Raw genomic sequence first — 72089 nt, 5'->3', positions numbered from 1 at the left:
CCTCCACACATGTTGCATTTGTTTAACCCATTTAGAACGGGTACACATTTTGTGTTTCATTATTTTATGCTTTAACTATTGAAAAATAGCAGATATACAAGCTCACAGCGCGGCACCGAGTGCCGCGCTGCGAGCTTGTAGATCTGCTATTTTTGAAAAATCGTGAAAATTAGATTTTTGACCCGATTACATAAGTGTCTTTTGAATCCTAAGATTTTTTGGAAAAAACCTATGTTTCTATGTCAGCAATCTGGCCAGCCATCGTCAAAGAAAAGGTCCTTTTCACTTTTAACTGGAGCTCAGCTAGTCTGTTCTTGAGAGACTGCTATGTCAGTGGTGCTCAAACCTTTTCATGTGAAGGACCCCCAAAATGATATTTATTTGGCCACGGACCGCCATTTCAAAATATCTAGTTCCAGGGACCACCCAGAAGCAAAATTTGAGTTACAAACGTTCGCTTTGAAAATACACATATTCAAAGATTTGCACACACTTTCACGACTTTTTCAAAAATAGATCTACAAGCTCGCAGCGCGGCACTCGGTGCCGCGCTGTGAGCTTGTATATCTGCTATTTTTCACTGGTTAAAGCATTCAATAATTCTAGGCCTAAATGGGTTTGCATATTTGACCCCGTCCCACTATTGTATTCTGTCCTTTCCTATCTGACCCTATGCACTTCTCTTTATCTCCCTCTCTCTCTGCAAAAAGTAACTTCACATTAACTCACTTTATTGCATTTTATTTTGTCTCCTGGGTTCAGATGATTATATTATTATTGTTATTGATATTGCAGACACACAGTTGTCGTGAGTTTGTGTATAAACTTTTCATTTCATTGTTGCCTTTTTGTTTCTTTTCACTCTTGTTAGAAAATAAAGGTTTAGAATTGTTTAGGATTTTGACTCTGGTTTTTCTTTTTCCACTTAATGAAACCTCTCTCTTGTTATGTCAAGATGAATACAAGGTGAACATTTGGGTTACTCCTTTTAACCCTTTGCAGATCTACATGTTCACGTGTCACCAGCTTGTAGATCGGCTGTTTTTGGCAAAGAGATTTGGTGTTGAGAGGGAGCTAAAGGAGTGGACCTTGTTATATAGCTGTATATCGTCACTGTCGGGCAGAAACCTCGTATCTCCAAGTTTCAAATTTGTAATTTTTTTTTCGCAAAGTAAAGAGCACTGCTTCATCATGTGGCCAATCGCACAAAAACAGTGAAAACAGCCTGATCTACAAGCACACAACGCCTCGCACCGAGGCATTGTGTGCTTGTAGATTGTCTGTTTTCACTAGTTTAAATCATTTTTAAAATGATAAATACAAAACAAACGGTTTTGGACATACAAGGTTTCCACCCGACAACAACGATATGGGACTGGGTTGAGCTGCAAAAAATTGTGAAAATAGCAGATCTACATGCTCACAATGCCTCGCGTTAGAACCATGTTATACAAAATGTGCCTCAACTCTTAGTGCTCGTATATAGGGTGGGGGGTCCCCAGTTCAAATATTATTTTGGGGGTCTGTGGAGACTGTGGCCTGAAAAGGTTGAGAACCACTGTTCTAGAAGAATGTTGCTCAGCGAAAATAGCTGATGTACAAGCTCTCAATGCGTCGCAATTTTGTAGATGAATACCAGAAAGGTCGCCCTCTTTCAAAGTCGCCCCAGACTCGTTTCCCAACGGGTCTGTGGCCTTAAGCTAGATGCAGATTAGACTAAAATCAAATCTGTGCTTCTGGGGGTCCCTGGAACAAAAAAGTTTGCAATAGGGGTCCATCCGTGGAACAAAATATTTTGAGATGGGGGTCCACGGCCAAAAACACATTTTGGGGGTCCTGATAGGCACATTCTACAAATGTCTTCTAATCTAAATCATAACAATTTTCTGAAAAAAAAAACTTATGTTGCCATCAGTGTTTCTCAAACTTTGTCATGTGAAGGACCCCCAGAATGATATGTATTTGGCTACGGACCCCCATCACAAAATATTTTGTTCCAGGGACCCCCAGAAGCAAATATTTGATTTTAGTCTATTCTGCATCTAGCTTAAGGCCACAGACCCGTTGGGAAACGAGTTTGGGGGCGACTTTGAAAGAGGGCGACTTATCTGGCTACCTTGTAGAATGTAGATGGGCTACTTTATTGTTTATAAAAGATCTGAGCATTTGAAACGGTCAAAGTAGCAACTTGCAGAACTATCTTTCATAAAATACAAATGGTCTGGGATATTTTATAAAAGCAAAGCCTCGATCTGTGATTTCTTCAGCTGATTGGCAGTAAGTGGAACAGCAGGAACAATATTACAGAAACATTAATGTGAAACACGTGGTGGGCGCCTTTCACACTGTCACAAATTGCACATTAGGACACAATTTTATTTTGCTTTAATCCATGATCCACAGAATGTGTCATCTAATTTGGCTTCTGAACTAATAATTAGTGTGGTTGCTACAGGCAACACACTATTGTATTCGGTCCGAGAATTCTTTGCCAGCCAAGTGAACCTGCTTTTTTTTTTACATTTTGACCAGGGACGTGCTGGCCATTGGGAAAAGCGGGACAACTCCCGAACGGCCGGTTCATTCCCGGCCGGTCCTGGCCATTAGGAACAAAATTAAAATAAAATGTCGGCCTTCGTTCCATTTTGGGGGCTGCTATTTTTGCTTCTTTTGCATGAGATACTAGAATGACAAAGTAGGACATAGCAATATGTAATGTGGCCCTCTGGAGTGAAGGTGGAAATATAGTGGCCCTCACCATCATCAAAGTTGCCCACCCCTGAGGTAACTGTATGAAAACAAGTAGAACTCCTTCACCTGCTGAGTCTTTTATTTGTGTGGTTTCTACCTTAAACTCTAATCGGTAATACAAAATATCTTATGTGAATAATAAGTGTTGGCTCAATAAATCATCTAGCAAGGACATTTTTCAGTCAGTTAATAAATTAGCCTATACTTGTGTGATACCTACTGTACCATGTCAATCTACTTGACAAGATACTGGTCTCACATCCAAATAGCATTTTTAAAGCCGGGATGATGTCTGATTGTTTTGGTGACCACAGTTTTTTTTTTGTTTTTTTTTTTCTCCTTTTGCATGGCTCTAATCTTTCACTGAAGAGCATGCATTTGAACAGTGGTTCTCCCATGGGCCCTTGACGGCGTTCCAGGGGGTCCTCAGCCAAATTAATGATAGTTAGGAATCAAACATGGACCTTTATGGGTCTCTTACTCTGAGTGTACAAATGGAACCAAATGGACCCGTCAGGGCTAAATTAACACTGATGATATTACGGTGTAGATTCAGGGTCCTAGAGATCAAAATGGTACCAAATGGGGGTCCATGGCCTAATGCATAATAGAACTGGGGTCCTTGGTATTAAAATGGTTGAGAATCATTTCTATACTGCAGGTGTACAAGTCTTCTCTTATGGGGGTCCCCCCTGGCATATATTTTCAAATGGGCGTCCGCAGGCTAATATGTGTCAACATGAAAAGGTTTGAGAATCAGTGCATTAGAACTAGCTGGAAATGAAGTGGTAAAATACATACCTTGCAAAGCCCTACTATGATGTCTTCAACAGGGGGTCCGGGACCCCTATGGGGTCCTCAGAGTTACTACAGGGGTTCCTCCAAATCTTTGTGTGATAGAAACGTTTTTTCTCCTTTTTTATATTAACCACTTGAACCCTAGTGTCCAAACTTCTGAGAACTGAGCCAAAAATAGCAGATCTACAAGTTAAAAGAGCAGACTAAGTACAGAGTGAAAGGTCAGGTTTATTCATCATTGACGGTTCAAGTGGTTAAATATCTGGAAACACACTTTAACATGAATCCAAAATACACTGATGATTGTGCTGTCAAACAATGAAACTATATGGAAACTATGAAAAAGGTAGTGGGGGTCCCTGCTTCATCTCTCCCTGAGCTAAGGGGTCCTTAGCCTGAAAACTTTGAAGACCCCTGATGTAGATCAGGGCTGTATTAACCATTGGTGGGGCCGTTGCCAGGGGCCCTTGGATCTCAGGGGCCCTTGGGGGAACTGGGCCGTGTGGTCATTGACAATTTACAAAAATGAAATGTATATTTGATTCAAAAATCAAATGTGTGGGCCCCTCCTCTGTTGTCTACAGGTGCTTTCTTGGTCCACAGATGATCATCATGGCTTAAAATCCAAGCTGGATAGTGTGCGTCGGGAGGGAGGAGGGGTTATGGTGGGGGGTGGGGGGGCCCTAAAAGATTATCGGCCGGGGGTTAATCCGTCCATGATGTAGATTATGTGTTGACACAATGTACAAATAACCACTCGCATGATCATTTTATTTAGAAAAAGCTTCCACTGTAAAATGCCAGACATTGAACATCACACACAATATTGAACAAACAAATGCACAATTTATTCTACTCTAAGAATTGAAGCACGTTCATCGAAACACATCATCACGTCCACAAGTACACACAGCTAGTGCTTAAAAATGCTTAATACTGAACATGCATGTTAATTGAATACCAAAGAACCAGACTTTGTAACTTCATATTGTTTATCAAGTCACGAAGAGAAAAATCAATGTAACACTGTTAACACCTGAGACACACATTGAGACTGTTGAGGTTATTTAGGCCTAGAATTATTGAATGCTTTAACTATTGAAAAATAGCAGATCTACAAGCTCGCAGCGCGGCACCGAGCTTGTAGATCTGCTATTTATGAAAAAAGTTGTGAAAATGTGTGCAAATCTTTGAATAGATGTATTTTTAAAGCGAACGTTTGTAACTAAAATTTTGCTTCTGGGTGCTCCCTGGAACTAAATATTTTGAGATGGGGGCTCGTGGCCAAATAAATATCAGTTTGGGGGTCCTTCACATGAAAAGGTTTGAGCACCACTGACATAGTAGTCTCTCAAGAACAGACTAACTGTGACTAACTAAAGTGAAAAGGACCTTTTCTTTGACGATGGCTGGCCAGATTGCTGACATAGAAACATAGGTTTTTCAAAAAACCTTAGAAGGATTCAAAAGACACTTATAGAATCGTGCCAAATTCAAATTTTCACGATTTAAAAAAAATAGCAGATCTACAAGCTCGCAGCGCGGCACTCGGTGCCGCGCTGTGAGCTTGTATATCTGCAATAGTTAAAGCATAAAATAATGATACCCAATAATGTGTACCCGTTCTGAATGGGTTAAGGGGAAATTCAGACTGCTGCAATTTTTCTTCTGTGTCACGTGCCGGAAATATGAGACCTAAAAGCTCACAGTAATGTGTTGCGGATGCTTTGTGTTCTGAAGCTTGTAAATGGGAATAAATCAGGTTTAGTCTCGTCAAATCTTTGGTCTGAACTAGGCTTCTAAAAGACTCAACTGCTATGCATCATTCACTCCTCCCAGTCCAGCCTAACACAAAGTCCATCCTCAGCTCTGACAGTGTTGATTTCGTCGACTAAAACTATGACGAAAAATGTTTGTCGAAGGAGGAGGATGGATCGCACACAGTGGCAAGAGTTGTTTTTTCTTTATTGTTGCATTTGCATGGATGAGAAACAAACGTTTCGGCTGTAAGCCTTCTTCAGTGTATTTCGGCTTACAGCCGAAACGTTTGTTTCTCATCCATGCAAATGCAACAATAAAGAAAAAACAACTCTTGCCACTGTGTGCGATCCATCCTCCTCCTTCTACATGTTGATTTAAAGGGATACCGCACCGGTAGAGTCAGAGCGCGGTGGTAACCAAAAAGTCTATTCATTGAAAAATGTTTGTCGACTGCGTTTTTTTCACTGACGAAAAACGAAATAAAAACTAAGCTGTTATGACTAAAACTAAGACTAAATATATTGACAATTTCGTCAACATAATAAAAACTAGACTAAAATGTTGTGGAGGGACTAGTAGAGAAGAGTCATTTTATGTTTGGTTGCTCTCCAGTATTGTGACACAACTAAATTACATTTTATTCAAAAGACTATGACTAAAACTAAATCAAAATTTGCTGTCAAAAACATCACTGCTCTGACACCAGACCTGACCTCAAGGATTAGCAGTGTAACGATCAGGCTATGCAAGCCAGACAGCAAGCAAGGTGTCAACAGTAAGCCAGAGGCAAACAGCCTCCAGGATATAATGCTTCCCACTGACCGAGCTGACTACATATACAGGGTTCCCACACATTTTTACCAATTCATTTCCCAAACTTTTCCAGTATATTTAACCCAATTTCCAGGACTATATAACAATAATTCAGCTCAATAACAAGTCGCTTACTCCTATGCGCAATGCCCAAAGACAGGTAGTGTATGCCAGTGGTTCTCAGCCTTTTCAGGCCGTGACCCCTGAAAAAATTATTTTAACTGGGGACCCGGCACCCTGACGAGCACTAAGAGTTGAGGAATTTTGTATAACACGGTTCCATTGTGAAAATAGCAGATCACATGCTTGTGAGCAAGTAGATCGGCTATTTTCACAATTTCTGCCTCTAATATTTGACAATTTGGCCCATGTTTAATTTGTCATTTCAGAGGTATTAACAAAATCAATAACCAAAGACAATGCATAGCAATTTTTTCCAGGACCTTCCAGGACCCTTGATAAATTCCAAAACTTTTCCAGTACTGGAAAAATATTTTTCTAATTTCAAAATATTTCCAGGAATTTCATGACCGTGGGAACCCTGCATATAGTATACCTACTGACCTACAGCACATTAAAATAAATTACACACACACACACACACACACACACACACACACACACACACACACACACACACACACACACACACACACACACACACACACACACACACACACACACACACACACACACACACACACACACACACACACACACACACACACACACACACACACACACACACACACCAGGACACAAGGGAACTTGTGGGTCAAGTCACTTGATCCCAGATGAGTTGAGTATCCCAGCTCCAACTACCAACTGGTAGCAGGTAGTGTTCCAAATCACCACTCGTTTATTACTCAAAATCTACATATAGTTCACTATGCAGGGAACCAGTCCGCAAAACAACAAACTTGTTTGGTTGTGCTCTGGAACATTTGGGCTAATGTAGTGCATTGTACTCATTTGTTCACTACATGTTCAGGGGCAATTTGGGTCATTTGCATTGGACTAATAGTGAATGTATTTATGTAACAAAATGGCTGACACCCTAAGCAGTTAACATGTGAGCGACAACACAGCTGTAGAAATGGAACACACACTGAGGCCGGAATCACACATATGCGTGAGACATCTTCTCCGTATCGTCCGAGAATGAGGGGCGGGGGCGACCGGGTATTTCCCGGTGAATCTGTGCGCAACGGTGGGGGCTTGGGAGTGTGTGGGGGACACGCACCACTGACTATTGCTGATGATGGAGAGGTGATAGCTTAGCTTTTATGTATTATGTTATGTAATGTAATCTTGCCGATTTATTAAGAGACCCCGTCGCCAATTGCAAGATATTTAAAAGTTATTTGGGGCCATGATGAAATCCATTTCTTCCCACAACTAGACTAAGGATTTATATTGTCTGTGTTATTGTTTACAACCACAATTATTCACGTGTGGCAAGATCGCGGTTCACTAGTTTTTAGTAGGCTATTAGTGTAGGCTTAGAAGCCTTTTCAGAAGTTAATTTAATGTTTTCCATTTAATGATTTCCTTTATCCTCATCTAATCTTGCGCTAATGCACACAACTGTTTTTGCCATGTTTTAAGGCCGTGTTAGGCTTTTCAGAAGTTAATTTAATGTTTTCCATTAAATGATTTCCTTTACCGTCATCTTCCGCTAATGCACGCAACTGTTTTCACCAGGTTTTAAGGTCTTATTTTAGTTGTTTCTCATAAGCTCGCAACCCTCCTTGCCCATCGGCCCCCACCTTTGCGCACAGATTCACCGGGAAATACCCGGTCGCGGGGCGGGGAGGGGAGTGTCCAATGCATTTTCTATCTAAGTCACGTGGTTTCATGTCGTTGCCGCGTCTCTTGCTCAACCGAAGGCTGTCTTTTGGCCAAGAGACACGGCAACGACAAAATACCACGTGACCTTCGTTGACAATGAATTTGACACCCCCCCTCATTCTCAGACGATACGGACACGATAGCTCTCTCGCAACTGTCTGTAGCGCGCCTGATAGACAACGTGGGGAGGGGCTCCGAAACATCAACAGTCACTGTCTCAATAAGTTTGTCTGCAGGTGTAAGCAGTGTTGCTGCAATTCTCTTCATGACTTTTCAGCCGGACAGCGCATTCACCTGCACCTGCTTTTGGCAAGCGTGGAGATTATTTTCTACAATTCTGTTTATAAGTTACCCCATCAGTAACTAAAACTGGATCAGCCTGTAGCCCTCATTGCAATCATTATGCAAAACACCCCCCAGAAATGCTTCCAAAAGCCTGTGTAGGCAAGTCCATCAAGTACACTTCAAAACACATTCAGGGTTCCTAATATGCAGCTCTGGAAAGGGAGGGTTAAAAAGTACAGAATGGAAATGCTTTTCTTTTTAATACAGTGCTTTTTTTGATGTAGCTATTTGATATATCATTTTACATTCTTCTAAATTTGTGTTGTCAAGAGTTTCAATTTAGTGATATTACAGTTACTGATGAGCCAATATTAGTACAAGAGCTGGGCAATATGGGCAAACACATTTTTGTGTTTTTTTTAAATCAAATATGGCAAGAAATTGTAACTACAAGCTTACAAACTTGTAGCTATTTTGCCATTTCTGGAGATTAAAACCAGTATAAGACAACATTTGTGCCATATTATATTAGGATATCCAAAATCCCAGACAATATCTAGTCTCATATCACAATATCTTCATATTCCCCAGCCCTAATTAGTACCTCATACTGAACACTGAAAGCATTGACGTATGGGTCATCTTATTTATTTGTAAAAGGAAATAAGAAACCGCATTGATTGTATCTCACTTCTTTTGGCAGGTGACTGTTGGAGCTCACCAGCGAATATCTACTCTTGTCTCTTTCCTGTGCTTGTTACAGCAGCGTATCAGTCATTTGCTCTGTGCTTCAGTGCTTCTTTCATCAGTTCTATGAGCCCTGGTGGATTGTTACGAAAAGTGTGTTATACAGTTAGACCGCCTATAAGGAAGGCACCGCTCAACAATTAAATAATCATTATCAAAAGGCTTCTGTGACCTGAACATCCCCTTAAAGTCTCCTTCTGTACAAACAGGAGAGCACTTGTAAAAGACCAATACAAGAATGAAGAGTGTTTAAAAAAGAACAATGTCCGCATTAATTGGCAAACTTGATGAATTAAACTTTCACCATATGAAGACAGTGGCAGTGATTCGGGAGGTAGAGAGGTCGTTAGGGCAGTGTTTCTCAACCTCTTTTCTGCATGGGCACACTTTTCATGTCCCAAGAATCCATGGGCACGCAAACATAATACGGGGGTGTAAATATTGTCACTGTCGGGAAGAAACCTTGTATCTCTGAGTTTCAAATTTGTACGTTTCTTCGCAAAGTAAAGCCCTGCTTCATCATACAAGGCTGTCGCACAACAGTAGCGAAAACAGCAGATCTACAAGCACACAACGCCTCGCTCTGCGAGGCGTTGTGTGCTTGTAGATCGGCTGTTTTCACTAGTTTAAATCATTTTTAAAATGATTAATACAAAACTGGCTTTCAAGCAGTTTCAAGGGGCACACTTGACCCTTCTCAGGGGCACACCAAAGGTCCCCAGGCACAGTGGTTGAGAAACACTGCGTTAGGGAACTGAAAGGTTCCCCGTTCGATCCCCGCCTCCACCTGGCTTTGTGTCAAACCTCTCCTGATGAGCAGGGTGGTGTCTCTTGCATGGTAGCTATCTCTGTTGGCGTGTGAAAGGGTGAACCTAACACACACTGCAAAGCACTTTGGAGAGAGGCGTTATAGAAATCCAGACCTTTTTCTTTTTATAAATATGCAGGGGGGGTGGGGGGGCTGTTATATGGCACATAAGTGGATTTTCCTCATAACGTTCTGGCAGCTGCATTGTCTTGTTCTCACTCGAGTTTTCTCTCGGTTCTTGTCAAGTTTCTCGTTCCGTAACAACACCGACAGCTTGCAAAAGATGACGGGTGAATGTTTTTCAGCGCCACTCGTGCGACGGCGTCACTTGCCAGACAGACTAGGGGCCGATCCAAGCTCAGTTCTTGTTAGGGCATTAACGAAAGAGTCGACAAGTCCACTCAGTCGACGTCATTACACAAGTCGACTCCCACCAGAGAAAGTCGAAAGTCGAAGTTGAAAAAAAAGGAAAACCTTCTATTGTGAAAATAGCAGATCTACATGCTCACAACGCCTCGCGGTGCGAGGCGTTGTGAGCATGTAGATCGGCTATTTTCACAATTTCTGCCTCTATATATTTGACAATTTGGCCAATGTTTAATTTGTAATTTTAGCGGTATTAAAAGGTCCTTCAATTGGCACTTTAAAAATGTGCAGATACCCTCTATACACTTAAACTTTGTTGGTTTGCTTACAGTTGAGTGAGAAAACAATGTTGCACATTAAGTCAATCATCTGGGGACCCGATGTCGTGTGTGATGTGATGACGTCATCAAACGACAAAGTCGACTTCAACTCAACTTTTTACTGAGTCGAGTCGACTTGCAAAAAAATCACGAGTCGGTAATGCCCTAGTTCTTGCCCGACCGCGACAAGGGACACCTTCATGTGATGGAGTATAAATCAGTATTAAATATCCTCTGCTTCGTGTGCAGCGGCAGATCACAGATGGTGGTAAATTTAATTTGCGTTTGCCGCAGCCTCCTGGGTGTTCTTTCCCCTTGAATAACAGATTCGTTCAACATGCTAATCCTGCTTCCTGCCTGCTCGTGCGAGTCTCTGGTTCGTTGATCACGATCCGGATCAAAACACGTTTACGGGTATCTGCATAAAACGCTGGTTCTCCACCTGGGGTCCGGGGACCACCGGGAGCGTCCAAATGGACCCTTATGGGTCTGTAACTCTGTGTACAAATGGCACCAAACGGATCCGTTAAAGGGTCCATTTGGTTCCGTTATGTACTCTGAGTGGAATGGACACGGATTGGGGTCCCATAGATAACAAAGATTGTATCAAATGGGGGGGACCCTAACTCATATCAAACTGGGGGTCCTTCAAATGAAAAAGCGGTCTTAACCCATTTAGGCCTGGAATTATTTTATACTTTAGCTATTGAACAATAGCAGATCTATCTGCTATTTTTGAAAAATCGTGAAAACATTTGCAAATCTTTGAAGGTATCTTTTCGAAAGCGAACATTTGTAACTCAAATATTTGCTTCTGGGGGGGGGGGGATCCCTGGAACAACATATTTTGAGATGGGGGGGGTCCGAGGCCAAACACGTGGTCCTTGACATGGTAAAAGTTTGAGATCCACTGGTCTCAGACCGTGGTGACGGACAGCAGGGGGTTGTAGACCTTCTTCCCGTCGGCGGAGCGCGTCCCATGGGCCAGCAGCTCCTGGATGGTGATCCAGTTGTCCAGGATCCGCCGGCTGCGCTTCTTCATGCTCCGCCGGTGGCAGAGCTCCAGGATGGAGGGCGGCTCCGGCTGCCCGGAGGCGTTGGCGGCGTTGCCCTGCTCCCTGGCGCTCTCCCGCTCCCTCAGGCAGTCGAGGCGGCTCTGCATCATGAACTCGCGGCGGCGGCGCTGCTCGCGGGCCCGCAGCAGCTGCTGCTTGCGCTCCTCCTTGCTCCAGTAGCGGCCCATCTTCATCTCGCTCACGGCGTCGTCGTCCGTGGTGGTGCCGCCGCTGCGCTCCTCGCGGATCTTCATGGCGCGCGCCTTCAGCAGGCGGTCGCGCACGGGCCGCTTGGCCACGTAGCGGGAGCCGTCGCTCCGGATCTTCACCTTCCACTCCATGCGCGCGGGCGAGGCGGGCAGGAGGGGGGGAGGAGGCGGCGGGCCCTGCAGGGGGACATCTTTGCACGTGCTGCCCAGGCTCATGGGGCTGCCGTCATCCCCGCTGACCAGGACGGCGTCCCTGGGCGGCGCCAACAGCCCGTCATAGGGGGAGGGGGACCTCAGCTGCATGCAGCTTTGGTAGCGCTGAGGCAGCTTGGCATCCGTCTGACGCCGGGACAAGTAAGGGCTGTTCTCCGCGCTGCGTCCTCCCGCGCGCTCCGCCGTCCCGTTGGCCTTGGGGTTTCGCCTCGCCCCTCCGTCCGAGCCCCTCCTGGCCCCCGGGTCCCGCGCGAGCGAGCGGAATTTCGTGCCGGGACTGGAGGTGGAGGTCTTGGAGGCCTCCGGCCCTCTCTTGTGTGTGTTGGGAGAGTAGGGCTGGTTGAGGTTGGCCTTCTCCCCCCCCCTGCCTCCCCTGTCTTTGTGCCGACCGGACGCCGGCTGCCGCAGGGAGGCGTAGGGGAGGGACTCTGCGCCGTCCAGGCTCTGGGTGGAGGGCGAGGGGTGCTGCTCGTTGACCAGGGGCGTGCTGCGGCAGCTCTCGCCTCCGGTGTTGTAGGCGCTGGTGCTGTCCTTGTCCGAGCGCTCCCTCTCCGGGAGCTCGTTGATGTCCGACAGCGCGTGGTGACAGGACTCCTCGCTGGCCAAAGCGCTTCCGGCACCGCTTCCGGTCAAACGGCCGGCTCCTCCCGCCCCGGTGGCCGCGCCCGCCGCCGCCGCTCCTCCCCCCTCCTCCTCCTCCAGAGGCCACGCCTTCAGGCAGCGCTCCCTCAGCTGCTGCATCTTCTGAGCCCTCAGGATGTTGCGGCACTTGAACTCCAGGTGGCGCAGTTCCTCCTCCAGCAGAGCCATCTCGTGCTGCATCAGGCTCTCGTTGCGGTTCACGTCCAGCGCCTCTCCCTGTCCTCCTCCTCCTCCTCCTCCTCCCAGGAGCAGCAGCGCGTGGCTGTTCTTCTCGTAGTAACACTTGATCTCCAGGAGCTCCCGGTAGCGCTCGCACTCGTCCTCGGTCAGCCCCGGCATCATGGCCATCCTCACGGGGTCCGTGGCCGTGGTGTAGCCCGGCCCCTCGCCGCCGCCAACGACCACACACTCCAGCCCCAGGAGGGAGTCCGTGCTGAACTGGAGGTCCCGGGAGCGCAGCAGGGGCGGGGTGTCCGCCCCGCGTCCAGAGGACAGGAACCTGCAGCACAGGGACGTCACAATTCGTGACATTTTAAATGACCGTTACAGATGATTGTGATTAACGATTTTTTTTTTTTTTTTGGCATATAACATTTAACATAAAAACTAGAACTGCACTCTGTCGAGGTGCCAACTTGCGCCTCGTGCACAAGTAGGCCATGAATGGCCTACTTGTGCACTAGCAGAGTGTGCCATGAGGTGCGCTCAGCCGCTCACCACTGGCATCAATAGAAATACTTGAAATAAAAAATTGAAAAAAATCAGATGGTGTTGTAGGAGTCCTAATCAGAGGAAAATGTAATGTAAAAAAAAAAGAAAGCCATAAATCATAAATCATGCTCTAATTTATGGGGGATATTTTTCACAATAATAACATACTTACATGTTCTAGACATTCTAATGATCACCAAAAAAAATAGTACAGGCATTTTACTTATGTTTTTGTGAGGAATAGCTTCCATGAAAAAGTGAGATGTTCGTCAAAACTCTGGAATGTCAGCGGGTGTGGCGGGTGTGAATGTCAGCCTGTGGGGGGTATTCATGTGCAAACATCGTGGCCAATAGCATTGTAATACTAAACAATAGAATCCAATGGTGATGTTTAGGCGGTAGGGGGGGCTAAAATAAAATGATTTAAACCTTTTTTTGGATAAAATACAAACGTTGTAATATTACAACAGTGGGTCCTAGAGGGTAAACACACACACACAGCTACCTACCTACCTACAGTACATACTACCTAAATACGCAGCCGAACGCAGTACTTGCACGCTCTGCTGGCATAAGTAATGACATTTCATGTCTACTATTTCTGCAATTTGTTTGAAGATTTTTGAAATGTATGAAAATTTTTCAGCAGATGATTTTTTTCACGGAATGGAAACAATTCAGATGTCGATTGCAAAAGAAGAAATCCCAAATAATGGCCATTTAGACTAGGGCATTCACCAAATATTCGACTATTCGAATATTCGAATATCAAAGTCACTATTCGACTTTGTTCACCGAAGTCGAATATTCGCTTATTTTTTTTTTTTTTATTGTTTTGTCTTATATATATTTCTTCATGGTTTATAAAGCTTGGCTTGATAGGAAGTCATAAGAACCCTGACAAGAACTTGGAATTGTAGGTATTACATTTAATGTGACTCGGTTTCGCAGATAAATATTGTGAAAATAGCAGATCTACATGCTCACAACGCCTCGCAGCGCGAGGCGTTGTGAGCATGTAGATCGGCTATTTTCACAATGTTCGCCTCTTGCTTACTTAATATTTGACAGTTTGGCCAGTCCTGTCGAATATTCGACTAGGTCGAATAATTTGAATGCTAAAAATCACTATTGGTGAATGCCCTAATTTAGACAGTGATGTAATGAGTCCGACTGGCCCAGTACCTGCGCATGCTGCCGGGCGTGTTGGTGGCGTTGGTGTTGGAGGCGCTGGTGTGGTCATCTCCCAGGAGGTCGTGTTCTGACGACTCCTCGTAGCGAGTGCTCTCGTCCGTGCGTCCCACGCCACTGTCCAGCTCCTGGCTGTTACTCAGCACCGTCTGCAGGGAGTGGAATACAAGTCATTTCACTTTCAAAAAAACTTTTGGTCATTTTATTGTCTACTCAGGCTTTTGTGACCAGTGGCGTCAGTTCAGAAAAAGCTAAGGTATGGCAACATGACTGGTGTCTTGCGCACGAAGGCACCAGTCATGTTGCCATACCTTAGGGTTAGGCATGATACATTTATTTTAAGGAGTAAATTTTTTTCCCCCCACCCATTTCTATGGTTTCTTGGGCTGGATATGGCAGCCTGGAACGGTTGTTCAAGTGCAGAGCTCTAAACTTGGCATGTTAGTAAACATGCCACAATTAATAATAATGCATTGCACCTGTGCAGCTGACCTGCGGAACATACATTTTTTTCAAGATGGGGAGAATACAAGTGTGGAGAATATAATTATAATAGCTTGTTAAAGTGACCATTTTGTTAAATGTTGCATTTACTGTACAGTAATTTAACAACATAATAACCAGAACAGATAGATAAAGAGACATTCATGGATTTATATTTAAAAGTAACTTTTATTTCCCCCCCCCCCCCCCCCTGGACCCAGGGTATGGCAGCTGCATACCCCTGCCATACCCAATTGACGCCCCTGTTTGTGACCACACTGGACCGATTTTAATTTGCTTGATTCGGTATTTAGATATTTCATATTCATTTTATCAGACTGGAACCATTCCTATACAAACCCATTGTAACTTCAAACTCCATTTTAACCATGATAAATTCATCAAAAACACCTGTCTTTCTTCTGGTGACTCATACTGTCCTCCTATTACGTGAGCTGGCCGTGTTTTTTCGATGACTTCTTTCATTTATTTTTTATACTTTTTGGGGAAGATGGGAAAATGTAATACAATAAAAAAGTATTAAAAATAAATGAAGACGGCCAGCTTACGTAATAGGAGGACAGTATGAGTCACCAGAAAAAAGACAGGTGTTTTTGATGAATTTATCATGGTTAAAATGGAATTTGAAGTTACAATGGGTTTGTATAGGAATGGGCCCTGGATGGGGAGTGTCTGATAAAATGAATATCAAATATCTAAACATTGAATCAAGCAAATTAAAATCTGTCGAGGGTGTTCAAAAAAGCCAGAGTAGATGATAAAATGTCCAAATGTTTTTTTTTTAAGTGAAATATCCCTTAAGTAAAAGTATCAATACTGCAATCAATGTAGAAATACTACTGTTACAAGTAAAAGTCTGGAATTAACAATTAAGAGTATAAAAGTATTGGCATCAAAATGTACTCAAAGTACTCATTATGCAGAATCCCGGTTCACGAGTTATGTCACAATGCGTCGCAGCGACACGTTGTGAGCTTGTAGATCTGTTTTTTTTTTCTTCAAATGGCCAACATTTAAAGGGGGTTGCTGTGGTGGTTAAATGTGTGTTTTGTAATAATAATCATCATAATCTACAAAGTAACTAGTAACAAAAGTTTTCAAATAATTGTAGTGTGGTAAAAAAATACAATATTTGTCTCTGAGATGTAGTGGAGCAGAAGTATTAAGTATTGGAAATTGGACATACTTTAGTAAAGTTAAAGCACCTCAAAGTGTTACATAAGTACAGTACTTAAAGGAGTAGTTCACCCCCACATCCATTCAGAACGGGTACACATTATTGTGTATCATTATTTTATGCTTTAACTATTGAAAAATAGCAGATATACAAGCTCACAGCGCGGCACCGAGTGCCGCGCTGCGAGCTTGTAGATCTGCTATTTTTGAAAGATTGTGAAAACTAGAATTTTGACCCGATTCTATAAGTGTCTTTTGAATCCTTCTAAGGTTTTTTGAAAAACCTATGTTTCTATATGTCAGCAATCTGGCTATCCATCGTCAAAGAAAAGATCCTTTTCACTTAACTGGAGCCCAGTTAGTCTGTTCTTGAGAGACTACTATGTCAATGGTTCTCATGTGAAGGACCCCCAAACTGATATTTATTTGGCCACGGACCCCCATCTCAAAATATCTAGTTCCAGGGACCACCCAGAAGCAAAATTTGAGTTACAAACGTTCGCTTTAAAAAATACATATATTCAAAGATTTGCACACATTTTCAAAAATAGCAGATCTACAAGCTCACAGCGCGGCACCGAGTGCCGTAGATCTGCTATTTTTCACTGGTTAAAGCATTCAATAATTCTAGGCCTAAATGGGTTAAGTAAATGTACTTATGGTCTCTTTCCACTGACCGTCTGCAGCAGGTCCGGGGACTCTCCGTTGAAGGGGGGGCGGCCGCGGGCGCTGGCCCCTCCCCCCGGTCCGGCAGCCAGGGCGGAGGAGGAGGTGGCGTTCCTCAGCAGGTGGGGGCTGGGGAGGTGGTGATGGACGCCGTTGTCCAGGGACTCCAGCTCCAGCTCGTCTGGGTCCAGCTGGTTGTCGTTCTGACCCGGGGGAAAGGTGTCACGTAGCGGAGGTGGGGGTGAGGGAGTCGCATGGTGACAGGAGTTGCACGGTTCCAGGGACAAAAGGGAGAGACAATGGAAAGGTGATGTTAGACGCTAGAAAGGGGTTTCTGTTGAATATCATCACTGTTTGTTTCAAGTTTTCAAGTTTGTACGTTTTTTCCACTGACTGTAAAACAAATATGGACGGTGCGAAGCCATTGGTTTCTATGTGGCGAAAATGACGCTTTTTTGTCCCTTGTATGGGTGTCGCCATCATTGCTTGAATGGTACCCCAGGAATCATAAGGAATGCTATTGGCTGCCAACGGTCACGTGCAACCGCAGGGATACATGGGAGAATGTGGTCGGAGCCTACCGAAATACAGCACACGAAGAAGGACACAGCCGGCTGGTATGAGTTTAGTTGGCCACGCCCCCCACAACTTTATTATCAATTTTATCATAAATGGGACCATATTTGCACAAAACGCATATCATGGTAATTGAAAGGCAGTTTTTCACTAGCGACAGGAACCATAAAGTATTTATGACGATGTTTATTAAGGTTAGAAAATCAAAGAGGAAAATGAATGGGGTCCAGTGGAGAAAAAATCTTTTTGGTAGCTCGCGGGGGGAAAACAGCGCAACTAGCGGCCAATCAAGGGATCTTTCTCTTCCGGGAAAGCTTCATGAATAATCCAGCCATAGGCGATTTTAAGGGGTGTCCTAGGGTGCACGTGCACCCCCTGGCCGCCAGGCGGCCATTTTGATTTTTATTTTTTTTGTAATGTAACTTTATTTTATAATTATTAAATAAAACAGTGATCGTGATTTGTAAAATGTGCGCAAAAAGAGAGGTGGAGGGGCAAGTATTAGTAGTTCACTCGACACTGACAGTAATGCTAATGAACGTGAACCAGAGGAGGTGGACGGAGCTTGCAGCAGCACTGCAGCAGTGATCCAGCCACCGACATCACTGTGGAAGGCTCGCCGTTGCCGGAGACCGAGGCCCCGGTTCCTCCACAGCAAGCAAGCCCCACTCCAGACTCAACTGTTGTTACCCCAGGCCCAGACCCAGAGGAGCCAAATGAAGCCAACTTTGTTCATGAAAGAGACCCTTGCCATGGCCCGGATAAAGCCAAGCAGTTTTTGGCTTTGGGTCCATATCAGCCAGAAGATGTAGAATGTCCATTAAAGGCCGCTGGCGAAAAACAACGCAAATTCAGAAAGGAGTGGTTTAAAGATTTTGCCTGGCTGGAGTATAGCGTGCGCCATGACCGGGCGTTCTGCTTTCCATGTCGGGCCTTTGGTTCTGAGAACGCCGAGCAAGCTTTCAGGAGGACAGGTACATAAAGACACATCTCTGTTTACACAATGCTGTTGTACTCCCTCCAAGTGCATAGTCTATTATGTTCCCTTAGGCTTTTTTCAACTGTTTCGTTATATTGAAGAGAATGTGCGCAAAAAAAAAAGAAATGGAGGACACGACACTGTTTGAAAAGAAACTTGCTTTTTTTCAAGAGAAGGGAATGCATAATTCTGATTCATTTGGTACATTAAAACACGTCTACACACTGTACCTCACCATACCAGTTACGAGTGCTTCAGCTGAGCGCAGTTTCTCTACTTTGAGACAACTAAAAACGTATTTACGGACAACCATGACTGATAAAAGAGTGTCAGATATAGGCATTTTACAGATTGAGAAAATACACGAAATTAAAGTGCAGAAAATAATTGAAAGGTTTGCAAGTGCCAAAACCCGGAGGCTGCAGTTCATTGTGTAATAAGGATGTGTCTACTATTTGTTTTTGTGAAATGCTTATTTGACACTGTAAATGACTGCTTGATTGCTTGATGAATGATGATTAACTTGATGTTTGGCTTTATATGTCCTGGCTGTGCTGCCTCTGTCTGCAAAATAAGTAAATAAATCCTATAGATAGACATATGGTGTCTAGAAAAAGAAGCACCTGTTTTACACTTTTTTTTGTTTATATTGTGTTACATTTGGGTACAAAATTAACTGCAGAAATCCACTAAAACAACATTACAAAACCGCTAATATCCGCAATTTTTTTCGTGCACGCGCGCTGTGCGCGCGTGCATGAAGTAATAGAGGTCGTGCACCCCCTGCTGGAAGAGGCTAGAATCGCCTATGAATCCAGCCAACAACACCCCTGTTTTTTTTCACAAAGTAAAGCCCTGCTTCATCATAGAAGGTTGTTGCACAAAAGTAGTGAAAACAGCCGATCTACAAGTTGTGTGCTTGCAGATCTGCTATTTTCACTAGTTTAGTTCATTTTTAAAACAATAAATACAAAACGAAAGGTATTGTGTCGGGGTCCACCCGACACAATATATCGCACAAGACCAAACAGACATGATTAACCACATAGCCCTATAGCATCCCTATTCCTGGCCATGTCATAATAGCCATTTAATGAAAATAACCAATCTACCATTAAAAATAGCCAATCTACAAGCTCACAATAAGTTGCCACGATCGGCTAAGGCAGGGACCAAGTACAAACCCCTGGGGGACTCCGGTCAACAAAGTATAATTTGTAAGGTGCCTTAGTACAGTGGTTCTCAAAGTGGATTCCAGGGACTCTGTGGGTTCCTTTATGGGGGTCTAAATTGACCCATACAGGTCTGTAACTCTGACAGTGTACAAATGGAACCAAATGAACCCTAACGGGTTCATTTGGTTCCATTTGTACACTGTCAAAGTTAAGGGGAGACCTTGAAATTTGAACGTTTGAGAAACACTGCCTTAGTATAAAGCAGTATTGATTCATACCACTAGATGGGACTGTAGCAGTGTGAGACATTTTTCTGTTTCACTCACCATGTCTGGTCTGTCTGGAAAGTGAACTCAGATAATCAGACTTGTTGTCTACAACAGGACTTTTTCCTCATGTGTAATTTTAATTGTCTGTTTGGTATTTGTGTTATTGTCGTTGCGGTTGAGAGGCTCCAAAGATAATCTTTGCAGGGTTGCTAAACAACAGTCAATTTTGTTTGGTCTTTCTAATTCACAGTCACTTTTTTTCCAATCCTCCCCGGAGAAGCAGATCAAAATGTAATGCAAATGCTCAGGATTAATTTGGTAAACATCCCCCCCTTCTGAGCGAAGTTGATCTCGTCTAATTGATTTGATTCTGATGTGAATTGCTTTCAGGCCGTGAGATGAGAACATTGATTATCTTCATCTTCATTCTTATTCTAGCAGCTTCCTTCTCTCTCTCTCTTTCTCTCTCTCTCTCTCCACCTCTTTCTCCCCTGACGGCGGATGAAGCCTTTAATCTCTGCTTGTATCGTTCTCTCTAATGATGCCGCCGTTCTCTCGTCTCGTGCCCTTGCGCACCGAACACCGCAGATCTACAAGCCCGCAACGCGTGGCAGGCGCGACATGTCGCGGGCTTGTGGATCGGCCATGTTCGGCGCGCGGAACCACCGTACGACTAAGTGAAAATCGGCCTTAATGATGCTCCGTCCTCTTGTACCATCGGAGCATGGTCTTGCAGAACCACGCAGTAGCACCAGAGATTCATTCTTTCACAGTCTATACTTCTGCCCATTCGCTGTTTTCCAATTTCACTTACATTTCGTCGTTAACACAATGTTCAGACACAAATGTAAATGGAAAGAGGCTGTGATTTTGCCAAATGTTGATATGCATGACATTCAGTAGGCTCATGCATATCATAAATTGAATACAGATAAATCTCCCCAGATACTGTATAGTACAAGGGCATCATTCAAACCGAAAGTGATGCGGTGTGTGTGTGTGTGTGTGTGTGTGTGTGTGTGTGTGTGTGTGTGTGTGTGTGGCGCGCCTGTGTGAGCGTGTGCGTGCGTGCGTGTCTTTGTCTGAGAATCACATTTTAATGACTGCCTCTTAAATCTGCCCTCTGGCTCCTTCTGCACAAATGTGGCTGGCATACAGATTTGTGCATTCCAAATCCACACATGCGCATATATATATGGTGTGTATGTGCACGCATGCCACGCACGCACGCACTCGCGCATGTGTAAGTGTAAGTGTGTTAAGTATGTGAGAGACAGAGTTTGCAGTGACGGTAACAAACCCATCTGGCACTGTATTTAAAGTGAGTGTTGGCTAACAGGGCGTTTGCTTTGCAGAGGTGTGTGTTGCGTCTGCGTTGTGTTGGTCGACCTGTTTCGGGGTTGTGCGTTTGTACGGTGACCTTGAGAGAAACAAAGCACTGTGGGTCAGGGGCGTCACATGGGGGGGAGGGGGGGGGGGGAGTGGGACTGAGTTACTAGGGGGGGAAGCCTTCATTATTTTATACTCTAGCTATTGAAAAATAGCAGATATACAAGCTATACGAGCTTGTAGATATAAGTCGTGAAAATGGGTGCAAATCTTTGAAAAATGGGTGCAAATCTTTGAATATGTGTATCTTGTAAGCAAACTATTGTAACTCCAATTTTGATTCTGGGGGTCCCTAGAATGAAATATTTTTAGATGGGGGTCCGTGGCCAAATACATATCATTTCGGGGGTTCTTCACATGAAAAGGTTTGAGCACCACTGATCAAAAATAGCAGATCTACAAGCTTGCCGCGCTGTGTGTGAGCTTGTATATCAGCTATTTTTTAATAGCACAAAATAATGTGTAATAATGCGTTCCCACTAGTCTAAATGGTTTAAACCCCCCCTCCCCGTATGAAGAACATTCATGGGGGGCCCGCAGTGAATCCTTGTACCCAGGGCCCAGAATTTGGTGAGACACCCCTGCTGTGGGTATACGAATGACTGAACGCTCGTCTTCCAGCGGTCTCTATCTCTCTCTCTCTCTCTATCCGTTCTCCTGGCGCCGTTCCACGCGATCTGTTCTCTCGTGGTGTTTGTGTACGTCTCACCTTTCCTGTCTGCATACACAAGTAAAGTAGGTAACAGAGGGGGCCTCAGGCAGCCATTTAATTCCACAGTGCCGACACTGACACAGTTTTCAGTGTGTCCCTGTGGTCTATTCTGGTCCCTGTGTTTTGATGCACAGAAGTGCATGCTGACCCTTCGCTTAAGTATGATTCATGCCTAGACACGCACCAGAAATAGCTCATTTTTGGTGGGTTTTGGTGCCAAATGTGTCAAGTGTCAAATGATGCGCGGCATGACGAAACACCCTCTGGAAAAAAGAATGGTTACAGACACCGTCATAAAATCTTCACATACTCTGGTTGGAAAGACGAATAGGCCTAAGCTCCATTACCACAGAGATGCATGAGACTACACTACATTCACTTCCTTGTTACTTGTGCCAGTAGAGCACGGAAGTACGCGTTCGGCTGCGTATATAGGTAGGTAGGTATGTAGGTAGGTAGTAGGTAGCTGTATGTGTTTAGGCCCGTAGCCCAATCAGGGACCAGCATTTCTGCCAACGTCATCATTAAAAGCCAATGAGGGACCAGCATTCCTGGTGATGCCAGTGGTTAGCTCACCTCATGGCGCGCTCTGCTGGTGCACAAGTAGGCCATACATGGCCAACTTGTGCACAAGGCGCAAGTTGTCACCTTGACAGAGTGCAGTTCTAGTTTACATTTTATGATGACGCTGTGAGTGAGTGAATTGCAGATAGACTAACCCCAAGTAGTCATAAACAATCTGACAATGGCCATTAGAAGTTACGTAACAGGGGGTCCGGGACCCTTAGGGGGTCCTCAGAGTTACTACACGGTGTCTTCCAAATCATTGTATGATAGGAACTTGTTTTTCCCCTTTTTTATATTAACCACTTGAACCCAAGCATCCATAATCTGAGAACTTCAGCCAAAAATAGTGGTTAAATATCTGAAAACACACATTAACATGAATCCAAAATACACTTATGATCGTGCTGTCAAACGATGAAACGATATTATGGAATCTATGAAAAGGTTGTGGGGGTCCCTGCTTCATCTTTCTATCAACTAAGGGGTCCTTGGCTTGAAAACGTTGAAGACCCCTGTAAAGTAAAGTTTGCTTGTTGTATTTGCACACATGCGCTAACACACTGGAAGGAGAGCATCCTTCCATGTCGTGTCTGTCACCTCTATCTCGGGCCGAGCGAGGAGAAGAGAGATGTTGGTGCTGTCCTCTCTGGTGAGGATGGCCACGGCTTCCTTCCTGTTCTGGATGTCCATGCCGTTGATCTGTCAGAAAAGAGAATCACAATCAGTACCAGCGGTGGAAAGAGGACTTTCTAAAACGGCTAGTTCCATTCCATGATTCTGTTTGTAGTTTCCCTTAATTGCTGTGGTATATGAGACTATAACCCACACATTGAATCAGTTTATATCAAACTCAGGTGCTTTATTTCTTTCCACAGTGTTCCACAGCTAGGGCACCAATTATCTGCACCTGTGTTGTTGGCAAAAGGCTGGGAACTACTTTCCTGTAGCTGGGGACTACTTTCTTGCAGAGCAGACCTTATAGTGAATTATTAGTGACATAGAACAGTTTTAATTGGTACATGTCTATGATTTGTCATGTTGCCATATTATAACCGTTTTAGAAAAGCAATAAGCCATGCGAGGCTTGTGGTTACCTGTATTTTACACCGGCCACTCAGCCGGTGTAAAATACCAGGTAACCACTCGCCTCTTGTGGCTTATTGCTTCATTAAACTAATGGTGATGATGACTTTATTGTCATATCACAGGTTTACGGGTGTAAAGCAGTGGTGTTATTGCCATAGAAATAGAAAAGGAAGAAGAAGAAGAGGGGGGCAGGGGAAACAAGGGGGAAAGAGAGAAAGATCAATAAAATGAAGATGAGAATGAGCAGAACAATGAGCTCATGCCATCTCATGCACTACATGTTTCACCTGATAAAACAATACTGAAAGTATGTTTTACACAATTAGTATAATAAATTGTGTATTAATGTATGTATTAGAATTAATGTTTACTTATGAACCTACTCATGTTATCTTTAACTTTGTGCACACGCAGGCACACAAATACGCACACGCGCGCGCGCACACACACACACACACACACACACACACACACACACACACACACACACACACACACACACACACACACACACACACACACACACACACACACACACACACACACACACACACACACACACACACACACACACACACACACTTGTGGAATTCTCTCACATCCACATCATTTGTTAAACTGGTTTAGGAAATCTTTTGAAATTAAATACATTTGAAATCTTTTTTTTTTTCCTCTTTCAACTTTTCTTTTCTCACTCATGAATTCCACTCATGAATGAAAGACACATCCTAGGATGCTCTGGGATTCTCAGTGATGTTCCAGAGATCATCAGGCGTAGGTCTTTCAACACCATGCACCCTCCCTCAGGTGACACTGGCTTGTGTCCCATCATCATTGGCCCACAGATCAGTTCTCCTGATCCAAAGCCATCTGGAGGCTCTCTCTCTCTCGGTGGACTTGATGGCTTCTCTTGTTGCCACCCGTGATGCCCAGCAGCGTGTATAGTACATCTTGCACAGTGAGAGGCCAGCAAAGCCTCTACTCTACCCCCCCCCCCCCCCCCCCCACCCCCACCCCACGTCAATGGGCTCATAGCGTGCCTTCCACCCAGGGACATGCTGGGCCCCTGATTCAGCCCGGGAAAAAAAGTTGGAGAGGCCCTCATTGCGTGCTATAGAGAGAGAGAGATCTCTCTCTCTATAGCACTGCTGCTACTCAAAGATTTGCCATTTCAGATCATGACAAAGTGACAAGCCAGTGGGCCAATTACTGTACATGAGTTATATTTCGTCGTTGTCGGGTGGAAACCTTGTATGTCCAAAACCGTTTGTTTTGTATTCATCATTTTAAAAATGATTTAAACTAGTGAAAACAGCCGATCTACAAGCACACAACGCCTCGCGGTGCGAGGCGTTGTGTGCTTGTAGATCTGCTGTTTTCACTACTTTTGATGAAGCAGGGCTTTGCTTTGCGAAAAAAATTACAAATTTGAAACTTGGAGATACGAGGTTTCTGCCTGACAGTGATGATTTACTTTTTATTTTAATTATTTTCCTAATGGCCGGCCTGGACCGTCCGGGAATGAACCGGCCGTTCGGGAGTTGTCCCGCTTTTCCCAATGGCCAGTACGTCCCTGCCTCCACCACTCTTCTTTGGCTTTGCTCCACCAGCTCCTGGTGCTTGGACCGCTTCCGCTCGTTCGCCTCCTCTGTGCGATCCTCCCAAGGAACTGTCAGTTCTATCGGCAGCACCTGCCTTGAAGAAACTGATGAAAGCTCAACGTCTGGCCTTAAGGAAGTCGTTGTGACGTGGTCTGGAAACTTGAGTTTCTTTGGCCAGGATGACTCGCAGCTCCCATTCCAACCAATGTTGTTTTAGCAAATTTTGATTTAGTTTTGGTCATAGTCTTTTGAATAAAATGGCATTTCGTTTTAGTCATAATTCACCTGAAAAGTTTTAGTTTTAGTCTATTTTTAGTCGACTAAATATCATAAGATTTTAGGCGACTAAATCTACTGTTGATTTAGTCAACTAAAATGCATTTTGGCAGGCCTTGATGGCATCATAATGACTGATTTTACACTTGGTTGTGTGCTGAAAATAGCAGATCTACAAGCTCACAATGCGTCTCAGAGCGACGCGTTGTGAGCTTGTAGATCGGCTATTTTCAGCAAGCAACACATGAGAGCAACCAAACATAGAATGTCTCTCTTCTCCACTAGTCCCTCCCTAACATTTTAGTCTTTTTATTTTGTTGACGAAATAGTCAATATATTTAGTCTTAGTTATAGTCTTCACAGCTTAGTTTCTATTTAGTTTTAATTTTGTTTTCGTCAGTGAAAAAAAACGCAGTCGACAAACATTTTTCGTCATAGTTTTAGTTGACAAAATCAACACTGATTCCAACGCTGAGGTGAGAAGGCCGGCTGCTGGCAAAGGCGATGTTCCTCTTGCCATGTTATTGTTGCTTTTGGCTACAGCTTTTGACGTGGCTTCAGCAACTGTTTCCAGCACCTGGTCGTGGCCCGGCCAACCGTAGCAACCTTCCCCCAGGGCTTTCAGGTATAGCTCAGTGTTGATTTCGTCGACTAAAACTATGACGAAAAATGTTGTCGACCACGTTTTTTTCACTGACGAAAACCAAATAAAAACGAAATAAAAAGTTTGGTGACTAAAACTAAGACTAAATATATTGACAATTTCGTCAACAAAATACAAACTAGACTAAAACCTTAGGGAGGGACTAGTGGAGAAGAGAGTCATTTTATGTTTGGTTGCTCTTGGGTGTTGTGCGCTGAAAATAGCAGATCTACAAGCTCACAACGCGTCGCAGCACAACGCGTTGTGAACTTGTAGATCTGCTATTTTCAGCACACAGCCAAGTGTAAAATCTGTCATTACGATGCCATCAAGGCCTGCCAAAATACATCTTATGATATTTAGTCGACTAAAATTAGACTAAAACTAAAACTTTTCAGGAGACTAAATTATGACTAAAACTAAAAGACATTTTATTCAAAAGACTATGACTAAAACTAAATCAAAATTTGCTGTCAAAAACAACACTGGGTATATAGCTGCTTAGATATGTTCGAGTGAACCTTATGGGGCACAGAAAACAAGATGGCAAACCGCCCATGCCCCAGAGATGGAGATCAGCTGGGCTGGGGTTCTGCCTGCCAGATCTCAGATCAGGACACCGAATGCCAGAAAAGTCGACCTCTTTCAAAGTCGACCCCAAACTCGTTTCCCAACGGGTCTGAGGCCTTAGCTAGATGCAGAATAGACAAAAATCAAATATTTGCCTCTGGGGGTCCCTGGAACAAAATATTTTGTGATGGGGGTCCGTAGCCAAATACATATCATTCTGGGGGTCCTTCACATGACAAAGTTTGAGAAACACTGATGGCCAAATAAGTTTTTTTCAGAAAATTGTTATGATTTAGAAGACATTTGTAGAATGTGCCTATCAGTGGTTAAGGACCCCCAAAATGACCCCCAAAATGTATTTTTGGCCGTGGACCCCCATCTCAAAATAGTTTGTTCCACGGATGGACCCCTATTGCAAACTTTTTTGTTCCAGGGACCCCCAGGAGCACAGATTTGATTTTAGTCTAATCTGCATCTAGTTTAAGGCCACAGACCCGTTGGGAAACGAGTCTGGGTCGACTTTGAAAGAGGTCGACTTATCTGGCTACCAGGACACCTTCCTGTCAGGAGAGTGCACCCTCTCACCTTGCTTATCGTCGTTGTAGGAAGGAAACCTTGTACCTCCAAAACCGTTCATTTTGTATTTATCATTTTAAAAGCGATTTAAACCAGTGAAAACAGCCGATCTACAAGCACACAACGCCTCGCACCGCGAGGCGTTGTGTGCTTGTAGATCGGCTGTTTTCACTAGTCTTGTGCGACAGTCTTGCATGAAGCAGGGCTTTACTTTATGAGAAAACATACACATTTGAAACTTTGAGATACTTTGACTTGAGGGGGATTTCTTTCTCGAGAAATGGTCGAGAATAGTTGCTCCATCGTTGTCATTGTCATCATGTTGGCACAGCTTCTAATATTTCTAATGTTACGTTTTATGGTGTAAGAGTGAATTGATACTTTTTCTTTTCTTTTTACTGTTGATCATTGTTTGTCCAGCACCTGGGTGAGATTGTACGTGCATGCTAGGTCATTCACTCACGAATAGTGATTTTTAGTGAAAGAAGATAGCAGGGGCGCTACTGGTATCCCTCAAACCACCGGTGCTCATGAAAGGGAATACGACCTAAGGTGTTTTGAAGCGGTGAAAGCCGCTTCCAAGGAGTGGCTTTGTGTGTCCCGTTCATGTCTATATATGGTCATTTCAGTCCAGAATGAACAGGTTTTATCTGTCCGTAAATGTGTGTCCCATGTGTGTCCCCTCATGTCCATATATGGTCATTTCAGTCCAGACTGAACAGGTTTTATCTGTCCGTAAATGTGTGTCCCATGTGTGTCCCCTCATGTCCATACATGGTCATTTCAGTCCAGAATGAACATGTTTTATCTGTCCCGCACATCCAGAATATGTGTGTAGTGTCCGTCCCGCTCTGATGATTGGATGATTAAAAATGTCCTATGAGATCATACTTTGAGGATTGGTCAAGCTTCACGTGACAATCCAGCCCTCCAGATAAAATCATTCATTCAGAATTCAGAATTCAATTTGGCTCTCCAGACAGTTTTATACTCAGATTCACCGAGGTTTGATTTTTATAAGACTGTTTTACAGAGCAATGATGGTCTGTCAAATAATGCACTGTCCAGTGAAGCTGGGAGGAACCCCAAATATCAACCGTGGTGTTTCTTTATCGGTGGGACACAAAGTGTACACATTTGGACGTATCGAATGGAACTTTAGGACACCTTCAGAAGATCAGATCAATGTGCACGTCTTCAACACAGTGTCTCTGAGATGGAGGACGTTGCCCCCAGTGACGACTCCAACAGGAGAACTTCCTCCTGAGGTTCCATGTAGTCGCTGTGACCACACAGCTGTGCTCATTGAAGACATCGTCTACCTCTGGGGAGGATGGAAGACAGGGCTTTGCAACAACGTGCTTTATGCATTTGATGTCGACGCCCACAGGTGGATCATGGCTAGGGTTTCTGGGACCGCTCCAGGGATGAGGGACGTCCACTCAGCTTGTGTCTTGGGGAAGGTCATGTATATCCATGGAGGAAGGACCCAGGACCATCGTACAAGTAATGACACGTACAAGCTGGACACCACCACGATGGTCTGGTCCTTAATTAACACCAGAGGAACTCTGCCTCCTGTTTCAACACAACACTCTGCCACCATCATCGGGACAAAGATGTTTGTATTTGGGGGCACAGGGTACCAAGAGGACTGCAACAACATCATAGTGTTTGAAACAGAGACAAACTGCTGGCTGGACATTCCTTCTGCAAAGCATCTTCCAGAAAAACGCATCCGTCATTCAGCCTTTGCCTATAATGGAGAGCTGTACATATTTGGTGGTGAGAACTGGAGTGATGAATTTGGTAAATATGTAGCCTGCAATGATATGTGGAAGTTGAGTCCAGAGACCTTCTCCTGGAAGGAGGTTAAGCTCAAGGTGAATGACTCATTTTGGAGGACAGAGGGCTGCTGTTGCATGGTGGGAAGTCGTGTCATCATCTTTGGTGGATTTGCACCCAGCGATGGCACACCCAACGATGACCTGTACATCCTAGACCTGAGTCCTAGTCTTAAGACGCTCTGCAAGCTAGCAGTTATTCAGTACGATCTAGAGCAGTCACAACTACCACACGACATCAGGTGGGAACTGGCAGCCATGACTGATGGAGAATTGGAGAACTCTGCATAAAATACATATTTTTGAAGCGGTGAAAGCCTGTCCCGTACCTGTTTTTTTTGAGGATTCCCATAGATTCTCAAGGAGTGAGAATGTCTGTCCCGTACATGTCCCGTGCATGCAGAATTGAGGATTGGTCAAGCTTCACATGACAAATTTGGCCCTCCAGACAAAATCATTCATTCATTCAGAATTCATAAAAGTATAGAACTAAAGCACATAGATCTAGAACACAGAATGTATAGATCTAGAACACAGATTTCAAAGCTCTAGAACACATAGAATAAAAATTCACCGCTTCACTTCGAACCAAGGTTTGATTTTTTTGCCAGACCCATGAAATGGGTAGGCCTACATAAGCAAATGTCGGTCTGTCCCTTTTCTATATAAAGGGTATATATGATGATGACATGATGATGACATGCCTACAAAAGGCATGATGTCATAAATGATGATGACAGACAGGGGGTCTGGCACAACCAGGTTGACCTGGTCTAGTTAATAATGTTCTAGCCCATTATTTTAATAAAGGCCTTTTATTGTTAAATCCACCTGAGTGCCTGGACCTGGAGTTTTGTGCCTCTGTGGCACATATTTTCCTCTTTTTGCTCAGTGATTTTTTGTATTCGAATTATTCGACCTCAAAGTATTCGAAAAGTCGAATATTCGACAGGACTGGCCAAACTGTCAAATATTAAGTAAGCAAGAGGCAAATATTGTGAAAATAGCCAATCTACATGCTCACAACGCCTCGCAACGTGAGGCGTTGTGAGCATGTAGATCTGCTATTTTCACAATATTTGTCTGTGGAACCGACTCACATTAATATCTACAATTCCAAGTGCTTGTCAGGGTGGGGGTCCCCAGTTCAAATATGTTTATTTTGGGGGTCACAGTCTAAAAAGGTTTGAGAACCCCTGGTATAGAGCATTAACAAATTCATCCACCAGGAGCATTGACAACTCATTCTTATGACTTCCTATCTAGCCAAGCTTTATAAACTATATATTTTTTAAAGAGAAAACTAAAAAATAAGCGAATATTCGACTTGAATATTCAAATATTTGGTGAATGCCCTAGCTTCTAATATTCTAATGTTACGTTTTATGGTGGAAGAGTGAATTGTTTTCTTTTTACTGAGTGAATTCTTTTCTTTTTACTGTTGATCATTGTTTGTCCAGCGCCTGGGTGAGATTGTATGTGCATGCACTATGTGCCATTGTGCCTTTATCAGACATGATGTTACCTGGAGTATTCGGTCTCCCTCACGGATGCGACCATCTATGGCAGCGATGCTGTTTGGGTTCACCTATAAAAAGAGGCAATTAGGTCATTGGAAATGTTTTAAAACCCATTTAGGCCTAGTATTATTGAATGCTTTAACCAGTGAAAAATAGCAGATATACAAGCTCACTTGAGAGTTTGTAGATCTGCTATTTTTGAAAAAGTCGTGAAAATGTGTGCAAATCTTTGAATATATGCATTTTCAAAGCGAACGTTTGTAACTCAAATTTTGCTTCTGGGTGGTCCCTGGAACTAAATATTTTGAGATGCGGGTCCGTGGCCAAATAAATATCATTTTGGGGGTCCTTCACATGAGAAGGTTTGAGAACCACTGACCATAGTAGTCTCTCAAGAACAGACTAACTGAGCTCCAGTTCAAGTGAAAAGGACCTTTTCTTTGACGATGGCTGGCCAGATTGCTGACATAGAAAAATAGAAAAAACCTTAGAAGGATTCAAAAGACACTTATAGAATCGGGTCAAAATTCTAATTTTCATGATTTTTCAAAAATAGCAGATCTACAAGCTCGCAGCGCGGCACTCGGTGCCGCGCTGTGAGCTTGTATATCTGCTATTTTTCAATAGTTAAAGCATAAAATAATGATACGCAATAATGTGTACCCATTCTAAATGTTTTAATGACAACAACAAACTGTCATAATGTCAGGCGGAAGCGGATAAGAACAATGTGTTGTCTTCACCTCTCCAACGTAGATACCCAGGTCTTCCTCGTCATCGGTTCTGTAGCACACCGTTAACCCCAGTTTATCCTGCTGCCGAGATTTGTAGAGCTCCACCTCCTGGACGGAGGACAGAAACACGTTAAAGCACTGAAGCTGCAGTGACCGTATCATTTACATAGACATTGCATCAGCCAGTGGGTCGTCATAGGTCAACATTGCCACCATATTGGCAGGTCAACATGCAGTGACTCCACTGCAGCCTAGGGCGGCAGGGCTCAGGGGTAGAGTTGTCGTCTTAGAACATGGAGGGTTCCCCTAAGTCAGTGTTTCTCGACCACTGTGCCTGGGGACCTTTGGTGTGCCCCTGAGAAGGGTCAAGTGTGCCCCTTGAAACTGCTTGAAAGCCAGTATTGTATTTATCATTTTAAAAATGATTTAAACTAGTGAAAACAGCCGATCTACAAGCACACAACGCCTCGCGCTGCGAGGCGTTGTGTGCTTGTAGATCTGCTGTTTTCACTACTGTTGTGCGACAGCCTATGATGAAGCAGGGCTTTACTTTGCGAAGAAACGTACAAATTTGAAACTTGGAGATACAAGGTTTCTTCCCGACAGTGACGATATTTACACCCCCGAATTATGTTGGTGTGCCCATGGGTTCTTGGGACATGAAAAGTGTGCCCATGCAGAATAAAGGTTGAGAAACACTGCCCTAAGTAACAAGAAATAAAATGTTGCCAACCAATCATCAAGGACGATGATACACGAAAGAAGAAGAAGAAGGGTTCCCAGTTCGATCCCAGGGTTCCCCGAGTTAGTGTCGAAGAGTCCTTGAGCAAGACTCTGAACCCCTAGTTACTACCGGTGAGCAGGTTGGTGCCTTGCATGGTTTCCTCCGCCGTTGGTGTATGAATCTGGGTGAATGTAATGCAAAATCTCTGTGATGTGCCTTGGATAAAGGCGCTATACCAAGACGCCAAAAGGGAGACAAGCGACCTTGCGCCGTGTCTTGGCCATCTGGCCAGTGATGTATATCGCACCAGTTACCCATACTGTATATGGAGACCCCTGGTACCCATATATGGAGATCCATGTACTGTATATGGAGATATGCTGTGAGAGCCCAAACATGCTTACTCAGTTATTGTCTCCACCAGCCGAAGGCTGAGGGAGAGTATGTTTTCCCCTCCGTCCGTCCGTCCGTCCGTCCGTCCGTGCGTGCGTGCGTGCGTCCGTGCGTCCTCGCAGTTTGTGAGCAGCTAATCTCAGTCACCGTTGGCCCGATCGCTGCCAAACTGAGCACACACACTCCCTGGATGCCAATCTAGAACCTCTGCCCCACATTTTTCAAATCAGCCTCATGGTGGCGCTATAACAGGCCGATTTGTGTGGCCTGGTTGTTACCAGCTAATCTCCGGCGCTGTTGGCCCGATCGCTGCCAAACTGAGCACACACACTCCCTGGATGCTAATTCAGAACCTCTGCCCCACATTTTTTAAATCAGCCTCATGGTGGCGCTATAACAGGCCGATTTGTGTGGCCTGGTGGAGACCTGTGCTCGGAAGAGCACTGCTTCTAGTTCGTTATGTGAAAGTCCTATGACGTCTATGACATCTGACATCATACATTCAATCCCTTTTATGCCCATATATGGAGACCCCTGTCTGTAGAACCAGCCACACAGTTATGGGCTGTCTTGGCCATATATGGATTCTGTTAGTGTGGTATGTGGGTGTCCATATATGGGGATTCTCATATAAGTCCTGTTAGATATGGGCAATCAGGGATCTCCATATATGGGCATAAAAGGGATTCTGTTAGGGTGGTTCCCCTGACATCACTATGATGTCAGAGCATGATGTCAGAGTGTCAAACCCATTTACTGCAAGTACTATACAGTACGTACCTGAGTTGTATATACGTACCAGAGACTAAACATTTTTTTTTCTGTTTTTTTAATAGTTACAATGTAAGATGAGGTGTTTTTGTATGTTCCTTGCCTCGTATTCCAGGTCGTCCTGTCTGTCCACCTCATGCTGGCTGATATCAAAGTAGTCGTTGGGTTCGTAGTATTCTGGCTCTATGAGGCTGCAGAGATACAGGACAGAAGATAATAAGGGAAACATAATAAAATCTGCGAACTAAATCGTTACCAAGAAATTTCTTCAATGTGTTTCTAAAGGTGTGTAATTGCGACCGTAAGGTCGCAGTTTAGTATGAAAACCTCCACCGGCCGTCCGTCGGTCACACGTGCGGTCGACCGCACGTCACACGTGCGGTCGACGTGTGATGAGGTCACGATGAGTCATCTATGCCCAAATATAGATTTCTAGGTCAGATGGCCCATAGAGTTTGTGATGTCAAACCTAGCAACCCAATATAAACAAACCTGATGTCAGACCTGAAGTATCCTTTTATACCCATATATGGAGATACAGAGATCTCCATATATGGGCATATTAGAAAGCCCATATATGGGCATATACGGATGACATCAGGGATATCCATATATGGGCATAAAAGGGACAAGGACTTACAGTTAAGAGATCTCCATATATGGGCATAAAGGGACAAGGACTGTTACAGTAGATATAGAGATGTCCATATATGGGCATAAATGAACAAGGACTGACAAACACTGAGATCTCCATATAACCTATGGGAATATAAGGGACGAGGACTGTCAGCTTGTAGACCTATTTTCTAAATATTGTTGTACATTAAAAACTTGAAATGGGTCGTTCTGCATAGTACTTGGGATTTGTTGATGTAAATGTTCACATAGAGTGTAATAATTGGTAAAACAAACTTTTGGCCTATTTGTGGAGATAAGCGACCAACGGTCGCTTATCTCCCGATTAGGGAGTCTTACTGGTAATATGTACTACTGGGGGAAATTTCATAAGAAACTGATGAAAGTTTGTGTCCAATTAACTTTACTATTCAGGAAAAAAACAGAAAATAAATATGCTTTAAGAAGCATGTGAGGTGTCAAACTAGGGTTTTTTCATGATGCTGAATCCATTGCAAGCATTTGTTTTGCACGAAAAACATTCTGTGGACTACAAATGGCCCCCACAAAAGGGTGAAAAGTGATGACTCATCACTAAACCATCGTTTTGTGGGGCCATTTGTAGCCCAAGGAATGTTTTCCGTGCAAATCAAATGCTTGCAATGGATTCAGCATCATGAGAAACCCCTAGTTTGACCCCTCACATGCAACTTAAAGCAGATTTATCTTTTGTATTTCTTTTCCTGTATAGTAAATTTAATGGAACACAAACACAAATCAGTTTATTTATGAGGTTTCCCCGGGGATTTGAATTTCAACCTTTTAGTACATATTATTACACACCTTAGAAACACATTGGTGAAGAAATTTCTTAGTAACGATTTACTTCGCAGATTGGTAACGATTTACTTCGCAGATTGGTCAAATATCTTTAAATATCTATAAAATCCCCTTATTAAGATTTCAACCTGAGCTGCAGTTCTACCCAATACAATGTTCACGTCCATATCATGACATCATTACAATAATGCATGTTTCATTAGTCATACATGTTCTCTCTTTCTCTGTCTCTCTCCCGTCCCTGTCGGCTCGCTCTCCATCTGTCGCTCCCTCTGTCTCCCACACTCTCCCTCCTCTCTTTCTCTTTCTGTCTCCCCCTCTCTCGCTCCCTCTCTCCCTCTTCCTCTCTTTCTCCCTCTCTCTGTCTCTGTCTCTCCATCTCAGGGACGTGCAGAGAATATTAAGAAAGGCAGGGGCTGAAATCTCTAAAAGGGCCTTTGGATGAAAATATCGAAAATAGCAGATCTCCAAGCTCACAACGTCTCGCGCTGCGAGGCGTTGCGAGCTTGGAGGTCGGCTATTTTCGATGGTTGATACCACACTGAACTAACCATTATCAAGTCAATACTGAAGATGTGGCGCAACGGCATGTATTTCTATTCTATTTCTATTCAATTCTTTGAACATAAGATGCTGCATTCAAGTTCAGGAGGGTTTGGACAAGGCAATTCTCTTGAATGCTGCCTTCATTTATGGCATGGAAAGAGGGCATTTGGCATTTCTTTCACCATAGTGAAAACGGCATTCATGGTCTGGAGAGGGCACTTTTTACAGACAGGTAAAAGGGCAGGGGCTCAAGCCCCCTTTGATGTCTATGTGTTAGGGCATTAACAACTTGTGATTTTTGTAAGTCGACTCGACTCAGTAAAAAGTTGAGTTGAAGGCGACTTTATCGCTTGATGACGTCATCGCATCACACGACCCCCCAATTATTTTTGGGGGGGTCCCCAGATGATTAACTTAAAGCTATACTATGTAACTTTTTTAATAAAACAAATCTTAAAATTGTCCTAATTATTAAATCGCTAAAGTTTTAGAACACCCACTCTGTTCATTTCAGCTCCCAAAGCCTTTTCTTTATATGTGTTCTACTGAGCCCTGGTGGCCGTGACCGGGGCTGTTTTTCCCGGCAAAATTACATCATATGCATCATTCTGTACACGTGTCTCCCTACCGGCCAATCAAAGCCCAGATCATACACTGCCGAGCTCTTCAGGAAGTACACTGCAGTGTTTACACTGGGCTAGGAGTTTAGCATGTTGCTCCCCAACCGAGGCTCGTAGAGGGACACGAAAGACCTCTATGGATAGGTCTCGGCGAGGCGAGGCGGACGTGGTGGTCTGAAGGCCCGGTCCGCGGCGAAAAACGGCCGAAAAAAGCAGACGCGACCGCGGTTTGCTATAACGCTACTGACCACTAGTTGAGCAACTTACACAGTATAGCTTTAATGTGAAACATTGTTTTCTCACTCAACTGTAAACAAACCAACATAAAGTGTAAGTGTATAGACTATAGAGGGTATCTTCACATTTCTAAAGTGCCAATTTAAGGACTTTTTAATACCTCTAAAATGGCAAATTAAACATTGTCCAAATTGTCAAATATACAGAGGCTGAAATTGTGAAAATAGCCGATCTACATGCTCACAACGCCTCGCGTTGCGAGGTGTTGAGCATGTAGATCTGCTATTTTCACAATAGAACGTTTTTTTTTTTTTTTTTTTTTTTTTTTTCAACTTCGACTTTCTCTGGTGGGAGTCGTGTGATGAAGTCGACTGAGTCACTTGTCGACTTTTTCGTTAATGCCCTACTATGTGTGCACGTGCCTGCTCTATACATCTCTCCCCCTCTCTCTACCTCTTCCTCTCTCTCTCCTTCTGTTTCCCCCTCTCTCTCTCTTTCCCCCTCCCTCTCCCCCCACCCACTCACAGCTCATGGAGCAGGTAGGGGGGCAGCAGGGGCGGCAGCGGAGGCGACGGGGGCGGGTGGGGCGGGGCCCCGCAGGGATGCGCGCCGCTCTTGCCCAGCGTCAACATGTGCTGGAAGCTGATGTCCGTCTGCGTGCAGCTGTCCACGCAGTCGGCCGTCCCGCCCATGGTCACGGGGAGCCCCGGGGCCACGGCGAGGCCCGGGGCCCCTCTCCGGCGGGCCCCTCTCCTCAGCACGCTGCACAGCAGGGGGTCCCGCATGTCCAGCGTGGGGTCCCGCGTGAGCCGGGACAGCTCCTTCCCATTGACCTGGAACACAACCACAGCCAGGATCAGATGAGGGGGGTCAGGGGCGTCACACCAAATTCTGGGCCCTGGGTACAAGGATTCACTGCGGGCCCCCCATGAATGTTAACTATTGAAAAATAGCAGATATACAAGCTCACAGCGCGGCACCGAGTGCCGCACTGTGAGCTTGTAGATTGCTATTTTTGAAGAATTGTGAAAATGTGTGCAAGAAACCTATGTTTCCATGTCAGTGGTGCTCAAACTTTTTCATGTGAAGGACCCCCAAGATGATATGTATTTGGCCACGGACCCCCATCTCAAAATATTTAGTTCCAGGGACCCCCAGAAGCAAAATTTGAGTTACAAATGTTCACTTAAAAAGTACACATTTTCACAACTTTTCAAAAATAGCAGATCTACAAGCTCGCAGCGCGGCTGTGAGCTTGTATATCTGCTATTTTTCAATAGCTAAAGTTACTAGGGCCCCTCCACCTTGGGCCCTAGTAACTTAGTCCCACTTCAACCCCCCCCCCCCCCCCCCCCCCCCCTTTGTGACACCCCTGGGGGGGCTTACCAGAGGGATCAACCACAATATCGTCATTGTCAGCCAAAAACCTTGTATCTCCAAATTTGTATGTTCTTTCACAAAGTAAAGCCCTGCTTCATCATACAAGGCCGTCGCACAAAAGTAGTGAAAACAGCAGATCTACAAGCACACAAGTGCTTGTAGATCAGCTGTTTTCACTAGTTTAGATGATTTTTAAAATGAAAAACGCAAAACTAACGGTTTTGGACATACAAGGTTTCCACCCGACAACGACGATACACAGAAAGACATCTGAGGACTGGACTTTATGGGTGACACTTTGAGTGAATTCGCTGAACAAGACATGTTGACATGATGGGAGACAGGACTACAACATCAGCACTTCCATCAGACAGGAGAGGTTAGTACTCAGTAGGGACGCACAGAAACAGCACAGCGAGGGCACACTACCATACTAGCCTACTACTGCAAAAGGACATGCACACGCGCCCACGCACACACATACGGCCCCATGCGCACACACACACACACACACACACACACACACACACAGTCGCATGCCCTTGTGAGCGTGCACACACACACAACACGCACACATACTGAAGTGTCAGCGGAGGACAGGTTAGTAGTCAGACAAACTGACAAAGTAAAGCCTAGAACAATGCACTTCCACAGATTTATAACTGTGTGACAAGTCTTATTTGAACAGACAACCACTTAGTTGGGCTTCCGTGGCTGTGCACACAAAACCCCTGAGAAGAGGCGGCTACATTTAAGGGTTGAAACACTGAGTAGCAGAGAGGAAATACTGAAACCTTTAATCGACCGTCAGCGTCAAAAGAACACAGCATGTTACTGACGTGACCCTTCTGTGGAGAGAGAGGAGATGGGAGGTAGGGGGAGGGAGGGAGAGGTGGGACAGGGAGGAAAGAGGGAGAAAGGGAGGATAATGAAGCAATGATACAGTTCAATGTATTTAATCGCCTTTGGATCTCTGAAATGAGTACTTCATTTCATACCTTCTTAAACCATCATTTAATATATATTTATTATACATTATAATGACAGAGAATGTGACAGTTAGGGTTATCTTAATTCACCTCGCTACATCGTGGAAGTAACACAATTGCTGTGATAGTCAGGGAATATTAATAAAACCTGGGAATAAATTCCTTACCAAACAATTTCTTCACCAATGTGTCTGGTGTCTAGTAACATATCTAACAAAGATTGAAATTCAACATCCCTAGCAAAATGTTTGATAGCTAGGGTAATTCTGGGTCTCATTCACTTACTATACACAGTACTATAAGGGAAAAGATTACTTCCAAAAATAGCGCTTTAAGTAGCATGTTAGGGGTCTAACTAGGTGCTTTTAATTATTCTGAATCCATTGCAAGCATTTGTTTTGCACAAAAAACATTCATTGGGCTAAGAACTGTCATGACCACACAAAAAACGATGGTTTCATTTTTGGCCCAGGTTTTTGTGCAAAACAAATGCTTGCAATGGATTCAGAATAATTAAAAACACCTACTTAGACCCCTCACATCCCACTTAAAGCATATTTTTGGGAGTCATTTTTTCCCTTATAGTACAGTGTATAGTAAGCGAATGAGACCCAGAATTACCCTAGCTGTCAAACATTTTGCTAGGGATGTTGAATTTTCATCCTTGTTAGATATGTTACTAGACACCTTTACAAGAAATTGTTTGGTAAGGAATTTATTCCCAGATTTGACAGGTATTCTGCTAATTTTTCCTGACTATGAGGCAAGTTGTGTTGGAATTTGTAAAGCGAATTATAGTTTGTGTCCTTTCTATAGGAGAAACGGGCAGACAACTGTGATGGATAGCCTCTGTTCCACTCGGAGCTCTCCCTTCACAGGGGCTGACATGGTCCACATGTATAGCCCACACATTTCCACACAGCACACCTTCGCGAGCAGGGGTGTCGCACCAAATTCTGGGCCCTGGGTACAAGGATTCATTCACTGCGGGCCCCCCCCCCCCCGCACAAATTAACTATTGAAAAATAGCAGATATACAAGCTCGCAAGTGCCGCGCTGCGAGCTTGTAGATCTGCTATTTTGGAAAAATCGTGGAAATGTGTGCAAGTCTTTGAATATTTCAAATATTTTTTTGGAAAAACCTATGTTTCAAACTTTTTCATGTGAAGGACCCCCAAAATTATATGTATTTGGCTCAAAATATTCAAAATCTATATATTTAGTTTCAGGGACCCCCCGAGAAGCAAAATGTTAGTTTTTTCACGACTTTTCAAAAATAGCAGATCTACAAGCTCGCAGCGCGGCACTCGGTGCTGCGCTGTGAGCTTGTATATCTGCTATTTTTCAATAGCTAAAGTATTAGGCCCCTCCACCTTGGGCCCTAGTAACTCAGTCCCACTTCAACCCCCCCCCCCCCCCCCCCCCTTGTGACCGCCCCTGTTCGCAAGTTACCGCCTTAACGCCTTTGTATATGTTTTGTCCGCGCTACACCTCGCATGCTGAACACCACCACAATTCCTAAATATCTCTGTGAGACGCGGCCCCCTGCGTGAGCTGGATCAAAGAGAGAGAGAGAGAGAGAGAGAGAGAGAGAGAGAGAGAGATAGAGAGAGAGAGAGCAGGGACATGCAGAGAATGTTAGAGGGGCAGGGGCTGAAATTTCTAAAAGGGCCTTTTTGGTGAAAATATCAAAAATACCAGACCAGCTTGGAGTGTCGGCTATTTTCGATAGTTGATTTCCACACAGACTCAGAGAGGGCAATTGTTTCAACACAAAAGCCTGCATTCAAGTTCATGAGAGTTTGGACAAGACATTTCTCTGAACGCTGCCTTCAGGTATGGCATGGAAAGAGGGGGCATTTGCATTTCTTTCACCGTAGAAAAAACTGCATTCATGGTCTGGAGAGGGCACTTTTTTAAAGACAGATAAAGGGGCAGGGGCTCAAGCCCCCTTTTGATGTCCATGTGTGCACGTGCCTGAGAGGGAGAGTGAGACGGAGAGAGGGGTGAATAGGGGGGGTTCAAAAATAAGGGATTAGTCAGAGGAAAATCTGCTTGAAGCAGTGGGGTGCTGGCTCAGGGTGACACCGCTACTGACGCTGGTCAACCGAAAGCACGGCCACCTGCGTTAAACCCATGTCTGCTTAAAGGTGAAAAAGATAACCACCTCCGTTAACACGGGGCCTGAATATATTATGGAAACGGTTTGGCCGCGTTCAACTCGAACACATTATCCCTGGGTTTTGCCCGTCAACGAAAACATACTCCAAGTTGATTTCCTACGAGACACTGGCGAGACAGATGGCTGGAGCAGACAGCGCTAACAGTTGTTGTAACAAGCTACAGGCACGAGTGTGTTTTGGTGTGCGTGTTGGAATCGACATTGCTGAGGCGTGTGTGTGTGTGTGTGTGTGTGTGTGTGTGTGTGTGTGTGTGTGTGTGTGTGTGTGTGTGTGTGTGTGTGTGTGTGTGTGTGCGCGCGCGCGTGCGTGAGTGTATTTCTATACCAGTGAGGACCAAATGTCCCTGCACAAGTATAGTAGAATTTGAGAAATAGACATTGTGAGGACCTGGATGTTGGTTTTGTCATACAAAATACTTTTAGAGAGGTTTACAATTAGAAAGGGATTCTGGTTGTGTTTAGGGTTAGGATTAGGCAGTTGGAGTATGATTTAGGGTTTTGGAATTATGTCTGATATATACTTGTTTAAATTGCGCCGGCATTGTGCGTCGAAGCATAGCCAATATACAAGCTCAGCTCGATCTGCTATTTATCAGCTTTAAGGCCCATTCCCACTGGGCCAGATAACAGATAAAAAGATCTCTTTCTCCAGATAAAAAAATCTCTTTCTCCATTCAAGTGGATGGTAAGATACAGATAAAAATCTGATATTTTTTTCATCTGTGACAGATATTTTTTTATCTTGAATGGAGAAAGAGATTTTTTTTATCTGTTATCTGGCCCAGTGGGAATGGGTTGATACGGTTAGAAATGGCAAACATGCCATTCATAAAATGCTGATGTCCTCACAAGTATAGTGTATGTGTGTGTGTGTGTGTGTGTGGACTCTCATGGAGGCAGACAGCCATTGTGTTGTGTATTCATGGTGCACACACTGACCTTGGCAGTCTGCATGCGCTCCACATCTTTACAACCTCTAACACTGCCTCGCCCTGCTCCATTTTCCCTCTTCTCCCTTCAGTAATTGTGTGTCAAATCAATGTTTCTCCGTGCAGCCAACCACCACTACATCTTGCCAGATATAGCTACAAGTGTGTATATATGTGTGTGTGTGTGTGTGTGTGTGTGTGTGTGTGTGTGTGTGTGTGTGTGTGTGTGTGTGTGTCTGTCTATAGTTATTATATACTGTCAAACATAGCTGATCAACAAGCTCACAACGCATCTCAATGCGATGCATTGTGAGCCTGTAGATCTGCTATTTAAGCCATTTTAGAATTTTCTTCTTTTTACAATTTTTGTAAAGTTTTCTTTCTTATTTTTTTTTTATTGCAACCGAAGGTCGCAGTTTACCATGAGAAATGTCACAGCTTGTAGGTAGACGTGTACACATTTTTCTGTAGGCAAACCCATAGACCGTAAAATTGTGTCATGCTCTCTGACGTCACTGTGATGTCGGGAACCACTCTAGCAGAATGGGTTTGCCGCTCTGACATCACGCTCTGGCTTCAATGTGATGTCACACTAACAGAATCCCTTTTATGCTCATATATGGAGTTCCCTGATGTCATCAATATTAATGATGCCCTGTTAGAGAGATCCCTGTGATGCCAGGGGGAACAAATCCCTTTTATGCCCATATATGGAGATATGGAGTTCTGTGTGATGCCAGAGGAACAAATCCCTTTTATGCCCATATATGGAGATCCCTGATGTCCACATCACTGTGGCGCGACGAGGTCGCTTGTCGCCCTGAAGCATCTTACTAGTTAACCCTACATTAGAGTTCTCAACGGGCCTGAAAATTAAGGCCTGGCCCTAACTGGGCAGGCCCAAGGCCCTACCCGGCCCTACTAGTTAGCATACATTTTAGGCCCTACCCGGCCCGAAAACGTCGGGTCAGGTCGGGTATGGTCGGGTTCGGGCAGAATTTGAGAACTCTACCCTACATGTGGTTACCAGACATTTATTTTTATTACATTGTGAGGAATATCAAACATAAATTTCAAACCAAGAGGAAATGCATGTAAATTCAATCAGACCAGAAGCAGGGATAAAAAATCACAGGTCTGCCCAATCCTCTCAGCAAATCCAACCCTTCATATCGCCACTGGAAACCTTGTATGTTCACTTTACCACTTTCAATTTAAAAAAAAAGAGCAGAAATACAAGCTCACAAACAGTGTTGTTTTTGACAGCTAATTTTGATTTAGTGTTAGTAAAAATGACATTTGGTTTTAGTCATAATATAGTCACCTGAAAAGTATTAGTTTTAGTCTAATTTTAGTCAAATAAATATCATAAGATTTTAGGCGACTAAATCTACAGTTGATTTAGTCAACTGAAATGTATTTTGGCAGGCCTTGATGGCATCGTAATGACTGATTTTACACTTGGTTGTGTGCTGAAAATAGCAGATCTACAAGCTCACAACGCATCGCGCTGTAGATCTGCTATTTTCAGCACGCAACAGCTGAGAGCAACCAAACATAAAATGACTCTCTTCTCCACTAGTCCCTCCTTAAAGGAGCTATAGTCAACTTTTTCTTGAAAAACGGATGCTAAAATAAAAATAATGTTTCAAAAATATCTTAAAATAATAAGCTTCTTATATGTGTTTCTATTCAAAAATGACCACAAAAAGCGTAAAATAATGATAAAATAATCATTTTGGCCATTGTCAGACCGACACTTTGTTTACATCCTAGTCTATAGACTAGGATGTAAACAAAGTGTCGGCCCTACAATGAAAAAGTTGACTATAGCTCCTTTAATGTTTTAGTCTAGTTTTTATTTTGTTGACGAAATTGTCAATATATTTAGTCTTAGTTTTAGTCACCACAGCTTAGTTTTTTATTTCGTTTTTATTTTGTTTTCGTCAGTCGACGAACATTTTTCGTCATAGTTTTAGTCTACGAAATCAACACTGCTCACAACAACGTGCGAGCGTGCACATTTGCTACTTTCACTACTTTTGTGCGACACTCTAGTATGCTGAAGTTGGACATTCATTTACGGGGGGGAAAAAAGAAACAAAGAGTTTAAATATGGAGAATTGGAGATTACTTCTGCCTGAAGGCAACGTTTTGATTTTCTTTCCCAAGCCTTCCTTGACAAATACCCTCTGGTGTTTCCACGCTTTCGTTTATAAACCATTTCCTGCCGTCTGCCTTTCAATTCTCCATCCATTCATCTCTCTCTCTCTCTCTCTCTTCTCCATCCTCTCTTTCTCCTTTTCTCATGCATCCACAGTGTAGAGAGAGAGAGACACACTGTGTAGTGATTCTATTCTACACAGGGGTGTCGCACCAAATCCTGGGCCCTGGGTACAAGGATTCAGTGTGGGCCCCCCCATGAATGTTCTTCATAGGGGGAGAAGGGCTTAAACCATTTAGACTGGGGACGCATGATTACGCGTTATTTTGTGCTTCAATTGAAAAATAGCAGATATACAAGCTCACAGCGCGGCACCGAGTGCCGCGCTGCGAGCATGTAGATCTGCTATTTTTGAAAAATCGTGAAAGTCTTTAGAATATTTCAAATCCTTCTAAGGTTTTTTGAAAAAAAAATTTTTCTATGTCAGTGGTGCTCAAATCGTTTCATGTGAAGGACTCCCAAAATGAAGGCCCCTCCACCTTGGGCCCTCGTAACTCGTCCCACTCCCCCCCCCCCTGTGACGCCCCTGATTCTACATAGTCTCTCTCTCCATGCTGTCTCAGCAGTTCTCTCTCTCTCTCGCCCGCCCAGCCCCTCCTCCCTGGAGGAGACACAAACAGGCTCCTGTGTTGCAGCCCATCCCTGTTTGTCCTTCCTTCTTACACTAATGGGCCTTCACAGGGGCGTCACAGGGGGGGGGGGAGTGGGACCGAGTTACTACGGCCCAAGGTGGAGGGGGCCTTAATTATTGTATACTTTAGCTATTGAAAAATAGCAGATATACAAGCTCACAGCGCGGCACCGAGTGCCGCGCTGCGAGCTTGTAGATCTGCTATTTTTGAAAAGTCGTGAAAATGTCTGCAAATCTTTGAATATATGTACTTTTTAAGCGAACATTTGTAACTCAAATTTTGCTTCTGGGGGGGGTCCCTGGAACTAAGTATTTTGAGATGGGGGGCCCGTGTCCAAATACATATCATTTTGGGGGTCCTTCACATGAAAATATTTGAGCACCACTGACATAGAAACAAAGGTTTTTCAAAAAACCTTAGAAGGATTTGAAATATTCCGCACAAATCTTCGCGAATTTTTCCAAAATAGCAGATCTACAAGCTCACAGTGCGGCACTCGGTGCCGCGCTGTGAGCTTGTAGATCTGCCATTTTTCAATAGTTAAAGCACAAAATGTGAGTGAATCCTCGTACCCAGGGCCCAGAATTTGGTGCCACACCCCTGGCCCTTCATAAACCTCCACCGGCTCTCTCTCTGACCTCTTCTAATGAGTTCCTTCACTCCACAACAAATAAGAACCTTCCTCACTCTCTCTCTAAGTGACCTTTGTGTGATGGGGAATTAAACCTGTGCTGTGTGTGTTCTGCTGGAGTGTGGTGGTGGGGGGGGGGGGGGGGGGGGGGGGGAGATAACGCAAAAATAAAATCACCACAGCATCATGACATGGGTTTCTTTTGTTTTTCTAGCGTTTTCTTCTGTTAGTCGGAGGCCTTAGGGAGATAGAATGGTAATTTCGTGCTAATCAATCTAAAAGCACCACATTTTGCACAGATGTAGCCCAGGGCATGCTCTAATGATTTAGCTAGGGTGCCCGAGTTTGCGACCTTCGGGGTCGCCACAGCGGCCAAATGAAGTTGGGCTCCCATCGGCTTTCTATACAGGAGGAAAATACCCATCATGATGCTGAATCCATTGCAAGCATTTGTTTTGTACAAAAAACATTCCTTGGGCTACAAATGGCTCCAGAAAAACGATGGTTTAGTGATGAAAAGTGATGAGTCATCACTTTTCACAGTTTTGTGGGTTTTTTCTGGGGACCCCTCACATCCTACTTAAATACCTAGAAAACTCGGGCGCCCTAGCTAAATCATTAGAGCATGCCCTGGGCTACATCTGTGCAAAATGTGGTGCTTTTAGACTGATTAGCACGAAATATCCCTAAAATTACAATTAGGGCATTAATTCACAAAAAGAAACTAAACATACAAAGTAAAAATTAGGGATGGGACTCGATAAAAAAAAATGGAAACCCTTTTTTTTTTATTAAAGCCCATTTTGGTAGACTCCACACCCGAGAATGGCTCCCAGAATACAATTGGAAATACAAATTTCAGCTCTACCTGGCTCCATGTTGAGATTTAGAAAAGGTAATTTATCTCGTATTCTTTTCCGAGTGAAGGAAAAGACGACTCTCCACCTGGTCGCGTGGTTTTTGTTTACATCTGGCCACAAGGTGCGTTCTACTCGCAAAAATAAAACACTGAAAACCTGTGGCAGAGGAGGATGAATTCATTAATTCAACAGGGGGTCCGGGACCCAAAGGGGGTCCTCAGAGTTACTACAGGGGGTCCTCCAAATCTTTGTGTGATAGAAACCTTAAGAGGTTTGGTGTAGAGGGGAATAAGAGTACACCAAGTACAGAGTGAAAGGTCAAGGTATTGACGGTTCAAGTGGTTAAATATCTGAAAACACAAATTTACATGAATTCAAAATATACTGATGATTGTGCTGTCAAACGATGAAACTACATGGAATCTATGAACAGGTTGTGGGGGTCCCTGCTTCATCTCTCTCTCAGCTAAGGGGTCCCTGGGCTGAAAACGTTGAAGACCCCTGCATTAATTAATACCTGATGTGTTAATCGAAGTCCCAGCCCTAGTTAAAATATGGAGATATACAAGGTTTCTGGCACCGACACGAAGCGATGCTATCCTCCCTCCATCTCTCTATCTGCCTCGTTCTCCCTAAGAGCGGGAGGCATCTATTGTTCCCAGCATCCACGGCACGAGCAGCGAGGAGCTGTTTATTCATATCGGCACCAGGAAGGAAGGAGAGATACAGGCTATTAGAGAGTGGCCCAACGGCCATGACTGACAGGTCTGGATACAGTCTGAGAGGGGCTGAGAGAGAGAGAGAGAGAGAGAGAGAGAGAGAGAGTGAGAGTGAGGAGGGGCGTCACAAGGGGGAGGAAAGTGGGACTGAGTTACTAGGGCCCAAGGTGGAGGGGCCTGGAATTATTTTACACTTTAGCTACTGAAAAATAGCAGATAGCTCTGATATACACGCTCGCTGCGAGCTTGGAGATCTGCTATTTTGAAAAGTCGTGAAAACGTGTGCAATGTATGTATTGTATTTTTTAAGCAAACATTGTTACTCAAATTTTACTCCTGTGGGGTCCCTGGAACTAAATATTTTGAGATGGGAGTTCGTGGCCAAATACATGTCATTTTGGGGGTCCTTCACATGAAAAGGTTTGAGAACCACTGACATAGAAACATGGATTTTTCAAAAAACCTTAGAAGGATTTGAAATATTCAAAGACTTTTGATTTCTTTTCAAAAATAGCAGATCTACAAGCTCGCAGCGCGGCACTCAGAGCCACGCTGTGAGCTTGTATATCTGCTATTTTTCAATAGTTAAAGCACAAAATGTGAGTGAATCCTTGTACCCAGGGCCTAGAATTTGGTGCGACACCCCTGAGAGTGAGAGAGAGAGAGAAATTGCTGCCATTCGTCAGGGAAAGTCTGCAGATTTTTGCAGAAAGTGACAGCAAATCCTGAAAAAACGTTGCAGTTATTTCTAAACGCGTAATACCAAGCCAACCCTTGCCTACATGTGTATGAAATAACTTTCGAACAGCAAATTAACATTTATGTGGTTTTGTAAATCTCGTTTTTTTTGTTCTGCAAGTTGCAAAGTTGACATAGCTCTGTTTGCACAGTTCTTTATTGACGTTAACGAGCTTGTAGATCTGCTATTTTTGAAAGAAATTCGAGGTCTTTGAATATTTCAAATCCTTCAAAGGTTTTTTGAAAAACCCATGTTTCTTTGTCAGTGGTCTTTTCATGTGAAGGACCCCCAAAATGATATGTATTTGGCCACGGACCCCCATCTCAAAATGTTTAGTTCCAGGGACCCCACAGGAGCAAAATTTGAGTTACAAATGTTTGCTTAAAAAAATATTCAAAGATTTGCACACGTTTTCACAACGTTTTAAAAAATAGAAGATCTACACACATTTCTTAGACTTTGACTGATCTCATTTGACACTTGCTTTGGCAATGTACACTGTGTTTTCCCATGCCAGTAAAGCTCATTTGAAGTGAATTGAAATTTAATTGAGAGAGAGAGAGAGAGAGAGAGACAGACAGACAGAGGAAGCTCTCATTCATTATCAATGAGATGTTCTGAGTGCATTGCTTTGAAGATGACCTCATAGGGTGATGTTTTTAATGCATCCAGTGTGTCTTACTCTCTGATGAGGCATGCATTGCACATTAACCATGACCTGCTACCTATATGTATGGTATGGTCTCTGATACCTATTGAATACGAAGGTCAGTTACTTACAGTACATCGTCACTGTCGGGCAGAAACCTTGTATCTCCATAGTTAAACTTTTTATGCTGTTTTTTCCCCCCTCGTAAATTAATGCCCTATTACTTGATTGATACTACAAAAGTGCCACTCAGAAGCAACAAAATAGCCTTTCTATTAGTGAAAGCAATGAAGTCAGGCCCTATTGATGCCAAACTTTGCACACACACTCCTTGGATGGCAAATCACAACCCCTGCCCCCGATTTCTCACATGCCCCTCTTCTAGCGCCACCATCAGGCCGATTTTTGCTAAACACATTTCTGGACACTGCTCCTACAGATCTTGGCCTACAATCACGCAAAGCGGTACACAGTATCTCTAAAGTCATGTCATCAACTTGGATCTGTCCCATTTCCCATATTCCCTCTTGATTGGCAACGATTGCCTTCTAAAGTTTGTGTATGCGACGTGACGGTCGATTATCTCCCGATTAGGGTTGTCTTACTGGTTATAAATACTGAACCAAGGGAAAATTTTCTTTGCAATGGCAGATTCGTCTAACTCCATGAGTTTAATGAAAAGTAACTAACAAGAGCTTTTGACTAAATAATAACTATCATCGGATCCATTGTAAAGCACCATTCCCACGGTAACTATACCAGTAAGACTCCCTAATCGGGAGATAAGCGACCGTAGGTCGCTTATCTCCACAAATAGGGCAAAAATTTGTTTTTCCAAAATCTTCCTGATCCATGTTGATGACATGAGTGTCGACATGCTGTGTAGTGATTTTCGTGATTTTAGGGCAAAATCTGTAGGAGCAGTGTCCAAAAATGTGTTTTTAAAAATCGACCTGAAGGTGGCGCTATATGGGACAGATTCATGCTGATGGGATGAGTGTAGACATACTGTGTAGCGATTTGCGTGATTTTAGGGCAACAACTGTAGGAGCAGTGTCCAAAAATGTGTTTTAAAAATCGGCCTCATGGTGGCGCTAGAAGAGGGCCATGTGAGAAATGAGGGGTGGGGTGTCCGCGTTGCCTTGGCGGACGAATAGGTACCGGCCCCGGCTCTCCCGGACCCTCCTAGCCCGAGTTACGGCATTTTATGTGAGCTGCAGTGGAGGGGGTCCTCCACTGGGGGCGCCACCACTTTTGCATCCGTTCTGGAGCACCAGGAGTCGGTGGTCCCCGGGAATTCCCCGTGAGCAGCCCCGTTGGGGTGGTCATTTGGTCATTTTTGCACATTTGATCATTTTTTACATCTGGGGGTCCCCCAGGGACCTGGGGGTCCCTGGAGCTCCGGGGGTCCTTGGAGGTTGTAGTTTGGCAGCCAAGGAGCGTGTGTGCAAAATTTGGCATGGATCGGGGCAACGGTTGCGGAGATATGAGCAGGGCAATAGTGTGACGTGTGAGGTGTGACAGACAGACGGACAGACTCCCAGTTTGTGGAGGTTTTGATAGTAAGTGCGACCTACGGTCACAACCACTATTCACCATTTTATTTATTTATAGTCGTTGTGAGCATTGCCATCCACTTGACTTAAAACGATTTTTAGAGCTATACTTTTATAGTTTTAGTTATAGTGCTCAGTGTGAACCTGTACACAGGTTCTTTTTTCTCTTATAATTTTTATCACACGATTTTTCTAACGCATTTCTTTCACCCAGTGCCAATTGCCTACAGTATGTAATCCTGGTCTCTGCTCTCCCTCTGCCGCGCCTGGGGAGACAACGGACTGACCTCATGCTTCCTTCAGTGCATGAGGAGTCCAAGTTGCTTCTTTTCACCTAACTGGGGGGATTTCCCCCGGTTTGGACGTAGCGCGTGGAAGGAACACTTTTTTTCTAACCAGTTCCTTTCCCCTCCATCAGGCGCCCCGGCTGGCCAGGGGGAGGCATTATAGAGACCAGGATTACTTTATGGTTTTGTGAGGGTACCTACCCTAGGAGACACGGGGAGAACATGCAAACTCCACACATGCAAACTCCACACATTTCCTGAATAGTCCCAGCGTTGGACATGTGAGATTTCAAGCCGACATCGACGACATGTGAGGAGAGGGATCCAAGGACCCAAGCCTTATTTCATCCCAAGGATAACTGTGTCAACACTGCCTGTCAGGCTGCACAAGCAGGATGACACTCCCTGGGATGAGACCAGCCACCAGCATGTCAAATGGAGAGCTCTGACAAAGTGACCTGTGGGTGAGGGTGGTCTATTAACCTGGCGTAGTGTGGACATATTGTGGTAGAAAACTCTTCTAGCGCCACCATGAGGCAGATTCTTGAAAACACATTGTTGGACACTGCTCCTACAAATTTTGCCCTAAAATCACACAAATCGGTACACACTTGGTCTACACTCATGTCTTCAACATGGATCTGTCCCATATAGCGCCACCATCAGGACGATTTTTTCAAACACATTTTTGGACACTGCTCCTACATATTTTGCCCTAAAATCACGCAAATTGGTACACAGTATGTCTATACTCGTATCATCAACATGGATCTGTCCCATATAGCGCCACCATCAGGCCGATTTTTTCAAACACATTTCTGGACACTGCTCCTACAGATTTTGCCCTAAAATCACGCAAATCGGTACACAGTATACCTACTGTCATGTCATCAACATGGATCTATCCCATTTCCCATATTCCCTCCTGATTGGCTACCATTGCCTTCTAAAGTTTGTGTATGCGACGTGACGGTCGCTTATCTCCCGATTTAGGGAGTCTTACTGGTTATATTGTTATGTTGTTTATCTTTTGAATGAGACAAGATGACATGGCACAGGCCTGGTATCTATTGTTCAGGGCAGGGGTCTTCAACGTTAGTGTGTATTTTCATACCAGTTAACCACTTAAACCCTCTTATGTTTCCCTCTGCACCAAACTGCTTTGGCGAAAAATGAGCTGACTTATAAGTTGTGATGAGCTTGTAGATCTGCTATTTTCTGTGATTATTTCCCCACAGAAAAGGGATGCTAGGATTCAAGTGATTAATGTAAAAATACAAAGAAAATTAAATAATTCCTGTCACACAAAGATTTGGTGGCCCACCTGTAGTACCTTTGAGGACCCCCAGGGGTCCCAGACCCCTATGAGGGTCCTCAGAGTACAGACACAGACTGAGTCCTCTCTTATCTTTGTGCAGGGGTGTCGCACCAAATTCTGGGCCCTGGGTACAAGGATTCACTGCGTTATTTTGTGCTTTAAAAATAGCAGATATACAAGCTCACAGCATGGCACTCGGTGCCGCGCTGCAAGCTTGTAGATCTGCTATTTTTTTAAAATCGTGAACCTTTGTGCAAGTCTTTGACGTTTTTTTTTTTGTTGAAAAACCTATGTTTCTATGTCAGTGGTGCTCAAACTTTTTCATGTGAAGGACCCCCAAAATGATATTTATTTGGCCACGGACCCCCATCTAAAAAGTGGGGGTTCCAGGGACCCACCAGAAGCAAAATTTGAGTTACAAATGTTCACTTAAAAAATACATATATTCAAATATTTGCACACATTTTCACGACTTTTCAAAAAATAGCAGATCTACAAATGAGTGCCGCGCTGCGAGCTTGTATATCTGCTATTTTTCAATAACTAAAGTATACAATAATTAAGGCCCCTCCACCTTGGGCCCTAGTAACTCAGTCCCACTCCCCCCCCCCCCCCCCCTTGTGACGCCCCTGTCTTTGTGTATAACTAGGCTCTCTGTCCCTGCTTTCCCCAGAGAACCACAGTACAGTACAGTACCACCACCCTGAATGTTTAATGTACTGCTCCCATGAGCTCATACTGTATATCGTTGCAGTCGGGCAGAAACCTTGTATGTCTATATTTCACATTTTTATGTTTTTTCATAAATGAATGCCCTACTTCGTCGTAAAAGCAGTGTCACGCAAACGCAGTTTTAATAGCCCGTTTTTAAGTGTTATGAGCTTGCAGATTGGCTATTTTCCTTATATTATATACTGTAAATGATAACAAAAATGTTTAAGAGTGTCTGCGTCTTATTGAACCAATGAAAAGTTTGACTTGGTTTGTCCTCTGGCTACACAAGACTAATTACCAAATAGCTTTGGATGATATAATTACCTTTAGGTTATGCCAGGCAAATTAATTTGCATAGCACATGTCATAAACCAGTAAGGCTCCCTAATCGGGAGATAAGCGACCGTAGGTCACTTATCTCCACAAATAGGGCAAAAATGTGTTTTGCCAAAATCTTCCTGATCCATGTTGATGACATGAGTGTAGACATACTGTGTAGTGATTTTCGTGATTTTAGGGCAAAATCTGTAGGAGCAGTGTCCAAAAATGTGTTTTTAAAAATCGGCCTGGAGGTGGCGCTATATGGGACAGATTCATGTTGATGGGATGAGTGTAGACATACTGTGTACCGATTTGCGTGATTTTAGGGCGAAAATTGTAGGAGCAGTGTCCAAAAATGTGTTTTGCAAGAATCGGCCTCATGGTGGCGCTAGAAGAGGGCCATGTGAGAAATGAGGGGTGGGGTCTCCGCGCCGGCAAGGTGGACGAATAGGTACCGGCCCCGGCTGTCCCGGTCGCTCCTAGCCGGAGTTACGGCATTTTATGTGAGCTGCAGTGTAGGGGGTCCTCCACTGGGGGCGCCACCACTTTTGCATCCGTTCTGGAGCACCAGGAGTCGGTGGTCCCCGGGAATTCCCTGTGAGCAGCCCCGTTGGGGTGGTCATTTGGTCATGTTTGCGCATTTGGTCATTTTTTACATCTGGGGGTCCCCCACCGGGGGTCCTTGGAGGTTGTAGTTTGGCAGCCAAGGAACGTGTGTGCAAAATTTGGCATGGATCGGGGCAACGGTTGCGGAGATATAAGCAGGGAAAAGGTGTGACGTGTGAGGTGTGACAGACAGACTGACAGACAGACGGAGGGACGGAGTTACTTACACTTTGTGGTGGTTTTGATAGTAAAGTGCGACCTATGGTCGCAACAAATGCAATTTAACCAATTTAGACCGGAGGTCGATTCTAAAAACACTTTCTAAATGTTGACTTTCTGGAAAACTTCAAATATTTATAAATAAATTAGAAAAAGATTATGTTGCTACTTGCTATACACTGTACATAGCAACAAGAACCCCAAAAGGGGTTCCCGGCTTGAAAAGGTAGGATATAGTTACATAATGGGGTTCCAGGTCAATTCAAATGGTTTATTGCGACCGTCAGGTCGCAGTTACTATCAAAACCTCCACCGGCTGTCAGTCAGTCTGTCACGTCAGACTTTTCCCCTTCTCATACCTCCGTCACCGTTGCCCCTATCCATGCCAAACTTTGCACACACACTCCTTGGCTGCCAAACCACAACCTCCACCCCTCATTTCTCACATGGCCCTCTTCTAGCACCGCCATGAGGCAGATTCTTGCAAAACACATTTTTGGACACTGCTCCTACAAATTTGACCCTAAAAATCACGCAAATCACAGTATGTCTAGACCCATGTCATCAACATGGATCTGTCACATTTAGCGCCGCCATCAGGCTGATTTTTACATGCGACCTGACAGTCGCTTATCTCCCGATTTAGTCTTACTGGTATATAGGTGAGAGGTTAGGATTTGCGCTCCTCTCAACCCGTCACCCCCACATATTGTATCTGTCTGCGTGAAATGGGTATTGAAATTGCACGTAAACTCCCTGCTGAACCCAAGCCTCCAAATATTCATCGGAGCACAGCAGGAGGTCAGTGGGGCAGATGAAAGAGATTCAGAGTTCAAAGGACTGAGAGAAGAAAACCAACGATAGATGATGACATTGAAGGAGAGAGAGAACAGGGAGACAGGGAGGTGAAAGACGGAGGGATGGAGCAGGGGTGTCGCACCAAATTCTGGGCCCTGGGTACAAGGATTCACTGCGGGCCCCCCATGAATGTTCTTCATAGGGCGGGTTTAAACCATTTAGACTGGGAAGTGGGAACGCATTAGTACGCGTTATTTTGTGCTTTAACTATTGAAAAATAGCAGATATACAAGCTCACAGCGTGGCACCGAATCGAGAGTCGAGTTTTTTTTTTAAAAACCTATGTTTCAAAGTCAGTGGTGCTCAAACCTTTTCGTGTGAAGGACCCCCAAAATTAAATGTATTTGGCCACGGACCCCCATCTCAAAATATTTAGTTCCAGGGACCCCCCAGAAGCAACATTTGAGTAACAAATGTTCGCTTAAAAAATACATATATATTCAAAGATTTGCACACATTTTCACGACTTTTCAAAAATAGCAGATCTACTGTGAGCTTGTAGATCTGCTATTTTTCAATAGCTAAAGTATAAAATTCAAGGCCTCTCTACCTTGGGCCATAGTAACTCCGTCCCACTTCCCCCTCCCCCCCTTGTGACGCCCCTAGATGGAGGAAGGAGGAGAGGAAAGCATAGCAAATCAAGGAACACACACTTTTAAGGAAATGTACACACAGACACAGTACACACACGCATACTGTAAAATACACACAGAAACCAAGTGGGAAATAATTAACACTAAGCCTAATTAGTTTCTATTTGAAGTTCTTTTAAAGAGCAAATGAATCCCTTATGTACCATACAGTGGACAGAGATTAAGAAAAGAAGACAATACAGGACAGAAACTCAAGCCTAATTTATGCTCAGCCATACTACTGTACGTCTACGGTGTCACACACTGAACATGGCTCTACAAGCCCACATTTGTATTTATGCCATCGTTGTTGTCGGGTGGGTACCGTTCGTTTTGTATTTAACATTTAAAAAAATGATTTAAAATTACTTTTGTGCGGCACTCTTGTATGGTGAAGTAGGGCTTTAGGCCTCATTTTGAAATAACATATACATTAGAAACTTGGAGATACAAGGTTTTTGCCTGACAGTGACGATATGTTATCTGGCTTAAAGGAGTAGTTCACCCCCCAAAATGACCTTTTTTCTATTGATTACTCACGCGGAGACTTGAGTTCAATATTTTTTTTTTGTATTTGTCACATTCCTTAGACAAAAAAATTGATTATAGTAAATTTACCCCCATTGATTCCGGATGGGGACCCAAATACATTCGGGTCCCCATCCGGAATCAACGGGGGTACATTTATTGTAATTAAATTATTGTCTTAGGAATGCAACAAAAACTAAAAATATGATTGAACTCAATTCTCCATGGCATCAGTATCAATAGAAAACAAGTTAATTTGGGGGTGAACTACTCCTTTAAGAGTAAAAAAGGCACACACGGCAGCCTGATAAATATATAAAGCCTGGAGTCTGTTGAAATTGAAAAAAGTATGCACACACATGCACACACAAAAACATGTACTGTATGCACACTCAAGCACACTTACACAAGCGCCCCATATACACTAGTTTATTCCTAGCCATGGAGTTGGGAGTGTTTCTGAGCAGGGACGTGCAGAGAATGTTAGAGAGGCGGGGGATGACATTTCTAAAAGGGCCTTTTGGTGAGCTTTTGCGACACGTTGTGAGCTTGGATGTCTGCTATTTTCGATATTTTCACCAAAAGGTACTTGATGCCACACTAAACTAAGCATAATCAAGTGAATACTGGAGATGTGGCGTAACAGCATGGATGGAGAAGGCAATTATTTCAACATAAGATGCTGCATTCAAGTTCAGGAGAGTTTGGACAAGGCAATTCTCTTGAATGCTGCCTTCAGGTATGGCATGGAAAGAGGGCATTTGCATTTCTTTCACCATAGTAAAAACTGCATTCATGGTCTGGAAAGGGCAGTTTTTTTAAGGATGGATAAAAGGACAGGGGCTCAAGCCAACTTAGATGTCTATGTGTGCACGTGCCTGTTTCTGAGGGGCGTTCAGAGCCATGCCCTCCACATATTGAACTGTACTGGGTTTGGTAATTGATTTCTCTCATCTCTCTCAGGCTCAGAGGGGTGCAGCCTTCACCTCTTCACAAAAATCAATTAGTCCCGAGACAGAGCGGAGCTGCGGCGATAACCCCAGTCCACGTTGTTCCATATCACCGTCCTACTTTTAAATACACTGACGCGGTGTGTCGTCAATACTAGCCATTTTATGAGAACGATAAAAGTATTGATTTCTATCTTTTTTAGGTTATATTTTTAGCCAGGGATGGCAACTGGAACCAGGGACGTTGCAATTATGTGGTCAACACACTATCCAGAGAGAGAGCGGCCGCCGCACCCCGAAAAGTATTGATTTAAAAAGACTGGCTCAAATATTCAGGGAAATAGATGAAGCTAACAAACCTCAGTGGGAGATGAAATAACCCCATCAATTTAAACAGTTTCCATACGGTGCTCTACTGCAGCACGTGCACATATACTGTACTGTGCTTTACCTATATTGCACTGTATATCCTAGGGCAGGGTTCCCCAAATAGTTTTCCCCAAGGGCCGAATTATGTCTAGGGTACCAAGCCGAGGGCCACAGTGGCGACGGTGGCGTTCCCACTACTCCAGCGACAGTTTTCGTTGTTGTCGGGTGAAAATCTTGTATGTCCAAAACCGTTCGTTTTGAATTTATCATTTTAAAAATGATTTAAACTAGTGAAAATAGCCGATCTACAAGCACACAACGCCTCGCGGTGCGAGGCGTTGTGTGCTTGTAGATCTGCTGTTTTCACTACTTTTGTGCGACGGCCTTGTATGATTTGCGAAAGAATGTACAAATTTGGAGATACGAGATTTCCACCTGACGACGACGATATGCTAGTGTTGTTGCTGCTCTTATACTACCATTATTACTGGGGTTGGTGGCGGCCAGACAGTAGCCCCCCGCGGGCCGCCTATTGGGAAACCCTGTCCTAGGGCAATCACGAATAGTGATTTTTAGTATTCGAATTATTCGACCTCAAAGTATTAGAATAGTCGAATATTCGACAGCACTTGCCAAACTGTCAAATATTAAGTAAGCAAGAGGCGAACATGTGAAAATAGCCGATCTACATGCTCACAACACCTCACGTTGCGAGGCGTTGTGAGCATGTAGATCTGCTATTTTCACAATATGTATCTGCGGAACAGAGTCACAAATGTAATACCTACAATTCCAAGTGCTTGTCAGGGTGAGGGTCCCCGGTAAATTTTATTTTGGGGGTCACGGCCTAAAAAACAATCATCCACCAGGGGCATTGACAACTCATTCTTATGACTTCCTATCTACTGTAGCCAAGCTTTATAAACTATATATTTATTAAAGAGAAAACAATAAAAAAAAATAAAAAAAAGTGAATATTTGACTTCGGTAAACAACGTCGAATAGCGGCTTTGATATTCGAATATTTGGTGTATGCCCTAGTATATACAGTACAGAGCCCTAGAATGGAGAGTTGCGTCACTCCCGTTCACTTCATGGGGCCAGGTCTTCTACGCACACATCTATTGGCGTATAGTGACAAACGGCCAACCGGAAGTTTACAAAATGCATTGAAGTCTATGAGGTGTAAAGTGACAATGAACCACGTGACCAGCGCTGTTTCTGACCCCGCGGTGACACCACTCTCTGATTATACTGCTCTGATACAGTACATCAGTACTGTATATACAGTACCAGTCATTCTCAGAGATGGGATCTCAAAGTTGTCAGTTGTGAGATTGTTCTGGAACACTCTGACAGACACACACACACACACACACACACACACACAAATTGAAGTTAGGGTACAGTAAAATTCTAAATTAAGGTTGCGTCTATAATGCATTTGTTTTAAATGCACTTGTAAGGCTTCATAACACTCGTTATAAAGGTTTGTAATTATGCATAACAAACAACTTATACCAAGGTTTATGAAGTATTGTAAGTGCTGGTATTATTATGCATTATTACCCGGCTTGTTTGGATGCTTGATTCTGATTGGTCGAGCGCTGACATCAGAGGTAAATTATAGGAGAATAATGACCGCTCCGCTCTATAATTCACCGCTGCCTAATCAACGGCTCAGAGCAGCTGCTACATTCAGGCTGCACTGCGTGGATTTAGTGCCGTAACCAACATGTCTACCATGTAAACAAACACACAGCGTCATTTACAACTAAACATTGCTGTGAAGAATGTCTTTAAAAACATTTTAGGCGAGAAATAGACAACACAGTAACGGAAAATTGATTCATTCTATTTGACCAGCACTTCTTTGTTTTCCAAGGCGACCGTGTTACGCTGGGGGGGACGCACTTTCACCCGTCTGTAAACAAGGAAATACTTTGTTTTGTTTTTAGTTTTGAGTCAAATTATTAATTTTATTAAGTAGCCGGGTAATAAGCGGCAGGACTTCAGGACGCCCAGCCCTTCAGGTTGATGATGATGATCAACCTGTCGGGCTCGGGGCTCCTATCACTCTATAATGACTGCTGAGCGAGATGTTATCCCTTACTTGTAATAAGCGGAACAGCACATTACAACTACCAGATAACACTTTTACCTGTCACTTATGCGTGCACGCACGCACGCACGCACGCACGCACGCACGCACGCACGCACGCACGCACGCGCACACACACACACACACACACACACACACACACACACACACACACACACACACACACACACACACACACACACACACACACACACACACACACACACACACACACACACACACACACACACACACACACACACACACACACACACACACACACACACACACACACACAGTGGCGCAGCTGCTCAAAGGCCAACAACATACAGTAATGAGCTGATAATTCAAAGCATAATGAGCTGCTGTCAGGTGATATAATTAATGGGAGTTAACTGTACAGTGTGTGTGTGTGTGTGTGTGTGTGTGTGTGTGTGTGTGTGTGTGTGTGTGTACATACTGTATATGTACATACACACAGAGGGCTAGATAGACAGGGACATATATGCAGTGGTGTTAGTATCAATACTGCAATGTAGAAATACCCTGATACAAGCAAAAGTCTGGATATGTATACAAATGATTTGAATATATTGTGAGCTTGTAGATCGGTTATTTTCAAATGGCCGAAATGTGTACATGGCTGAAGTTAGGTTTTGTAATAAAATGTGAATCTACAAAGTAACTAGAAGTAGTACCTTTAAGTTTTCTAATGATTGTAGTGGAGTAAAAGCGCAATAGTGGTGTAGAAGTTAAAGTACTGGAAATTGGAAACACTCAAGTAAAGAACAAATACCTCAAAATTGTACTTAAGTCCAGTACTTAACTAAATGTACTTAGTTACTTTCCACCACTGCGTATATCTGCTCCATCTGAGACATGTAAAGCCTGAGTTGACCGGTAGGCCACCGGACACCCGCCTGAGTTATATTTAGTTGCACATTACTGTATGGCTCACCCTGAAAATAGCAGATCTGTTGTGAGCGTGTAGATCTGCTATTTTCGTAGAGAGACATCAGCATGCGACTTGTTATAGCAACGTCTTCAAAGGACATTATAATCTTTAATAGGTGTAACCCAGGGAGGGGTTCTCAAAGTTGGGTCCAGGAAGGGGCATCACAAGGGGGGGAAAGTGGGACTGAGTTACTAGGGCCCAAGGTGGAGGGGCCTGTCTTTAGCTTTTGTAGATCTGCTAAAAAAAATAGCAGATCTACAAGCTCACAGCGCGGTGCCGCGCTGCGAGCTGGTAGATCTGCTATTTTTTTTACTTTTTAAGCTAACATTCTGGTCCCTGGAACGAAACATTTTGAGATGGGGGGTCCATGACCAAATACATATCATATATTTTAGGGGTACTTCACATTAAAACGTTTGATCACCACAGACATAGAAACATAGGTTTTTCAAAAAACTTTTTAAAAATATTCAGACTCCGCACACATTTTCACGATTTTTCAAAAATAGCAGATATACAAGCTCACAGCGCGGCTATTTTGAAAAAGTTTTTTGAAAAACCTGTGAAATGTGTGCAGATCTACAAGCTCGCAGTGCGGCACTCGGTGCCGCGCTGTGAGCTTGTATTTTTCAATAGTTAAAGCACAAAATGTGAGTGAATCCTTGTACCTAGGGCCCCAAGGGTACCCTTACCGGGTTGTTATTCTCTCAGAGTTATGGGAGTTCTTGAAATGAAAATGTTTGAGAACCACTACCATGCAGGCCACACAAGTGCAAGTCCTTGCAATCAAGGAAGAAATCATTAATCACCAAATGGGAAGAAAGGAGTAGAGACGACACTAATTAAGGGAATGTTTTATGTCCATTGTCTTTCTCTCATATGGAGAGATGTAACTGCAACGATGTCTGATTTACAATGAAGATGGCGGTGCATCTAGTCTCCATCCTGTGCGCAACACAGACTCTTTCAAATAACTTTATTGACATTGTCAACAAGTAGCAGTCCTACCCAACACCAGGGTGTAAATGTGTGGTGGGTCGTGGGTGTACCAAGTTCTGGATTGTAGCTTTATGTGGAAAATACATTTGATCAAATGTAATGGCAAAGCAAGTGTGTCCACTTCTGACACACTACAGTGTTGTTACATTTTGGCAGTGGTGAAAAGTACAATTTTGAGGTAGGCTACTTTTGCTTTACGAAAATATGTCCAATGTTCCATAAAAAAAATCATAAATGTGTAAAAAGAATTTGTAACCCATTTTTCACCCAGTGCCAATTGCCTAAGCTGTAATCCTGGGCAACTAGGGGAGCCAACTAGGGTAGAGACCCGAACCTCCTTCAATGTATGAGGAGCAGGCCGCTTCTTATCACCTGAAAAGGGGGAGTTCCCCAGTAGGACATAGCATGTGGGAGGAACACGTTATTCCAGCCAGTTCCTTTCCCCTCCATCAGGCGCCCCGGCTGGCCAGGGGGAGGCAGTATAGAGACCAGGATTACAGCATATTTTTTATTAGGGTACCTACCCTAGGAGACACGGGGAGAACATGCAAACTACAAACAGAAAGGCCACTTGATACCCCAACTTAGGGTATGGGCACTGATGACACGGAGGAGAGAACACTCACAGTGTCTATCTGTGAGTTGACAGCACTACAGACTGCGCCACCGCGCCCCTTTATGAGTATACACAATGAGTACCTTTAATTTTGGTACTTTAAAGGTGGTTGCACACTGCTGCGTTTTTCGTTGCGAAATATGTTTTTCAGGACAAGGAGAGAGAGGGAGATAGAGAGAGCAAGGGACTGAGTGGTGCGCGAAACGGGCGGCAGTGTGCAAACGTGACTGACACAACGTGAGGTTGATTTTTTTATTTGCGTGCTCCGAAATTCACTCCGATATTCGGCCCGAAAAACGCAGCAGTGTGCAACCACCTTTAGTCAGGGTTTTTCAAAGTGGGTGACGGGGCACCCTGGGGTGCCATGACGGCAGTCCAGGGGTGCCGCAAGATCATTTGGTAATATTTGGAATTTATCTGAACACTTAAACAAATATTTGGTATCATTTTAAACTTTAAGTACAGAGTTATTTTCAGTAAGTTCTGACCAAAATGGTAATTATCTCAATGTTTTCCTCACGACATAATCCCTAAAATATGCCACGAATATAAGGTACTGGGAGTGAAAATTATGAATGTCATGTAGGTAATATAATATAGTGTAGGGGTGCCTTGGATGAAAAAGATATTTATAGGGGTGCCCTGAGCCCAAAATGTTTGGGAACCCGTGCTTTAAGTACATTTTGAAACCAATACTTTTGTACTTTTACTCAAATGCATTTTGAATACAGGACTTGTACTTGTAACAGAGTATTTCTACATTGCGTTATTGATACTTTTACTTAAGGAATGTATTTCTTCCACAGCACTGCTATTTGGTGAAGTCGCTATAGTGCGCCTGTGCGCACTTGTGCGTGCACACGATCATGCATTTCACTCAGTTTAACGTCAGTTGCTCATTAGATTGTATTGATTCCCATCTGTTTGCACAGTGTGCGTGTCAGCATGTATCTTCATGACAATGCGTGGAGAACACAAACACATTAGGCTTGTTTAATGACTTTAGTTGCCATGGAAACCGTCTCCCCGCACTCAGTTCTGTTTCGAAAAGGGTGAGGGAAAAAACAAACAAACAAAACACCACAAACAAATGGAGGGTGACGTGTGGGACAGGTGGGCTCTGCAATGACGTGTAAGATGGGAATGCTTTGCTTGGAGGGTTCTGTGAGTAGACGAATCTGCAGTTTCACCCATTTAGGCCTAGAATTATTGAATGCTTTAACTATTGGAAAAATAGCAGATATACAAGCTCGCCGAGTGCCACGCTGCGAGCTTGTAGATCTGCTATTTTTTGAAAAAGTCGTGAAAATGTGTGCAAATCTTTGAATATATTAATTTTTAAAGCAAACGTTTGTAACTCAAGTTTGGCTTCTGCGTGGTCCCTGGAACTAAATATTTTGAGATGAGGGTCCGTGGCCAAATACATATCATTTTGGGGGTCCTTCACATGAAAAGTTTTGAGAACCACTGACATAGTAGTCTCTCAAGAACAGATTTACTGAGCTCCATTTAAGTGAAAAGGATGGCTGGCCAGATTGCTGACATAGAAACATAGGTTTTAAAAAAAAACCTTAGAAGGATTCAAAAGACACTTATAGAATCAGGTAAAAATTCTAATTTTCACAATTTTTTAAAAATAGCAGATCTACAAGCTCGCAGCTGTGAGCTTGTAGATCTGCTATTTTTCAATAGTTAAAATAATGATACATAATGATGAATAAAATAATGATACACAATAATGTGTACCGTTTCTAAATTGGTTAACCCAGCTCTTTACGAATTAAGCACAATGTAGCTGGCTGCAACTGTTGATTCCGATTACTTTTCCGATGAATGCAAATCCTTTTTGGACAATGTCTTTTATTTTGTCTATCAACAAATCGACACAAAATAATTCACAAGTAGAAATGGTGGTGTCTGGGCTGTGGTGGGGGCTCAGAGTTGATGAGGCGATGGGGTGAACATGGGCGTGTACCACCACCATTCCACACAGCCCGTGAGGAGCATAGGCCTAATGTAAAATGCATGAGTTCCTTTCCTCTGGCAAGAGGAGCCCACTGCTTCCATACCAGGGGCGTCAATTGGGTATGGCAATTATATTCTCCACACTTGTATTCTCCCCATCTTGAAAAAATGGTATATTCCCAGGTTCCGCAGGTCAGCTGCACGGGTGCAATGCATTATTGTTAATTGTGGCACGTTTACTAACATGCCAAGTGTAGCTGCACTTGAACAACCGTTCCAGGCTGCCATATCCAGCCCAAGAAACCGTAGAAACGGGGGGGAAAATAAAATGTACTTAAAATAAATGTATCATGCCTGTTGCTAAGGTATGGCAAAGACACCAGTCATGTTGCCATACCTTAGCTTTTTTTTAACTGACGCCACTGTTCCATACAGACCAGACGGGCTCACGTCAAAGCAAAAGCTGTTTAACAACACCGTATTTATTGTGTAGTAAAAAAGAAAAAAATATGTCGCTTAATAGACCGTTTCTAATTTTAACTGTAATTAAGCGTATTTGTTAAGAGGACAGCGCGGAGCAAAGCCGCAAACCTCAGACGTGTAGTATATTTATGAATGGGGAATCGTGATTACATGTTAACCACGCCCTATTTACGTAAAAGGAAAGCAGACAAAACCGTATAGGCCTATGTACAAGCATACAGCGCACTGCATTGCTATTTTTGAATTTCTTTGTCAATTTTGTAAAATAATGTTTGTACATTTCTGTACATTTTCGCCTATAATAATCACTGCACGACCAAAATAGGGAAGCCAGGTTGAGAAGTGGTTGAGACGCCACGCTGTGCCACATGCTGCGCGCTTTAATCAACCACATGCACAGCATGAAAAGTCCTCATTACATGTGAGTAGTAACAGAGATTTAATTCCATGGCTGCACTAATTACAATCGTAACAAGGGGGGGAGGGGTCTGGAGTCTGCTTTTATTTAAGAGTTCTTATCATTTTATAAAGGAATAAATAATTTGTATCGAATTTTCTACCATATAAATGTGCTTTTTTATGTCTTATGCAGTTTAATAGTCAATTGCTCACGCTCAAGATGCAATATCTTACTGGTTCCAGTCAATATAACCTCAAGCCAATTACCGGTATGTCCCTTGCCAACCGGCCTGTGGTTTCTCTATCTACATTAGCTTGGAGTCTTTTCTCGCAGCCAACATGCAGACAGGGGTGTCACGCCACATTCTGGGCCCTGGGTACAAGGATTCACTCACATTTTGTGCTTTAACTGTTGAGAAATAGCAGATATACAAGCTCACAGCGCGGCACCGAGTGCCGCGCTGCGAGCTTGTAGATCTGCTATTTTTGAAAAATCTTGAAAATGTGTGGGGAGTCTGAATATTTCAAATCCTTCTAAGGTTTTTTTTTAAAACCTATGTTTCTGTGTCAGCAGTGCTCAAATATTTTCATGTGAAGGACCACCAAAATGATATATATTTGGCCACAGACCACCCCATCTCAAAATATTTAGTTCCAGGGACCCCCCAGAAGCAAAATTTGAATTACAAATGTTCGCTTAAAAAGTACATATACTTTTTAAGCATCTTTCAAATCTTTGAATATTATTCAAAGATTTGAACACATTTTCACAACTTTTCAAAAATAGCAGATCTACAAGCGCTGCGAGCTTTTATAGCTGCTATTTTTCAATCGTTAAAGCATAAAAAAAATGAAGGCCCCTCCACCTTGGGCCCTAGTAACTCAGTCCCCCCCCCCCCCCCCTGTGACGCCCGTGCATGCGGAGTGGTTTCAGGCTAATTAAAACACATTATAATACAACTCCCCCGTTCGGTCCAGTACCTTGTCATGTCAAGTCGGACTTACACACGGCAGCTTTGTGCGAAACAGAGCCTCCCTAATGAATGACCACGCTCGCTGCAAGCAAGCCTGCTAGTTCCTGCCCAGCCCCCTCTAAAGAATCACTAATCAACACCCCAGTCGTCTAGACATCACAGTACAACTGTGTTGCTAGTGACCTACTCTAATGGAACAACCTTGCAAGGCTGCAACCTTGGGAGAGAGTTGAGTTGTTTTTTTAAACCTTTATCTATCCAGGGTAGGTTTGCTGTGCACAAATGCTCCTTCTCAGCAACGCCTGACTTCATACTGACACAATGACACACATTCACACCTTGGAGCTGTCCAGTACACAGTACCAGTAGTCTGTCCACAGACTACTCTCTTGCACAGTACAACCGAGTGCAAACCACAGTCTAACCAACGAGTACAACCACAGTCTAACTAACCAGTGCAACCATTAATAGGATCAACGGAACTACTGAAGAAAGGAGATAAGATCCAAGCACTCAAAGATAGGGGTGGGCGATATGGTGATAATTATCGCTGAGACGATACAATGTCTCCACAATATGCCTTTTCAGAGGTATCGTATATTATCGTGATACAATTGAGGGAGCCTGTAAAAAAATCCTGTTTAATCGTTAATACAGAGATTCATTGCAGAATTCAATTTAAACCTGCATTTTGGTCTAAATCAGTAGTTCTCAAACTGTCAAGGTCTCCACTTAACTCTGACAGTATACAAATGAAACCAAATGGACCCGTATACTGTCAGAGTTACATACTTGTAAAGTTCAATTTAGACCTCCCAAAAGGAACCCAGAGAGTCTAGTTTTTGTCAAGTAACTTGAAAAATAACCATAAAAACCAACGTGAAAAATAATAGTGATAATTGAAGGGAGTCTAACAGATCTTTTGGCTAACACAAAGAGTTATTTGTGAAAAAGTTAAAGCTTTATATTCAGACAGTGATTGTTGTTATACAGTTGTTTGCCAATTTCATCCAGTCAGGAGGAGAGTTCCCATTTATCAGCTTAAATGTTATGGTGTTCCAGTTTAACATTTGTCTGCTCCGTTCTGCGTGTCATCACTTGTTTATCCTCTATCCTGTACGAGTTCTCTCTCCTGATTGGAGCAAATTGGTATCCTAACTAGGGGTGCCACAATACTGAACCGAACCAGTATACCGACCGAATGGCCCTGTAGCGAACCGAACAGCCCATACCGAATGAACCGAATTTCTTTATTTTTTGGGGTGTGGCCACATAAAAACATAGTTTTAACTCTTTCTGTACACTTTTTTGGAGAAAATCTTCCTGCTAGTATAATCATAATAACGGATTATCAAGTTTTAGGGGGGAAACAAATGATTGAACCCCATTTTTAAAATTACCTGAACATTTTGGATTCTTTATTTTGGAATTTTCAATTTTTACTGTACCGAAACCGTGAGCCAAAAACCGAGATACGAACCGAACCGGTTCGTACTGACTGAACCGTGGCACCCCTAATCCTAACTGAAGAAAGCAGATAATTGAAGAAAGCAGATAATTCAGATAATTCTAAAGAACTGGAGAGACAAGGAGATCCCTGTGAACAAACACTCTTGCTATATCAGAATACAGAGCTATTTAATTTTTAGAAAATAATATAACTTATTACTGCACCTTTATATACTTATTGTAATCCGTGTCACTATAACCAACCCCTGTTGGCTGTCTCCCATCATGTATCAGACTACAAACACATTCCATTTTACCTCCCTCTCTCGCTCTCTCCCTTTCCCCAGAGGTCTGAAGTCACTCAAGCTGCCATATGCCATACATATGGTGGAGGTGCTATATACCGTAGCACTGCTGCTGTACAAAGAACCTGTTAAGTCCTGTATGGTTCTCTAAGGATACTTCAGCTTAGTTTAAGCACATGTACTGTTTCTATATACAGTATATAAGGTGCTATAGAACCTTTAAGATAGGTGCTATAGCAGTGGTTCTCAACCTGTGGGTCGGGACCCCTAGGAGGGTCCCCAAATTATTTTGCGGGGTCCCCCAGATGATTAACTTAATGTGCAACATTGTTTTCTCTCTGAACAGTAAACACACCAACATAAAGTTTAAGTATATAGAGGGTATCTGCACATTTCTAAAGTGACAATTTAAAGACTTTTTAATACCTCTAAAATGACAAATTAAACATCGGCCAAATTGTCAAATATTGGAGGCAGAAATTGTGAAAATAGGTGTTCTACATGCTCACGTCTCGCGTTGCGAGGTGAGCATGTAGATCGTCTATTTTCATAATAGAACCGTGTTATACAAAATGTTATTCCTCAACTCTTAGTGTTTCGTAAGGGTGGGGGGGGTCCCCAGTTAAAATATGATTATTTTGGGGGTCGCGGCCTGAAAAGGTTGAGAACCACTGCTGTATAGCATCAAAAGGTTCCCCTGTGATTACCAGGCGAGAGCTTTTTTATTTGATTTAGCACCATTTATTTTATAGTGTGTATTCATTCTTGCTCCATGAAGCGCTGAAATCAATTATTCTTGTAGTATGAGAGCAAACGGCAGAAAAAGAGCCTTCTCAGTCTCTGAGTCTCTCCATCCTCATTTCATTTTCATATTTCCCCCCAGCCCCCCCTCCTCCCACCCTTCCTTGACTCATTACTGTACCCCTGGCTGTGCTCAGCCTCTCACACTACGTGTTGTCTGCTCTCTTGGCGCTGCCTCAGGCACCAGACGCAGAGCTCAGTTCACTGACTCCAACATGGAACATTACTGTGGCTTCGGGTGTCACACGGACACTGAATAATGTCTCGCCGCGCGGCGGTGAACCCCGCGAGCGTCCCTCTCTCCGCTGTCGTAAGTGAAAGATCTGGCACAAGGTTTATTTTGGCCATTACAGGGGCTTCCTTAAGCCATTTAGAACGGGTACACATTATTGAGTGTTATTATTTTATGCTTTAACCATTAAAAAATAGCAGATATATAAGCTCGCAGCGCGGCACCGCTGTGAGCTTGTATATCTGCTATTTTTGAAAAATCGTGAAAATTAGAATTTTGACCCGATTCTATAAGTGTCTTTTGAATCCTTCTAAGGTTTTTTGAAAATCCTATGTTTCTGTGTCAGCAATCTGGCCAGCCATCGTCAAAGAAAAGGTCCTTTTCACTTAACTGGAGCTCAGTTAGTCTGTTCTTGAGAGACTACTAGTATGTCAGTGTTTCTCAAACCTTTTCACGTGAAGGACCCCCACAATGATATGAATTTGTCCACGGGACCCCATCTCAAACTATTTAGTTCCAGGGACCACCCAGAAGCAAAATTTGAGTTACAAACGTTCGCTTTGAAAATACATATATTCAAAGATTTGCACACATTTTTACGATTTTTTCAAAAATAGCAGATCTACAAGCTCGCAGCGCGGCACTCGGTGCCGCGCTGCGAGCTTGTATATCTGCTATTTTTCACTGGTTAAAGCATTCAATAATTCTAGGCCTAAATGGGTTTAAGCACCAAATACATCCACATGATCTTATCCACCTACACGCCAGGCTGTTCCCAGTGGACCGCGGGTGCTGAGGCGGTAACCGTGGCAACCCTTCTCTACCATAACTCTTTGGCCCATGCAGCTATAACAATCCACCCATCCTGCCTTCCACTGCCCCTCTCGCTCTTTCACTCCCGTCTCTCTCTCTCTCTCTCTGTGTTGTTCTGCAGCACTTTATTCTCTCCCAGGCAGAGTGATCTTCCTGCCTTGTGCAATTTCGCTTTTTTCTACTCCCTTTGATCATAATTATTCTATGATTATTATAATCACTGTGACGGTCATTACCATAATTATTGGCATCATCTTCTCGTGATTATTCTGAATAAAAGGAACTAATAGGATTATTCAAAGAGGCCAAAGTGATTTCCACATCGATTAATGGCTGTGCTAGTAAAAAGTGTTAATTAAAAGGAAATACTTGGCAAATTAGATAGATAGTTGGAAAGGATGTCAGGAGAGGTGATATACAGTACAGTATGTCACATGTTATAGTGTACGAAATCCATGTTAAATCTCCATCATTGCTCACTCGTTTTGCAATGGGGGTCGTTGCCAACTCATTCTAAAATGCAAATTGATATAGTTTTCATCTTGTTAAACTCCCTATCATCTGCCATGTTCGCTGTTCTGATTAAATAGCACAATTACGCGGCAGTCGTCTCACTTTGACAGAGATGTTGTCCTTGACGGCTTCATAATTATGTTTGATTCCTGTAATTGATGCACCTAATTTGTTTAGGGTCTCAGTGTGTTGGGAATGAACACGTGCATTGTTGCATGAGTTTAATGAGTGTGTCACCATGACAACATGTCAACATTGAGACGCATCACTACAGCGTTAGTCTCGCGTAGCCAGACAACTATTCCACAATCTCCGAATGCTAAATAGAGTCTGGAACGGCAGCTCCCGAACGGCGAGTATCGGAAGTAGCAGCTGCTGCACTGAACTGTAGTCCCCTGGTAGTCCTATTGGAAACATAACAGAATCACACTCGCACAGACAGAGTCATTCGAGCGGCATATTCTTGTTATGGGTGTATACTAAGAAAACGTTTGAAAACATCATGGAAATAACACCAATAACACCAGAGAAAGACGAAATAACGCCCCCAGAAATGTTGAAAGGAGACATATTGCTTCCAGTAGGACATGTTATTGTTACTGCACCAAGGCAGCGGTTGCGTCACATCCTCATCGTTTCTATTTCCGTTTGCCAGACTGTATGCCGGGAGCATTTGCCCAAATCGCGGAGGCAACAGTCTGGCCTCTAGTAAATCTAGGGAAAAAATACACTCAGGTTGGACAAAATTTTATTATTTAGTTTTTCAACTGATTCTGACAGGAAATTAGGTCTACTAGCCAGGATAAAAAATCTACCATAATCTGCTCACTGCAAATACCCACAGTGGCCAAATCAAGTTGGGCTCCCATCGACTTTCTATACAGGAGGAAAATACCCAGGGAAAAAAATCTGCTTTAAGTAGGATGTGAGGGGTCTAACTAGGGGTTTGACATGATGCTGAATCCATTGCAAGCATTTGTTTTGCACAAAAAACATTCCTTGGGCTAACAATGGCCCCAGAAAATGATGGTTTAGTGATGAAAAGTGATGATGAGTCATCACTTTTCCACAGTTTTGTGGGCGTTTTATGGGGCCAATGAATGTTTTTGTGCAAAACAAATGCTTGCAATGGATTCAGCATCATGACAAACCCCTAGTAAGACCCCTCAAATCCTACTTAAAGCAATTTTTTTTCTGGGTATTTTCCTCCTGTATAGAAAGTCGATGGAGCCCAACTTGATTTGGCCACTGTGGGTATTTGCAGTGAGCAGATCATGGTAGATTTTTTTATCCTGGCTAGTAGACCCAATTTCCTGTCAGAATCAGTTGAAAAACTAAATAATAAAATGTTGTCCAACCTCAGCCTTATTTTTACTGGACTATAACGATTACTATATAGATTTGTGTATTCTTTTTTTTTTAATAGCTGGTGTGAACTCTGCTGTCCACTTGACTTGGAACAATATTTAAAACTATATTTGGACAGTTATAGTGCTCAGTGTGAACGGCATGTTAGGAGGACAAGATAATGCTTTGACAGTGAGGAAGAAAGACAGAGAGAGAGAAAGAGACAGAAAGCGAGAGAGAGATTGACAAAGGAGCAAGATAAACAGAGTGAGAGTGAGAGTTAGGGATGGGACGATAAGCGATATTATCGTTTATCGTGATGAAAAACACTCACGATAATCGTATCGTGGAGATTTAATATATCGTGATATCGTCCTCCGTCATGCATTGGGATCAATTCACCTTTAATTTGCCGAGCTGCATATGTGGTACCACTTAAACCCTCTATCATTGGTAAAAGTTACTTATAATATACATACTTGAAACAGTTTTTTTTTCACTCTATCAAATGTCTTGCCAAAAAATAGCCGATCTACAAGCTCACAACGCGTCGCGTTGCGACGTGTTGTGAGCTTGTAGATCAGCTATTTTTTGGGGCAAATGTTCCGCCCCAGGATAATGGATTTTGATTATCGCGATGATATCGTGAATCGCGATTTCTTTGGTCACATTAATCGTGATATGAAATGTTCATATCGTTCCATCCCTAGAGAGAGAGAGAGAGAGACAGACAGACAGACAGACAGACAGACAGACAGACAGACAGACAGACAGACAGAGAGAGAGAGAGAGAGAGAGACTCACCTGGAACATGACTCTGTACTGCTCCTCAGGCTTCTGAACCACACACATGTTGCACCCCATTGTGACCTTTGACCCGGGCTGGGTTGTACAGGTCCAAATAAGCCAAAACTTATCAGTTCACTGACTCTCTCTGTGTCTCTCAGAGTCTGTGTCTGTGACAGTACCAGAGCCCTTCCCTCATCCAGTGTTGTGGTAATAAAACTGTAAACCACCAGTTCCCTCTTCAAAGAAACCAAAGTGGAGCCGTGGCAGATTAGTGCAGAGAGAAGTGAGTTTCTCTTGACGCGTCACTGTTGTTGCTGTTGCCGTTTCATCCTCTCACAGTGAAATTCCGAGGGCATAATCCAAAGCTAACGCACACGTACAAAGGCCGCAACCCAAAGTCCATCCATCCGTCTCTGTCCCCATCGTAGGCATAAAAAGACTTGTTTGATGAGTTCTTGTGCTTGTAAGCCCGCAGGTTGTATTTATGTAGCAGACGACATCGCAACCTTCGTTTTTGACTGATGTGCAAAGGGCAAGGATGACAGACGAATGAATGGGCTCGCTGAACCGAGAGAGATGGGTTTTTATATCTAAATAAAAATCTATTAGGCCCTCGGACCCTTCAGTGACGGTCCAGTGACTTATGAGATGTGATCACATCGTAGACCTGCTCAGCCCTCTTCTTCTGCATGAACGCTGACTACAGAGAACAGTGCACATTCTCTTTGTAGAAGTTGAAGTCGTCTTCTGTTTAACCGTTGAAAAATAGCAGATATACAAGCTCACAGCGCGGCACCGCACGGCGGCACCCTTTCTCTAGGAAGAACGAGATCGAGACGGAACAACAACTGAGTCGTGTTTTTTTTAACCCATTTAGGCATAGGATTAGTTATTAAGGCTTTAGCTATTGAAAAATAGCAGATATA

The 72089-nt window shown here is 43.5% G+C and overlaps 2 protein-coding genes across 4 annotated transcripts in view; one reads left to right on the top strand and one right to left on the bottom strand.

Moving 5' to 3' along the window:
• kdm5c (lysine demethylase 5C) overlaps window positions 1-893 on the top strand; it is a 44204-nt gene extending 43311 nt beyond the window's left edge. For all 3 annotated transcript variants that reach the window (XM_080734156.1, XM_080734155.1, XM_080734154.1), the window contains one exon: window positions 1-893. This exon is cut by the window's left edge and continues 890 nt beyond it. The gene's annotated coding sequence lies outside the window, so the exon portion shown is untranslated.
• Window positions 894-11416: 10523 nt separating this feature from the next.
• On the bottom strand, window positions 11417-71238 carry LOC308291978 (PDZ domain-containing protein 4-like; the record flags this gene model as incomplete). The annotated part of the gene is made up of 10 exons (XM_080734160.1): window positions 11417-13118; window positions 14516-14670; window positions 16882-17070; window positions 23132-23233; window positions 30656-30718; window positions 31394-31492; window positions 33376-33463; window positions 36656-36963; window positions 38305-38358; window positions 71179-71238. 10 exons carry the CDS (start codon window positions 71236-71238, stop codon window positions 11417-11419), a joined length of 2820 nt encoding a protein of 939 aa, XP_080590286.1.
• Between the last annotated feature and the right edge of the window lie 851 nt (window positions 71239-72089).

Source organism: Nannobrachium achirus, assembly GCF_963921795.1.
Source record: "Nannobrachium achirus genome assembly, chromosome: 9".
Classification (NCBI taxonomy): Eukaryota; Metazoa; Chordata; class Actinopteri; order Myctophiformes; family Myctophidae; genus Nannobrachium; species Nannobrachium achirus.
This window is presented reverse-complemented; position numbering and strand designations above follow the sequence as displayed.